This window comes from Zalophus californianus, chromosome 17 (genome assembly GCF_009762305.2).
Source record: "Zalophus californianus isolate mZalCal1 chromosome 17, mZalCal1.pri.v2, whole genome shotgun sequence".
NCBI lineage: Eukaryota > Metazoa > Chordata > Mammalia > Carnivora > Otariidae > Zalophus > Zalophus californianus.
Genome location: NC_045611.1, coordinates 25548312 through 25620400, shown reverse-complemented (window position 1 = coordinate 25620400; position 72089 = coordinate 25548312).

Below are 72089 nucleotides of genomic sequence, written 5' to 3'. Positions count from 1 at the left end.
ATTTTTTTTCTTTTATCAGCAAAATCTTCTCCATGTGGAGGAAACAAGGAGCATTTTATAAACCTGCTTAGGCTGTAAAATATAATCTACCTTTAATAGTGACAGAGGTATCTTTGGAACTTCCTCTAGAGTGAAGTCTACTTCAGAAATGTGTATTTAACAGGCAAACATAATATTGTTGAAGAACACAGAATTATAAATTCATGGACATTTGGGTATGGGGGATACTTTATAATCCACACTTCTAACTGTAATTTTTATGGCTATGTAGTGCAAATTACCCAAGATGGATAAAGCCAGCACTTTCATTATTAACTGTATTTGAGGGGTTTGAAACAACTGCTCCGTGAAATCTCTTTATAACTTGAGACTCACACAGGAAGTTGCAGGCCCAAATAATGCGCTTTCTGCTTTAGGGTATGAATTTATCACCTCTTGATGTAAATCTCCTAAATTTGATTGGTCTTAGAAGTATTCATTTTGCACAACATTCAAAAAGTCTCCTGCTTTAAAAATGAAAAATTGCAAGTGATTACTTTACAGCCCATTTAATTGCATTTGGAGATTTTCTGCCCCTTAAGGTCTCTGGATAACCCTATTAATGCTCTCCCCAAACACACTTTTGAACAGAGTTTTATTATGGTTAGCACCTGACCTTTCAGCATAATTGCATGTGGTCCAAATTAATTGTCTGTTCTAGTGTGCACTGAATAATAGGTATTCTAAAATGAGACTAATTATGCAGGTACCTGATAGAGAGGAGAATCTTAGAGTGAGCTCTTTTGGGTGCCTAGAATTTAGAATAGGAGGTATAAAATGACACTTAATTAACTAATAAACCAACTGACAAGACTGACTCCGCAGGAGACTTCTAGTCAACACAATTTGGAAAATTAGGAGACTCTTCCTTAACCGAACTGTAGTAAGAGGGAGCTTACATACCAAACCAGCACTACCTTAAATCAATATGCTAATGAGAAAGGCCTATAGTATAGATTTGTTTAGAAAAACATAAAAATAATGTTGGTTAACTATCTCCATTGTATATTTAATACATACTCCATTCATTTACATTTACGTTCATTCCTTTTTGGAATATTTGTATGGATGTCATTGTGGTATTGTATAACAAGCACCAAAGTGCAAATTTTAAACCCAAATTTGATGCCAGTTTGCTGTGTAATTAGCTGACTTAAAGACCTCTGTGACTCTGTAGCTAAATCAAGTTCCTCATAGTGTTTATTTTCTCCTCATCTGAAATGACTTGTTAGATGCTCTCTGCTTGTTTGTTAGAAGTTCCTGTTATGGAAAGAAGAGTAGAGCAGATGGCCTATAGCACAGGATGCCCATGAAAGCGAGGATATGGGCAGAAGGTGGAGCTGCTTCCTGTCACTCATCCCGCCTCCATTGGTGTCATCTTGACCAAGAAGGCCTGAATGTCCCCTCAGTTGGACTAAAGTTTAGAATGGTTTCTTCCTAATTCTAGGCTCTGACCTTTCTTTCTTTCAGAGCATTTACCTTAGAAAACTTGTAATTGTAAATTCTTTCCCTGCCTCTTTGAGATATATGTAATTTAAAAAAAAAAAGGCTCTTGCCGGTTTTACAACCCAGGAATGTCTTTCTCAAGGACCTAGGAGCATCCCTCTGAAAAGGAAAACATCAAGGGTTAGAGAGACCCTATCTCCCAGGTTCTATGGGAGGGTAGGAGCCTCCTATCAGTGGAGGCCTTGCTTCAAGTTCTTTTTCCTTCTTCCTTCCTTCCTTCCTTCCTTCCTTCCTTCTTTCCCTCCCTCCCTCCCTTCCTCTTTTCTTTCTTTCAGATTTATTTTATTTATTTATTTGAGAGAGAATGAGAGTGAGGAGGGAGGGGCAGAGGGAGAGGCAGAAGGAAAGAGAGAGAATCCCAAGCAGACTCCCCGCTGAGCCCAGGGCCCAACGTGGGGCTTGATCCCAGGACCCATGAGACCATGACCTGTGCCCAAATTAGAAGTCAGTTGCTTAACTGATTGAGCCACCCAGGGGCCCCGAGAATGTTTTCTTTTAGGTAAAGCCAAGTAGCAGACACTGAAGGCCTGGCTTCTCCCCCTCACCCAGAACTGCCTGTTCTTTGTTTCAGGGGAGTTGAGTGAAGAAAGAGCTCTGGCCTCTCTCCCTAACTGAAACAGCCTTCGAGTCTCCCAAGCCCATTTAACTTCATCTGGCACAACTGATGCTTTGACTGTCAGCATAATGCTCTGTGACCGACAACCATTTCCAGTCCCCTCAGCACTCTCATAGTTGACCAGCATGTTGAACATTAAGACCTGGTGTGCCAAAAGTGGTGTTGATTCAAATATTGGTTATGTTTTTGTTGCATGTACTTGTTAGGCCATATGTCCTAGCTATTTTGCTAACTGTAATCATGATGCTAATAGCCTAAATCTTTGTGTAAGGCAATTAACATGTGTGGAGCTCCATGGATTGCCCCACGAACTGATGTGGGATCCACACACTCTATGACATTTAATCCTGTCAATATCCTCATAAAGTGAGTAACATTATTTCTGTTGTGCAGATGGGAAAACTGGCAGGTTACTTATTTGCCCAAAATTGATCAGTTGAAAGTGTTAAAGACCAAGGCAGTTTCACTTCAAGCTTGGGAATAGGACCTATCGGCTTGCATTTGAACTGTGTGTCTCTCACTTTATATCACCTAATCACCTTACTTACTAATTAGCTCCCTTTTTGTATAGGGGCAAATGAAGGTTTACAGGTTTTTGTTGTTGTTGTTTTGTGGGGTTTTTTGGGACAGAGAGAGAGTGTGTGTCCGTGAGCAGGGGAGGGGCAGAGTGAGAGGGAGAGAGAGAATCCCAAGTAAGATCCATGCCCAGTGAGGAGCCCAACAGGGAACCGAAATCAAGAGTCGGGCATTGGGGCACCTGGGTGGCTCAGGCGGTTGAGTGTCTGACTCTTGGTTTTCCCTTGGGTAATGATCTCAGGGTTGTGGGGCTCAACCCACAACCCACAATTAGGTTCTGCGCTCAGCATGGAGTCTGCTTATCCTTCTGCCTCCCCCCCACTTGTACTCTCTCTCTCTTTCTCAAATAAATAAATAAATAAATAAATAAATAAATAAATAAAATCTTAAAAAAAAGACAGGCACTTAACTGACTGAACGACCCCGGTGCCCCGAAGGTTTAGGTTTAGAGGTTTTAATTTACTTTCCCAAAGAGGCACATTACTAATAATTATCTTGCATAGATTTTGTGAGTGTGAAATGAGATAATATGTGTAAACTACTTAGGAGAATTCCCAGATTTGATAAGAACCCAATAACTGGGGCACCTGGGTGGCTGAGTCGGTTAAGCATCTGCTTTCACCTCAGGTCACGATCCTGGGGTCATGGGATCGAGGTCCGCATCAGGTTCCCTGCTCAGCGGGGAGCCTGCTTCTCCCTCTTCCACTGCCCCTCCCCCTATTCGTGCTCAAGCTCTCTCTCAAATAAATAAAATCTTAAAAAAGAGAACCCAATAAATGTTAAATATTATGATTAGTGGGAGTAAAAGCATATACTTTTCTGCCTCTTCCTGTAAGAGTGAAGACAGCACTCATGGTGGCACCATGACTTAGAATCCATGGGAGTGTCCCTCTGATTTGTTGTTTGGAAGACAGTGGGTCTCAACCATCCTTTTTACAGGGATATCCTAGACGACAAGCAAATGCTTGCACTGAGTGGGTAGAAAAACTTTTGAGAGGGCCAAGGATGGCAAAAGAATGTTTTAAGAGAAACAAGAAGGCTTCTAGAAGTAAAGGAAATCAGTACCCTTTCTGGCTTGTTGAATTTGGATTTTCCAGTCTGGGTCTGAACCCAGTTATGTTGGGCTAAAACCTGGGGCAATGCCATCTGCAAAAAGATTTTAAATACAATAACAATATTACTTTTCACTTTTAGGGGGGAACCAGAAGTAAGTTCTTTTAATTTATATTTAATAAAAATGACTCCCATGTTAATTTAGTTCATTTCAATATATAAATAACTTTTAATAATTAAATTTTTGGATATATTTTGGGATTAACAGCCTAAAATTAGCTTAATCTCAACATTTACTTCATGACTGCATGGCAACTTAAAAGGCATTCAAAGAATCCAGACTATGTCAGTGTATGACAATATGAAATTTTCCCTCTGTAACACTTCCTTGTGGGTTAATTAATTCTTTTCACACAATAAAAAAATTATGTATGTGTTAATGGCATTTTTAAGAAGTGGACTCAATTCACTTAATTGTTCATAATTATCTCAGTTTTCTTTGTTTTTTGGAACTCTGTAGTTTCTTCTGGTTAGGGTAAAGAATTAAATATTAGCCAAGAAAAACTGGAGATTTTAAGTATCAGCTGAGCCTATCTGAGAATTTTGCCATGATAGTGTTATATATTTTTGTAGTTGATTAAGTTTGGTTAGTAATTGCCTGTTTTAAGATAATCAAGCAACAGCTAAGAGAACAAAGGAATGGGAATTGCTCCTTTCTTCCAGCCCAGAATACCTTTTGTAATTCACAAAGACAGAAAAGTCTACCATTAACTCTCATTGTATTGGAAAACAATAATGTCTTGAGAGATTGAACATGGAGATTGAACTTTTTGGCTTTTGGAGAGTTACTAAAATGTGCATTTTAAAACTTTAATTCTGGTGTTTAAATTGTGTGAGTATTTCTGCCTAGGAAATTTGATTGAGCCGAATTGCTATGAAAGGCATGCATTTACGCAAAGGTCAATTATGATATAGGCAATCTATTTTAGTGTAAGCTTTCTTGCACCTTTGGAAATGATTCTTTTTTTTTTTTTTAAGCTAAGTGAGGAAACCCTCAAGGAATATAGAAATTAAAGAAAAAAGTCAAGCAGTGCAGTCTTTATATTTTGTCTTCTAAGTCTCCCCAGTAGAGGCCATCATATGCATTTATTCAGCTAGGGCAGCGGACTGCTGAGTCCTAGAGTGCATTTAGCAATCTCAGATGTGTATGTCCTTCCAGAAAGAGAGATCAGGAAGAGTCTATAAGATGAAATACAGTGACGAGGGGGATGTTGATATAGCATTAGTAAGAAACAATAAAAGGATAGAAAATGGTATAATTCCAATTTTATTTTTAAAGATGTTTACATGCCTGTATATGCATTGCATGAAAAAAACACCAAGAAGAAATGCATCACATTTTTAATCATCTTTATCTCATCATAGGAAGACCAGTAATTTGTACTTTATATTTTTTGAGTTTTTACATATTTTACAATGATTACATATATCTTTATCATTAAAGAAGAAATAGGGGCACCTGGGTGGCTCAGTTGGTTAAGCATCAGACTCTTGATTTCAGCTTAGGTCATGATCCTTGGGGTCATGAGATGGAGCCCTGCGTGGGGCTATCCACTCGGCTGGGAGTCTGCCGAGGTTCTCCCTCTCTCTCCCTTTGACGTTCCTCCTGCTCAGGCTCCCTCACGTGCACTCTCTGTCTCTCTTTCTCTCTCTGAAATAAATAAATAAAATCTTAAAAAAAGAAACAATGGTACACATTTTATTTTTTTATTATTATTTTTTAATGGTACACATTTTGAAAGAAGGAGAAGTAATAGAAACCTAATCTCTTAAAAATAAGCCTCTAGCCATTTCAAGGACCATGATGAAACAGATTATCTGGGAAAGATATGAAGGTTTCTGTTCTTTTATTTTAATTATACTTCCTAGGTTCTCTCACGTGTTCAGCAAGTAAGATACAAGATGAACATTGACCTTACAGATGTCATTCACGTGGAATTTTATCTATCAGCATGCACACACACACAGAATCAATCCTCCTTCACAGATTTCATATTTGTCAGTTCCCCTATTTGCTGAAATATATTTGTAACCCCAAAATCAATACTTGAGGTGCTTCTGTGGCCATTTGTGGACATGCACATGCTTTAAGCAGCAAAATAATTTGAATTGCCCAATGTGCACATTCCCAGTGGCGGCTGAGCCAGCCCACACGCTCTGCTTTCTTGTTTCAGCTCTAATACTGTAAACAAGTCCTTTCAGTGATCTATTTAGTGTTACATTGTTTGCATTTTTGTGCCTTTTGTGATGATTTGACTGTTTAACATGCCCCCTCCCCCATAGTGTTGAAGTGCTATCTAGTATTGCCTAAGGGCAAGAAGGCTGGGCTGTGACTGACAGAGAAAATAACGTGTTACATAAGCTTCATTCAAGCATGACTTACAGAGCTGTTGCTTGTGTGTTCAGTGTTAATAAATCAACAATATAGGGGGTGCCCCGGTGGCTCAGTCGGTTAAGCATCTGCCTTCAGCTCAGGTCATGATCCTGGGGTCCTGGGATTGAGTCCCAGTCTTCGGGCTCCTTGCTCAGCGGGGAGTCTGCTTCTCCCTCTGCCTTTGCTGCCCACCCCCCAACTTGTGCTGTCTCTTTCTCTCTCAAATAAATAAAATCTTTTAAAAAATCAACAATATATATTAAATAAGGTGTCTTTAAACAGAAACACACATCAAACAAGGTAATGAGGGGCGCCTGGGTGGCTCAGTCATTGAGTGTCTGCCTTCGGCTCGTGTCATGAGATCGAGCCCCACATCGGGCTCCCTTCTTAGCGGGAGGTCTGCTTCTCCCTCTCCCACTCCCCCTGCTTGTGTTCCTTCTCTGGCTGTGTCTCTCTCTGTCAAATAAATAAATAAAATCTTTAAAAAAAAACTAAAAAAACCCCAAGGTTATGTATTAATCAGTTGATGAAAATGTGACAGGAGGCTCACAAGAACCTAACCTTCTGTTTACCCAAGCAGCAATGGTCCAGTATTTGCTAATTCAGTGTTTATGGAAACTTTATAAAACATAACTCCTACAAATAACTAGAATCAACTATCTATGACTTAGAGCATATAACTCTATACATATATATGTATATATATATGTCTGTATATGCAATTTCTGTTTTTTACGTTAAAACAACTCACATATATGATTTAGAAATACACACACACACACACAAATACACACATGCAAGCACACTTACACCATGACACGTGTTTCTGTATCTTCGTGACTTCTCTCATACTCATCCCTCTCCAGTTTTTCTGGTTCATGTACAATACAGTGATTTATATCTGGTTCCTCAGTCACTGAATATTGAAATGCGAACGCATAGAAGAGTCCTTCCTGTGGCTTTTTTGCATCTTCAGAAACTACAGAAGAATGTCCTCTCCCAGACTTTGAACTCATTTGAGAAACAAAAAAACAATGATGACAGTAACAACAATCCGCATTTGGAAGCTCCTGACATTTTTGGTGTTTGGACAAGTTGATGACCATCAAGGAATAGGTGACTCTGTAGTGGAGAGGCCACCAAGAGGCCTTGGGACTTAATTGGAAAGCATTATATTGCAGAAAAGGAAGTGATAACACCCTACATCCTAACGTAAGATGCTATCTTAGCTGATAACCAGGGAAGTAGTACAGATTATATTGTAGGCAGGACAGTATTTCTATTCCTGAATATGAATGTTTGGACTCCTCTTCTTCAGAGGCCTCATGCTCATTTTCAGCAAGGGTCTTTGTCTATGTGTATGTTTCATCCCATGGATAGATACCCAAAGGATGACTATGAGAAAGGGGAAGTCTATCTGCAAACCACACCTACACACAAATAAATGTCTGTGTGCAGTATTCCATCCTGAACCCGACGTGGTTCTTCTGAAAGATAAGGTTGAATGTTCTAGGCAGAACGGTTTGTGCAAAGTTGTGGATAAATGTGAGAGGGTGGGAAGTTCTCAGAATTGCAAATGCTCCACCTAATGCATTGATCTTTACGGTTCTGAGTCCCTGGTGAAGCTGTGAAGGAAAAGACTAGACAATTGTGCAGCCGGATGAAGAAGGTCCTGTCCTTCCTGATGTTTCTGCCACAAGGCTTGTGCTTCATCCAGAAAGCCTGGTGGAGCCCTTGCGGAGCCCTTGCAGAGCCCTTGGCAGGCAAACTTGGGGAGACCTCTGTTTCAGGAAGACCTCTCTGGCTGTCACATAGAGAAAGCGGAGACAGAGGGAATGTGTCAGAGCTTATCCTAGGATCAGCCAGAGCTAATAGTGGCTCTAATGATTCCAGCATGTGTTCGAACTCCCTTGTGTGTCCACACTACCTCTCTCACCCCAGGGGCCTCCTCTGTCCCTTCTCTTAGACCCCGCCCACCTTATGCCTGAGCTCCTTGCAAGCCAGACAAGCACCCGAAGGCTCAGCAGAAATGTCCAAAGCTGGTATTAGGAATTCAGGGCCAAATTACTGGCTCTTCAGATAAAGCATCAAATATGAGTGGACTATAAATACACTATTCCCTTTATTAATTTGGTCAATAAATATTTGTTAGGTGCCAACATGTACCAAATACTGGATTAGGCAACTAATGAATGAGCAGTGACCCAATTTAGAGAAATCCCACTCCTAATTGAGTTTTGTTTTAGTAGGGAAGATAAAAAAACAAAACAAGCAAACAAAATAATTACCTATTGTTGTTGGCCATCACAGAGAAAATAAACAGAATGGAGGTTCAATTGTGAATGAAAAAGGGAGGCTTTTTCTAAACAGGGATCAGGGATGCTCTCTCTGAGAAGGTCACGTTCAAGCAAGACTTGAAGGGTGAGGGAAAAGCGGACACGTGAAAAATTGGGAGAAAGATCTTGAAAGGGAGTGCAAAAAGCACAGGTGTGTGTGTGTGTGTGCCTTGTCAGGTTAGAATATACTTGCAGTTACATTTTCTTTATAATAATTTTTTTATAATAACATTTGCACCTTTTAGGATTTTTTTTCTCTATCATTATAGTCTGCACACACACAAAAAAATAGAGTTCATTAGCATATTCCTTTATCTTCTAATTTAAAAAACATAAAAGTAGCGTGACTTTTAAATTGTGTGAATGATTCAGGTGGAGAAGCAGTTTTCTGATTTACATGTCCATGTATGTGTATTATGTGTTGGTATCAACAGTGGGTTCTTTATCTCTGAATTTACAATGGCTCTGCATTGTGTGAGGACTCTTCTGGAAAGAGTATTGATGGCAGTAAATGGCACTATCGTGCACTCATTCACAGACCAACTCATTTAATCATCTCCAGATTAGTATTTTAATTATCCCCATTTTGTGACTTGAGCCCAGAGAGGTTATGTAATTTGTCAGTGTAACACAGCTGTCAACGGTCAGTGCTATGTTTAGATTCCAGGCAATTTCCCTTTAGGATTCAATCTTTCAGTCAAACAGCATGTAATTCCCTATGCTGGGAACCACATGCAAATACAGCAGTAATACTATTTTGTCATTAAACAAAAGAGAACTTTTCCAAAATTTCAGGATGACAATTATATATTAAATGGAATTTCCTCATTTGTATCTTTACCTTTTAAATAAGAAATTAAAAAAAAATATTGTACATGTCTTGCCTTTGTTAGTAAAGTGTCAATAAATATCAATAGCCAGCCATTGCACTGAACACTTTCCATGACTCATTCTTTTTTTTTTTAAGATTTTTATTTATTTATTTGAGAGAGAGAGAGAATGAGAGATAGAGAGCATGAGAGGGAAGAGGTTCAGAGGGAGAAGCAGACTCCCCGCTCAGCAGGGAGCCCGATGTGGGACTCGATCCAGGGACTCCAGGATCATGACCTGAGCCGAAGGCAGTCACTCAACCAACTGAGCCACCCAGGCACCCGACTCATTAAGTCTTAAGAAGACTTTTGGATAGAGTTGCTTGCTATTAACATTACCTGGGCTTGACTTTCGGCTTTGCCACCTCAAAACGGTATGAATTGGGGCATGGAGCTTAGCTTATCTGTGTCTCAGTATCCCTGTTTATAAAATGCAGTCTGATTCCAGAGCTTGTGACCTTAACCAATTGTATATTATCTCCCACTAATATGAGAAGGTATCAGATTAAATAGGAAAATGTATTTAATTGCTTTTTAGTTTAACATTTTATTATGTGTGGTGTTCTGCAAAGCATCCTCGTTTCCAACTGCTCTATTAGCAGAAAGATTTGAGAATCACTAATCTGGTGTCCTTGGTGGAAATGACTTCCTCAAATCCAGGTTTTGGATCACTGAGAAGCAGTGAACCTTTAACTGGAGTTATTCCTACTTTTAAAACCTTGTAATTACTATCCTGAATTTACTGTGAATAAGCTGGACCACACAAAATAACAGATTTTCATTTTCAGCATTTTAAATTGAATAGCAGATATATTCATTTGTTGTTAATACCAATCTCAAACCTAAAGCAAAATGATCAAAACGTAAAATGCCAAATTGAATTATATAATCCAGAATGCAATTTTATTTCATTATTTTTAGTTGAGCTATATCTGCGCAATTTAAATAACCAGACCATGGTATCTGACTGGGTGATTTGCCTCACCCAGTGGCTAACTCAATGAATTGCAAACATAGACTCTATTACAGCTCATGAAACCAAGTTGACCCTGAATATAAATAGACAATTTTTCTTTCAGAGCTACAGTAAAAAGCGAATACTCTTCAAATATGGGGAAACTGATTCAACAAATGGGTTTGCATGTCACTTTCATACTTATTTTTATTTACATATCTAAAATAATTAGATAAAGGTTTTTGTTGTTCTGCCCAGCATAAATGTTTTGCTAATTCATTTGGCCCATCTGGATACACTAATGAAAAGAATGACAACTAACATTTATTGAACTTCTATTATGTGCTGGGTACTAAGTGAAGTGATTCCAACTTTGCCAAATGCAACAAAACTTAACCTTTACAGCCATTTTCTGAGTTAGCGGTTACTTTTCTCTTTTATAGAGGAGGAAATTAAGCCCCAGAAGGCTACTTAACTTCTGCAAGTTGTCACATGCATTAAATCCAGGAGTCAAATTAGAGCCCAGCATTCTGCATTATTTTTAACCTCCTCCTCCCCTCAAAAAAAAACATTTCAAGGCAAACTATCACTAATTAGACCAATACACAAATTGAACTAAAGTATTCATTTTTGAATTTGATCTGTAGAGAACCTCTTCTATAAGGAACATCTTTTTTTTTTTTTTAATAAATGAGTCTTCTGAATAACAAACTGGCTGCTTCGTGCTGTTTTTCTACAATCTGCACTTAGCCTGTCAGTTTCATCGGCAGACTTTCTCTGGGTGTTCTTGACTATTGACTTCCTTTTAGTTACTGTTTCCAGACTGGTCATTTCTGAATCATCATTTCTTGCACAGATCTCTGTAATGAGTTTCATATGTGTACCTCTGGCTTCCCCCTTGATATGTAGCTACTGGGGTGCACAAATGACCTCAAACAAAACGTGTCAATTACTGAGCACGTCCATTGTCCCAGAAAGGAGCTCTTCCTCCAGCCATGCCTATCTCTGTGGATGGTCTGGTCATTTTCCATTTGTGTGGTCAGGAAACATGGACTTCATCCTTAACACCTTACCATGCACATCACTGAGTTCTGTCCATCCTCTTTCCTATATATTTTCAAATCCTTTTTGCCTAGCCAAACTGACATGATTCTTCTAGACCGCCATCAATTTCTTGCCTATATGTCTTTATCAGCTTTCAAACTCATCTTTGTGTCTTTTAAGAGTTGCCTTCCCCTCCAAGAAAATTCTTTGGAAAATCAGATATGATAATGCTCTGCTCTATCCTAACCTTTCAATGGCTCACTGTTGCTTTCAGAATAAGGTCCAAGCTATTGAACATGATATGCTTGTCCCTTCATAATCAAATGCTTTCTTCTCTTATCTTATCTCTTGCCTTTCTTGCCCTGACTCCCTGATCCATCCATATCATGCTTTAGCAAAGATATTCCTTGGTTTTCTGAGAGTTTTGCATGTGTGCGAAACACTCTTCCCTCCTTTTCTTTCTAGTGAATTCCAACTCATCCTTTAAGTTTTAGCTTAGATATCAGCTTCCCTTAAGCTCCACCTGTGATCACCCTATCTGGCTCAGGGATCAGTTCATGTGCTTTTGAATCCCCCTAAAATTCCCCCTCAAAGCACTTAAGACATTGTGTTATAATTCATATATTCTTGTTTCATCTCCCAGTAGATTGCAAGCTTCCTCAAAGGCAGGGGCTCACTGCTTGGTACATGGAAGATTCTCTCTCTCTCTGTGTGTGTCTCTGTTTCTCTTTCTCTCTTGGTTTGTCTCTCTCTGTGTATTTATTGTATCACAAATGCATATTAAATAATTCCTACTAATGTGCGCAACTAATTTACCTTCCTTGTTCAACTATTTTTCCCTGGGATAACACTCAACCTGCCTGAACACAAAACCATAGAATTCTAGAGTTGGGAAAGGCTTTCACATGAAATGTTCTTTATCTGATTCCGGGCCAGTTTTATCATTCATTTTCTGCATCAACTTAGAAACAGCATTTGCTCTCCTTGGGATTTAGGGGCCATCTGTTTAAATCCCTCTAGATTAGGTTCCCTCACTGTCTCTAATTCTAGGTCACTTTAGAAATGGCCTCAAATTATTCACATGCTTTTAGCATATGTCAAACCAAAAAAAAAAAAAAAAAAAAAAAAAGAAAGGAAAAAAGAAGAAGAAAGAAAAGAAAAAAAAAGCTTATGACTTTGTGTGAGCATAGTACTCACTCTACCGTCATTTTTGTCAATCTTCTTTCTGATGACTTTGGTAATCATTTTTGAAAAAGCCTGAAATAAAATCTCACTAAGTTTTATTTCAAGCGCTAAAGCCTGTTCTAATTTTGCTATATGTTTGAATGCAGCCACTGGGTTACACAAAGGATCTCAAACAAAACATGGCGTGACCGAGCATACCAACTGGCCTCAGAGAGTAGCAGACAGTAGATAAGGCGTGGCATGATTAATAAGTAGGGTTGACTGAATACCTGGCCGACAAGGTCGTGTTTCTTCAGAGAGCTGTGTTTTAAGGTATTACTATTTTTTAAAATTAGCTTTGTTAGGAAAAGCATCTGTTTGCCTTCGTGGAAGGGGGCTACAGTATTTCTATCCAATATGATTCTTTAATATATCAAGAGTAATCACAGAGATGCCTTTTCCAATTCACACTGGTAGGTGATGAATGGGAATTATTATTTGGTCAGCATTTTGTACTACATAGAGTCTGGGGATAATTGACCATTGAAATTTTCTCCTAAATCAAACAAGCCAATCCTTCAAATATAAAATTATTCATTTTATCGATATCAGCCTTCCATCCTTACTCCATTAAATCCTTAAATTCATGCTAGAGATGACATAGGAAGCAAATTAAAATGGGATTTTTACAAAATGAGAAAGATAAAATCATGCCTTCTGAAGAAGCAAGTTAATCTTAATAAATTATTTTTAATATTCTTTTTTCAATGAGGCGTCATATTGACCATAAAATGAAGTGTAAAAGGGCAGTGGTCGAGGAAACTGAGTTACAAAGAGACCACTACACCCTTGAACAGTTATACCTGCAATAATTTGCTTCATAAATTTTTATGGTGCATTTTACATTTTTTAAGAAAGTGAGTATTCCCAACAGTGTCATAATTAGAATCGTGACAGTGTGAGAGCAACTGTAGGAAATTATATTGGATCTCTGGAGTATTTAGCTAAATAGTTTTAAATAGGAATTTGTTGCTTTGTTGAAGATTGGAGTCCACACAGAAGACATTCTTTGAATGGAAGGCCTGCGCTCTCAGATGGTCCACACTCGCAAATATGTCTTCACAGAAGAGCACAAATGCCAGGTAAGAAGACCCAGGAAATGGAAATGATTTGCCTCAGAGATTTGTGGAGTATTTGCTGAAATAAAGGGTATCAGTCTTTAAATGTCAAATGTTAATATGCATCATATACTAACCCCTCGTTTTAGATTTTTTTTTTTTTTTGGCAGTGCTCTGTCTCTGTAGTTTGAGAATCCAAAGCTCTCAGTAAGAAATATTCTTCCAAGACACAGTCTGCATTTCACAAGCCCATTTTCCTCTTTTCTATGTACAATTGCTCTCTTTTGCCTGTACCATGGAGATGTTTTCCCGAAAGATAGAATGGAGCTGCCTTAGTTGTCAGGATTCAGGTGGTTTCCAGAAAGGACATACCCCTTCTTAATGTAGCAAGCTTCTACTGCTTAAACATGAACATGCCTCTTGGAAGACTTTTATCAACAACTGTGGACTGCTGAGGACCTTGCCTGGAACATTAGAGCTGCTCATGAAGTGATAGCCTTTGTTCTTCTAGTTGTTTGATATATATGTTCAATATATGTTGAATTATTATGGGGCTTGGGCAAAGGAACAGCAGGGGTGGGTGTTCTGTTCAGGCCCATGCATTGGGAGACCACGGTTTTCCTTAGCCAACAGGTACATTAGCAGAAATAACAGAAGAATAAACAAATAATCAGGAGTCAGTTGTATAGAATTCTCCTCTGTCTAGTCTATTATTAAAGGGAAAACCTCTTGAAACAATATCTTTGTCAATTACTGAAGCTTATTTATAGTATTTTCCTGCTTCCTGCTGTAATCCCATGGATTACATTTGGATCTGGAACTTTTCTGGCTTGATCATGGATATTACCCTCTGTGACCCCAGGTATGCAAAGCTGTGAAACAGTCCTATTGACTCTTGGGAGGTAAGAGATTGAAAGCCTACCCTCTTTTTCATAGTGAACTGTTGTTTCTCTGTTAACCAGAATAGCCTCAACCAAAATTATTGTCAAAGAAAGAGAGAAATTCGTCAGGAGAACATGAAATCATAGACTGGATCACTTGAAAGAGCTCAAGGACCCAGAGGTCTGGGAAAAGGGCAGTTTTGACCCAATATGAAACCAATGTGATAATTTCTTTGGTAATGAGCCACCCTGGCACAACTGGGCTTGGAGAGAAGTAAGTTGACAATGAAGATCTTTATTTGGAAGGCTCAGCTTGCATCAGCCTTTGACAAGCTTAGCTTTGGGGAAGAAGAATCCTCTTACCTTGCAGGCTTATTCAGAGACCTTTTGCTGGCAGTGGAAAAACATCATCTCTCAGGCCAAGAGGGACCAGGGACATCATACAGTCACGAGGAACAAAATGTAGTGAACCAACCATGCCCTTTGCTTGGCATGTGGAACTATGACCAATTTCCTTTGGACTAAGTTCCCAAATTTCTCAGAGGCTTCAAAAAGCAGAGAAAACTCAAAAGGTAGGATGTGGGTCTTCTGCTGATAAGGTTCATATGACTTAGAGCAATTACTTAGAAAAAAATATTAAAAGAATGGGTGTTTGGAACAAGTTGTAACTTGCTATATCCAAATAGTCACAGGTACTATGTTATATTCAAATATCTGCAGAATATCTTTTTTGGATGCCCCAGGGCACATCAGACTCAAGTCCAAATGGAGTTCAACATCTTTCCTGATAACTGACAATTTATCATTTCTTCTCTATTTCCTATTTCCATTTTTTTTCTATATTCTCTTCCCAGACACTGAGATAGAAAGGTTACAGTGAGTCTAAATGTTTCTTCCTATTTTATATCTCACATCAATCAATCATGAATTCTAGCTGTTGTTAACCTCAAAAATATCTCAAATCCATTATGTCTACTGCATCCCCATGGCTACTGCTATAATGCTATCCTCATGAGGTTTTGCTTAGACGGTTGCCATAATCTCCTAAGGGAGTTCCATATATCTAGCTGGCACACTCCATTCCATTTTACATTTGCTACCGGAGAATTAAATGCTCTTCTTAAGAAAATGGCCTCTCAGTGGCTTAAAGAACATTTCTTTCAGGATGACGTCTCAAATCCTTAGCAGAGAACACAAGTCCTTCAGTGAGTTGAACTTCACCTACTTCTACCACTAGACTAGGATTTTTGCAGGAAGACTAAATTTATTCATTTTTTAAAAGGCCCCAGGACCTAGAATGATGTTTCACATATAGTAAACTCCCAAATATTTATTAAAACCTAATTGAATTAATTTGTTTGTATGGAAAGTAAGACTTGGAAAGCTGATTCTTTATCGTATTCAAATCCATTGTGTAACAATCGTCTTTGGTGCCATTTCTGGCCTGTGATGTAGTTTCGCTTACCCTGGAAAACTTCTCCTCAAGCTTCCTCTTTCCCTGTTGGTGAAGATGATGCCTGCTGCTACTTTATTCTAGAAACTGGATAACCTTCTGCCTTGTTTTTGTGCTCAGTGACCCTTTTGACAGACCCTGTGGCTCTGACCCTTTACACAGTAGAAGTCTCCTGGTGTTTTTACTCAGCAGTGGACCGTGATATTTAGAAATCCCTTCGTTGAGCACCTTTGATTCTCCAGGGATGCCCATAATAAATATTTGCATTATTAAAAGAGTTATAAACACAGTATAAAAATGAGTGCACAAGGAAGTCACCACTTGGCTTTTGATTATGTCTACCCAAATGAAAAATGAATGAAGGTGCACTTAATAATAAATGTCCTTGTGTTCTTGTTTTAATTTTAGCTCATCAGAGAATGTTAAAATTAAAGTGGAGCCAACATTCGCTTTATTGTTTTATTAAAGGCAGAATGCGGCCCTCATGTAGCCGATTCATGCAACTTCATAAAATTCTAATATCTGCATTGCCACTTATAAGCTGTTAACTTTATGCATGTTACTTATTCCCTGTTAGCTTCAGTTTCCTCATTTATATATGGGGATAATAATAATGCGTGTATCATAGATCCATTGATGGTATTAAATGAAGTTGTTCATCTGATGTATAGTTACCACCAAATATGTATTAGGATGACAATTTTATTTCAGCCTCACTCTTTGTGAGGCTAGCAATCTAGACTTTTTTCCCCCTCATTTTAGAGATGAAGTAACTCATTGAAAATGATCTGTCAATGAGCACTTAGCTCTTCTAAATCCTTCTTTTTTTTTTTTTTCCAGTTGAGGAGAATGTGTCAAGGAAAATCTCTTTATATTCTCTGGCCTCCAGAGAAGGGGGGAAGTGAGCATTATATTCATGGCTAATGACTGATATAGGAACATAATTTCACAAATTCTGCCTTCCTGGCTTTCCTTTCATCCCTTGACCAGTATTACTATAATTTTATTTTTCATCAGAAACACTGTCTGGACATCTGTGTATCAGCAGGTTGGTGATTGGCTCTAGCTAATTCAATACTGTCTGTACTTCAGCCCATGACCATTCTTGGAAATGGTATCTTTTCTAAAAGATCATGCCATAGGGGGCGCCTGGGTAGCTCAGTCGTTGGGCGTCTGCCTTCGGCTCAGGCCATGATCCCAGGGTCCTGGGATCGAGCCCTGCATCGGGCTCCCTGCTCGGCGGGAAGCCTGCTTCTCCCTCTCCCACTCCCCCTGCTTGTGTTCCCTCTCTCGCTGTGTCTCTCTCTGTCAAATAAATAAAATCTTAAAAAAAGAAAGATCATGCAATAGTCAGCATCTTATCAGGATCCAGGACTCTGTCTTTCCTTCTGTCAAGATCTTATAGGGGTATAGACATTTTCTCATGGAACCAATCCAGGTGAGTGAAAAATCATCATCAATTTGGATAAATACTTAAAATGATTAATGCTGTCTAATGGGGTTCTCTGGGGATGAGGTATGATGAACAGGGGTGCAGGTACTTCCTGCTTAAAATTTATGGTTGCCCAGAAAAGAATTTCTCTCCCAACCAGGAGCTATGCTGAGAGTAACCCTTAAGATCATCTAACTGCACCTATATCCTGTGGAATTCTTGAGACATCTCGTATCTTTCATGTTTAGCAGTGCCTGGACCCCCACTGATGCTTGGGGATGGGTGAATGGGTGAATGCTGTGGATTCTATTGCTGTTTTGAAGTCAGTTTTCTTTTACTCTACCTTTCCACACAATATTTACATGGGAACCTGGGAAAGATGAGACAGTGCCAGAAGGATGCCATTTTTCCCTTCTCATGAATCCCCATTTCGTTTAAGAGTTACACTTGCTCACAGAGACTAATTCTGCCTGCACATTCTAAACACAACTAAATGAATAGGAAAATGGAATCCCCATGGCCACTCCAATCTCCAGGCACTGGGAAGCCAGGAAGGTGTAAAAATAGCACCATTCTAGTACATTCTGTTACCAGAGAACAATATGGCCCAGATGGTTGAAGCTATGCTTGTTGTCACATGAAGTTTCAGTGATAGGATTTAGACTGTATCTCATACCAGGAGTGAGGGGTTGAAATGCTCTGGATAGAATGGGTATATACTGTCCCATAGGGAAAAACAAAAAATATTGCCATAATGGCAATTAATATTTCTAAAAGCAAAAAATGTCCCATGCTGGGAGGGATTTCTTTATTTAATGCGAACTAGTGAAAGGCTCCATTTGTGGAAGGAAGGCATGCTCCCTGTTGAAAAAGTTCTGGATATTGTCTCCCAAACATCAGGAGACACGAGTACAGTGAGTTTTATGTAGTGTGTTCATTATGTTATTGTTCTTTTTCAAGATAAATAGTCTCTAAGCTAGTTTCCTCAGAGTTCTCTGCCAGAGAATGGTGCTAATAGTAAGGTCCAAGGCAGGGCAAGTCCCTCATGACAGCAGTGCCTTCTTCTACCCCAAAGCAAAGGAGGCACATCAGTCAGAAGAGGAGAACTATTTCCAGTTGCTCTTGAAACAACATTATTTTAAGGGGAATACATTAAAAACTTTTCTCTGTGTATGAAATCTCTTACCTTCTTATTACAAGCTAGTCATCCATTTCTTCGATGAGTGTTGAAATATTACAGACATTCTCTCAAAAGGGCCATAGGCTACAGTCTTGAAGCAAATACATCCCAGCATTAGGGTTGGGTGGTCAGGGTCTGAAAGGGAATAATTAATTCAGTGCTTTTGATTCTAACACAGAAGAACTGGTGCCTCCAGAGACAGGAAGAACTGAAAGAAGGAAGGAGGCAGGAGTGTGGGAGGAAAAGGCAGAGGAAGAGGAGACAGAGAGAGAGAAGGTAGGGACAAAGGAAGGGAAGAGAAGGAAAGAGAAAGAGAAAAAGAGAAAAAAGGGAGGAAAGAAAGAGCTTGCAAACTAAGGGCATTTTTGTGGCGAACACCAGGAAAAACAATGCTAGCGTGCCTTTAATTAGTGTGGAAAAAAATGGACAAAGTGAACATGTTTCCCCTTTTGAAAAAAGAAGGCGCTACGTTGAAATGGTAACTGTTTACAAGACAAACGAAGTTACATGTGAACAACACTATCAGCCTTCCAGCACCCAGTCTTGCTCCATATTGTGTATCCACTTAAGAAAAACTGGCTCCAATTAGGGATCTCCTGTCGAGCATCTTATTTATCTGCTTCCAGAACAGCTGTGAGCCATTCAGGATGCCACCAGTTTTCCTCATTACACTCTCCTTAGAATTACAGATGTGCCTGGCTCATCCCCAGGGAGCCACATTCTAGTAAACACATCCTTTCTAGGTTTCAGGGGCTTCTCTGAAATAAGCTTGTGAACACAGGCGGACATGGTCAGTTGAAGTTGGCTTAAGAGACTTAAGGCTGCAAATACCCCCTGTAATGTCATGGGAAAGGAGAGCTGGATAATGACAAGGATTTAGGGTGTGTGGGGAAAGGGAGGGAGCTGGTTAATATAACACACTTTTATTTTTAAGCAGTTTCACCAAAAAATGTTGTATTGGGAATTTGTGACTGAGAAGCCGCTGCTGGAGGGGCACACTTCATTGTTGTAAGTGTATTTAATGAGGGATTAAGGAAACAGGCTGAGGCAAGTGGGTGGGAATGAGTGAATCAACGTATTTCAAGGAATGGACATATTTTTGCTTTGATAGTACAAACAACTGTATTTTAAGATCTTGTAAAGTGAGTTCTTGCTGTTCCTGGAGAATGGCTTCGTAGGAAATGCATAATGTATTTAGCAAGTGGTCCCAGACTCTTTTTTCTGCTCCTCTCCCCAACTACTACTTGCTCTCAAGAGTAAATCATTGTAAAATATTAAGAGCACAATCATGGTCATATTTATTATTGATAGAGAAAAGAAGGTTCTTATGTTGGCAGACATGAGGGACCCTGGGGAAAAGAAGACTTCAGTTAGTTATAGGATTTATTGAGCAACAAAAGTATAGGGAGGCTGCAGGGTGGGTTTCTAATTTGTTTACATGTCATTGTTGCCACACTGCTGGGTAGTTCTACTGGACTGGTCTGAGTCATGTGACCTGCTATAGCCAATGGGTTGTCTCTGATGCAAACAGAGCTTTGATAAATCCTTGCACCTTGGAGTCTTCCTTTCTTTGCTGCTCTCGGAAATCCTACAACTACTTTGTGAATATTCTCTGGTTAAGCTGCAGATAATTGGTGACCCATTAGGGATTCTAGCAGAGATTAGCAGAACCAGACTAGACCAGAATGATCACCCAGCACATCCATAGGAACCTGAGCTAAGTAAATAATTGTCTTAAACAAAAAGGTCTTGGAGGTGTTAGTCTAAACAGCAAAATCTAGCTAATGCAGAAAGCCAGATCATAAAATAGATTAGGATGTATATTGGAATCATCCATATATCTACATTCAAAATCTATCATTTTGCCCTACTGTGCAAGATGTTGGAAAATAAGACCATTTTCTTTCCTTTACTTTGTTTTGGAAAACAAAGTTACCAGCAATTACACTACAGGGCTATAAATATTATACAAAGAGGAGACTAGAGTACAGAGATGGGACATCCAACTCAACTCAGACCTGGGAGTTGAGTTAGGGAGTACACTGGAAAGCTTAGACTGGCTGGTGTCACATGGGTGAAGGTGGGTAGAGATAAGATGTGCAGAAGTGGGGATTAGATGGGGTTCTGGACTAATGTCACACATGAAAGCCTGGAGGAGACAGCAAGGATTGTCCCCTGGAGGAAGTAAAAGAAGTTCAGAGCCGAGTGTAGAACTAGCTCTCTATTGTGACACCTTTTATGACCTTCCACTGAGCCTCACTCTGGGAACATTATGCCTCATTTACCAAGGCCTGGAAAACTTGCTTCAGTTTTCCTCTTGGTCTATGAATACAATGCCAGTGAGATTATTCGTGACATGTAGCCAAGTGAATGCAGTTCCCTGGGTTGGGAAATTTGTAACACCACTTCACATAAGGAGTAAAGCCTGAGGTATTATATACTCATGTTTGAGTGTCCTTGCCCAGCCAATGGCTATTACAGAGGGAAATGTACTGCAGAAGGGTAGAGACGTCAGAAGTACTCTCCCCTGATATGTGTCTATCATGAATATGCACTGAAATACTGGCAACCAGATTGTCCTGAATACTTCATAGTCTTGTTTTAAGGATAAAGAAGTACTGTTAAGGGCACCGATTTGAAGTCTTAGAATGCAAGGTGATATTCTAACCATAATTGAATTGGGTAATAACACCAACTTGATTGGCCAAACATATTATATTAATAGATTTCTAGAACAGAAATGAAGTAATCACAGAAGTGTCTCCCGATGGTGTCTAGTTGTAGAGCCTCAGCCTCCCACCACCGCTGCGCCACCCTTTGTTAGCTCGTATAATTTGTGGGTCTTTCAATTTCCGGGTCCCTCTCACACATTTTCCCACATTCTCATTTATTTGCAAAAGGTACCACTAAGAAAGAGTTTATTCATTTTGGACATGTGACATTAACACTTCTTTCTTTTTTTTTTTTAAAGATTTATTTATTTGAGAGAGACAGAATGAGAGATAGAGAGCATGAGAGGGAAGAGGGTCAGAGGGAGAAGCAGACTCCCTGCTGAGCAGGGAGCCCGATGTGGGACTCGATCCCCGGACTCCAGGATCATGACCTGAGCCAAAGGCAGTCGCTTAACCAACTGAGCCACCCAGGCGCCCCAACATTAACATTTCTTTAAACAGCACACGTGGATTGGTGCTCCCTAAAATCTGTTCTCTTATCCAGCTTCTGAATTCTGTATTGGAGTTCTATGTATTTTCGCAGCTTTAGTGGTATCGAGAAATACTTACACCATAGAGTGAAAATAGTAACATTGTTCATAATACTTCCTGATATTTCTTCTGTGCTTTGAAGTTTTCCAGGAAATGTCCCGTGTGCTTGCTTGTGGACAACTCCTAGCACCCCTGTGTGATGGGTAGCATACCATGCCATATACATAATTTTTGTACGAGGAGAAGAAAGTTGAGAAGATAACCTAATATGGTTAGATAGTCTCCATGAATCAGACTCAGAATTCAAATCGAGCTATGTGATCTTGGACAAGTAACCTTAATTCTCGGGGACACGGGAGCTGTATTTTATAGGTAATTAAACAAACAAGGAGAGCCTGGTTGTTCAGGCGCTTGGGATCCTCAACCCTGAATCCTCATGCCCCACTGCCCTATGGGACTACCTTTGGTGTCCAAAAGGCCTCACCACATCACGTGGTCTCTCTCCAGTACAGCACCAAACTGGTAGAAAACTGGAGCCACAAAGGCTGGTTTCGACCTGTTAAGGTCTAACTCCTTCTCATTATCATCAAGGAGACTGAATTAAATAAACTGACATAACCCCTCCCTTCCGACCTTACCTCCTGCCTTTATCTGCTACCAAACAAGAACAGGAGAAGTTGTCATTAGTAACAGTTCTTTATTTTAGATTCAACCCTTAAGGACTTTTGAATTTCATTCCTACATGGGTATTTTAAGATAGTGATTTCTCAACAGGGGGTGATTTTGCTCCTCTCACCCAGTGGATATTTGGTGTTTGATGATGTTTCTGGAGGTCACAACTGTGTATTTGTGTGGGCAGTATTCTATTGACCCGTAACGAGTAGAGGACAGAGATGCTGCTAAACATCCTACAGTGTATAGGTTGTCACTGACAACAACTTATTACACAGTCTGCAATGTCCATAGTGATGAGGTTTAGAAACCATTCTTTAGGGATATATTTTTAAAGTAGCATTTATTATACTATTTAACGAAAAGATATACATATTCATTTTGGAATACTCGATGAGAAACAAAATAAGAACACAAAGCAGGAAATGAAAATCATTTGTAATCCAACACCCAAAGATAACCTCTGTTAGTATTTCCACATTTTACTAACCCCTATCATGTTTAATTATACTTTTTAAAAAAGGGGATCAGTGCATGCATATTTCGTAATGTATTTTGTAGCTTGCTGCTTTACTATATCTTAAATGCCATTCAGTATCACTAAACAGTTTCTGCAAAAATCATTTGGAGTATGGTGTTCTGATTTATGAATTTATACAGATGGTTTAGTCCATCTACCATGGTTGGACTTTTGGTTTTTTTCAAGTAAGTGCTATTGTAATGAAGGCTCATGAGGTGACATTTTCCACTCTGCCAAACCAGTTTGCTTAGGATAATATCCAGTGGTTAAAGTGTATGTAGTTTTTCCCCCCTTCATTCATGATTTGGATTTTCACACTGTATACTAAGAGAGTATTTATCAAAAGGTTTCCTTCCACCAGCAGTATGAAAGAGTGCCTATTTCCCACCCCTGTGCCAACCTAGAAGAGGTAGTATGTCTCCAAGTGAAAATCATTATTCTTGAAATTTAATTCTTGCCTGTTAAAGAGCAATGCATAACCAGAGAATATGCTTAGAAGCCCTTCCTGCACTGGCAGAGATTATGTGATATTTCAAAGGTAGCGTCCCTAGAGGACCTCCCTTGAAGAAATTATTGATTTATATCATCAAAAACCAAGTATTCAAGAAGCAGTCTGAAACCCTGGCTAAAAGCAAAGTATGCAGGTTTCCCAAGAGTCCCATCTGTAAAAGGATCATTGATTTTTGACCTTTTGGGATGTTTAATCTCTCTCACTCTCTCTCCTTCTTAAAAATTCTCGTACTGTTTTATTATGTGCATGGATAACGTGAGGAGGAAGACAGTGAAGCACGATAAGGACACAGTGTCCCTGGTTTTTGAGTGTATATACCGAGGGCCTCTCAGTCATAGTAGGTTTCATAGTATAAAATTTTTAAACAAACTAACAAGAATCATTATGTCCAGGCAGATATCCTTCTCCAGAGTGATCAGTGTAGGTGCTTTGTCTGTTGCTCCCGATTTTATGAAAATATTTCAAATAAGCAAGGAAGAGCTCCAGTGAGGGCATTAATCAATCCAACACCCACCTTCACATAAAGATCTTCATCTCCAAAATATTGGACAATAGTCCCCATGTTGGAATCAGATTCATTTATAAGATAGTAATGATCCAGGTGTAGATTTTCAAGAGTTTCTTTAAAATCTCTCCTAAATTTGCTGTGGCAATTTTGGGTATGCGAGCTAATGATCTACTTTGCACGTGGTGAATTTCCTATTTTAGGCATCCCAGACAGCATAAGTAAGATCTCACATTGTTATTAAGTAAAGGCTATAAAAATGTCTCTTTCTAAACACGTAAGCCTCAGAAAGCTAATAGAGAAAAATAGAGAACCAGTCTCCTCTATTTGTTTGAAAATACTTTTTTTCTTACACTGATAATGTATTCATCACCTTTTTAAAATTTATTTTTTTTATTATTATGTTATGTTAATCACCATACGTTCCATCATTAGTTTTTGATGTAGTGTTCCATGATTCATTGTTTGTGCATAACACCCAGTGCTCCACGCAGAACGTGCCCTCTTTAATACCCATCACCAGGCTAACCCATCCCCCACCCCCCTCCCCTCTAGAACCCTCAGTTTGTTTTTCAGTCCATCGTCTCTCATGGTTTGTCTCCCCCTCTGATATCCCCCCCTTCATTCTTCCCCTCCTGCTATCTTCTTCTTCTTCTTCTTCTTTTTTCTTTTTTATTATCACCTTTTGGTTTATAATGACCAACCTCAGGATCTCAGTGGCTCATAGCATAAACGTATAGTTTATTGTTCAAGACTCTACATATCTCCTGATGCTCTGCTGAGCTTGGCTCTAGGCTGTGTGTGGGGTTCACATGTATCCTATCTTTTTGTTCATTCACCTCGAATCTGCAGCCACCTGAGACATGTTCTCTGCAGGACAGATGGCCGAAGTGCGAGAGGCCAAGCCAAGCACAGAGCTCATGGAATGCCTCTGCTCATGTTCTGTTTCCTAACGGCCTTTTACCCAAAGCAGTCAAGTGACCAAGCCTCACATGAATGGAAAATATCTTTTGCCTGTTCTGTGGAGGGTACTTCAGAGGTACAGCAAGTTTTAATTACTTGCCCAAGGTCACACAGAGGTAAATGCCAGACCTGAGATTAACACCCAGTCCTACACTATGCTGTCTTAATTTAGCTTAAAGTGGTTTCTGTTTTTTAAAAAAATAACGATCCATTCATGTGTCTGTTCTTGTGTCATTAAATAGTGAAATCCTCAAGGCAGAAACTTTATTTTATTCTTAGAGTCCACCTCAAGCATAGCATTTATAGAAGAAATCTATGAACCAGGTGCTAATAAAATAATTGTTTAATAAATAAATTTAATAAATTAATTGTAGTAACATATGGAAAACCCAGTCAAATGGCTGAGCAGGGACATTTTAGATATCTCCCCCAAAAATGTAATATAAATGTTCTTTAAAAAGGAGGGATTTAAAATGTCTGTACTTAAGATCCTATAGTTGTAGTCGTTGTAATGAATCCATTTTAATCTGTTGTCAAGATGTAATGAAAACACACAAAAGTGATTTTATAACCATGGTCAATTAATTTAATTCACTTTATCCTGTCTCACCTCTGTGGTGTTTGTATGTAATCACTCTATAAGAGAAGCTGCTGCTAAAAAGGAGGAGCAACTGAGTCAAACAAACACTTGAGCTACTCCAGGAACCCTTGCTGTGGCCTTTCCCTTGGGACATGAGTGAGCTACAGTCTTGTGACTTACAATTCCTCATGATTTTCATGTTCTTAGTCACAAGCGTGATGCATTTGTTACTGGGACCACCTGTCTGACGTATAACTCCAAATGCGAGAGGAAAATGGAAAATGGTTCTGTTTTTCTCTGTTTCTTTAACAATATTTGGAACAGAAAGAGATGTTACGTTGTTATAATTTAAGACTTAAATATGCTCATGAGCACCACACAAACCCATCAAAACACACACACACACACACACACACACACACACACACACACACACACACACACACACCTGTGCTTATCTAATAGTGTTAACACAAATAGAAGTTTTCTGAGAAGAAATACCAAAAGAGGAAATGGAAAATAGATCTTTCACTGCCTCCAAAGAATATTAGTCCTCAGGCATGTCAAAATTTGGGAGATGGGGGGGGTGGTGGTACAGGTAATAGTCTGTGCTATGTCAGACTGAAATCACCAAGTATCATCAAAACCATTCGCAATTCTCTGATACTGTGAATATCAGAGATGGTTGCATGGGTCCAAAGACAGTATGTATTTCTGTACCTAAAATCATGGCTTCTGGTCAGACTTGGGTTTGAATCTAAGCTCCACCGGACTTGTATACTTTCAAGCGTAACAGATTCTCTGAGCTTTAGTTTCTTCATCCTTAAAATTATCACAAAGGCTACTGTAAGGATTGACAGAGATCCCTAAAGTACCTAGTTTGATGTTTGGCAGCAAGCCATGTGCCAGATAAATTGTGTTTCCAATGGCCACATGGAATTAAAAGGAAATTTAAAAATCAAATTGTATTTGGAGTTTTAGCGTTAATGCTAGGGTTGAAGTAGGGCACAGAACCATCTCTGTCTTGGGCATATCTACTACTAGTAAACAAGCATGTTCGTGATCCGAGACTCCTCATTTAACGTACTCTTGTAAATAGATCATGAAAACCAGCATGAATATTCCAGTCCATGTTGTGTAGCAGAAGATCCTAGGGTTCAGAGTCAGAAAGTCATCATTTACTAAGCATGTATTTCAGACAAATTACTTAACTTTTCTAAGCCTTGATTTCCTAATTGATATGTTATAGTACATTTATTGAAAAATACTGTGTTCCAGGTACTTCATTCAACCCCTGTCAATATATTCATTAACCCATTTATTTTTTAAGCGTCTACAAAATGCTAGGCACTGTGGGAAGCCCTGGGTATAGAGGAGTGAATGAATGATATTGGCACAATCCCAACTTTCATACAGCTAGAGAATACATGATTTTCCCCTTTTTGGTACTTTCTCCATTTTAAATTGCATATTGATAGTAAATATGCAAAACAGATGCTGGGAGAGACAAAAATAAAGTGAGAGAGGTACTTAAACAGGGTTGAAAGAGGAATCCCCTCAGGGGAAGCTTTGTTTAAGTTGAAACTTGATGAATGAGATGCAGCTAAGCCAAGAACATTCTGGACACAGAGGACAGCTTGTTTGAAGGCTATTAAGAAAGCTCTAATACTCCTTAAAGTGTGAGTGATAATTAAACCTGAAAAGTCATTCTAATACTTATGATTCCATGTAAAGCCATTGGATTCCTAAACGCATTGGTAGAGTGTAAGCTCTATTTCTTTTTTTTTTTTATTCAAGTAGAATTAAAATACAGTGTTATATTTCAGGTGTACAGTACTGTGATTCAGCCATTCTATACGTTACTCAGTGCTCATCACAGTAAGTGTGTTCTTGATCCCCACCACCAACTCCTCTCCCCTCTCATAACCACCAGTTTGTTCTCTATAGTTGAAGAGTCTGGGGTTTTTTCCCCTCTTTTTTCTTTCCTTGTTTGGTCTCTTAAATTCCACATATGAGTGAAATCATATGGTATTTGTCTTTTCCTGACTTATTTCACTTAGCATTATATCCTCTAGATCCGTCCATGCTGTTGCAAATGGTAAGAATTCATTTCTTTTTATGGCTGAGTAATATTCCATTGTATATATACATACACCACGTCTTTAACCATTCATCTCTCAATGGACACTTGGGCTGTTTCCACATCTTGGCTATTGTAAGTAATGCTGCAATAAACATAGGCCTGCATATATTTTTCCGAATTAGTGTTTTCATTTTCTTTGGGTAAATACCCAGGAGTGGAATTACCGGATCATATGGTAGTTCTATGTTTAATTTTTTAAGGAGCCTCCATACTGCTTTCCACAGTGGCTGCATCAGCTTGCATTCCCACCAACAGTGCACAAGGATTCCTTTTTCTTTCCATCCTTACCACACTTGTTTTTTCTTGTGTTTTTTATTTTAGCCATCTTGACAGGTGTGAGGTGACATTTCATTGTGGTTTAATTTGCATTTCCCTATTGCTTAGTGATGTTGGGCATCTTTTCATCTGTCTGCTGGCCATCTGTATGTCTTCTTTGGAAAAGTGTCTCTCATGTCTTCATTTTTAATTGGGTTATTTGGGGATTTTCCGTGTTGAGTTGTAGAAGTTCTTATAAATTTTGGATATTAATCCCTTATTGGATATATAATTTGCAAATATCTTCTTCCATTCAGTAGGTTTCCTTTTGTTGATAGTTTCCTTTCACTGTGCAAAAGCTCTTTATTTTGGTGTAGTTCCCATAGTTTAATTTTGCTGTTGTTTCCCTTGCCAAAGGAGATATATCTAGAAAATAAGTTCTATTTAAAAAAAAAAATTATTTATTTATTTATTTATTTATTTAAAGGGAGAGAGAGAGAGTTCTTGGGAGGGGAGGGGCAGAGGGAGAGGGAGAGAGAACCTCAAGCAGATTCCCTACTAAGTGTGGAGCCCAACTTGGGGCTTGATCTCACAATCCTGAGGTCATGACCCTGAGATCATCACCTGAGCTGAAACCAAAAGTCAGATGCTTAACTGAGCCACCCAGGCATCCCAGTAAGTTCTATTTCTTTTTTTTTTTTTAAAGATTTTATTTCTTTATTTGAGAGAGAGACACAGCGAGAGAGGGAACACAAGCAGGGAGAGTGGGAGAGGGAGAAGCAGGCTTCCTGCTGAGCAGGGAGCCCGATGTGGGACTCGATCCCAGCACCCTGGGATCATGACCTGAGCTGAAGGCAGACACTTAATGACTGAGCCACCCAGGTGCCCCAGAAAGTTCTATTTCTTAATAGCCTTGAATATTTCATTAACCTTTCTGAGGTTTTCATTCGTTTTCTTTTAGCTTCTTTTTTTCATTGTTCAATCAGACCATGTTGAAAGAAATCAATGTGATAATTTGTAAGTAAAATAAATGATGAAAACTAAGTCGTTGAAAAGCATTCATTTCCTTTAGTGCACATAATCACCCAGAAATGTTAGATATTTGTGTAGCTTTAAACTGTGCTTATGTTTACCGTAATAGAAAAAAAAATGCTCTAGTAGTCTACTTGTGGAGAATAACTAGATGCACATCAATCTTATTTATTCTCTTGAGCATACAGGATGGCTATATTTCTAAGCTTCCCTTGCAGTTATATTGGGGTCTATGACTAGGTTCTGACCAATGAAATGGAGGGGAAGAAGGACTGCATTCCTCTTATAGACTTGGCCATAAACTCATCCGTATGATCCTCCATGCGATTTCTTTCCATTCCATAGCAACTGTGGAGGCCATGTGTAATGCATGGTACACAGGAAGAGCCACCAGGAGAGCTACTCCCTGTCATGTGGGCAACAAATTAACTTGAACCACTGAGATTTGGGGATTGTTTACTGTAATAGCGAACATCCCTTATCTTGACTAATACATGAATCCTGTACATGTCAGCGGCCATTATGGCGAACAGTACTTTGGCTAAAAATTCGATTTTTGAAGAAGTTATCAACTCTTTAAAAAAATCCTCTTTTAGGGGTGCCTGGGTGGCTCAGTCGTTAAGCTACTGCCTTCGGCTCAGGTCATGATCCCAGCGTCCCTGGATCGAGCCCCGCATCGGGTTCCCTGCTCGGTGGGAAGCCTCCTTCTCCCTCTCCCACTCCCCCTGCTTGTGTCCCCTCTCTCGCTGTGTCTCTCTCTGTCAAATAAATAAATAAATAAAATCTTTTAAAAAAAATCCTCTTTTAAAAAAGTACATTACAATATCTTTTTTCCCTAATTAAATATCAGTTTTTGAGATCATCTTAAAATGAATCAAATGGGATGGGGTTTGAGAGGCAAAGTACTCATAATCCATTAAATTGGGATTTAGACACAAAATGGTGATTAAAACTCAAAGATATTTTATTCTTTATCCTTTATAAATAAAGGGAAATGGCTAGTGCCCCCTAAAATCTGAACAAAAGGAGCCTCTGTTGAAGTTTAGTAAAACAGGGTCCACTACATTAGATGTATTTTGCAGAAAAGAATTTAAACATACACTCACACGCATGCACACACACGCGCGCACACACACACAGACACATACAGACAAACCTTCTAAAGTCCATGACATTTCCATTGTCTTTAGAGCCAGCCTTTTTCTGGGAACATATAAGTATTAAGAGCCCTGTTCAAGGTAAATATTTGTCTTCCATGCAAGCTGAGCACATTTATTGAAAACCATTGGTGCAGGTTAATGTGGTGGATGGCCACCCATATAGGGAGTGTGGACACAGCAGGGGACATGAGATCAGAACCCAACTTTGCCTGCTGCTATCTACATCACTTAGGTAAGCCATCAGTTGTCCCACGTGTGAAGAGGAAATAATGCTTTCATTCAGGATAGTTTTGAGCCCGAAGTAACCAGTCTGACGTCCCTCTGCCTTTTCAATTCTCACACACTGATTGCTGTGCTTTGAGAAGGAATTACTCAATTTTGCAGATTTACTTTCTTTATCCTCAGATGTACCTAAGGGCTATTCAACTATCCTTCATATATCTCTGGTCAACTACCTCCCATATGTCCCAAAGCATCCATTTGAAGCTTTGATTTCTCCCTTCTGACCGGCTATTCTAGAATAGTACTCTCAGCCAATGTTCTGGCTTCTTCTATCTTAGAAATGGAGGCTGCACCCCAGGAACCCATGCCCACCCCCTGCCATGTTGTGGACATTTCTTGTTTCTGCAGCCTCACTTTCCTGCTCAAGATCAAAAGCCCTTTCTCTCTGGACAGAGGCTAATCTGCATTCCTATACTCTTGAGCTCATCCCTTGTACCTCATATGTGAACCTGCCCTTTTAATTTTCTCTCTCATTTGCATCGGCTCCACGGCAATCCATTTCTCCTCTTGTGAGGGAGAAAATAAGACCAGAGAGGATATTTCCTATCTACTCCCCCCACCCCCTGCCCCGGTCTCTCTCCTTTCTGTCGTTAGCAAGCTCCTCCTACAAACAGTATTCTCAACATCATTGCCTATTTTTCGTTTAAATCTACTGCAATATGCTTTTCCCCACAGCCACTCCACTGGAACTGCTCTGGAGAAGGATCTTCTGTTTGCCAACCTCAGGGACTCCAGTTCTCTTTCAACTGATTTTCCTGTACCATTGGATACTGTTGAAAACCCTTCTTGAAACTATTACTTCCTTTGGCATTTCTGATATTAAGTTCATTTATTTTTCCTCCTACCTCTCTGATTTTTTTCCTCACGTAAACGAGTTTATAAGATAATCTTCTGCCAGTATTTATTTGTTTGTTTATTTACTTATTTATAGAGAGCAAGTGAGCAGTGAGGGAGGGGCAGAGGGAGAGAGAGAGAGAGAGAATCCCAAGCAGGCTCCACCCTCAGTCAGTGACCCTGAGATCATGACCCGAGCTGAAATTAAGAGTCAGATGTTCAACCGTCTGAGCCACCCAGGCCCTCCATCTTCTGCCACCATTTTAAATGTTGGTATCTGCTAATATTCTGTTATTGATGATCTCTTAATTCCCCATTCTCCTTTTTAGATTTCAACAATTTCCTTTACTTTCACTACAAACTGCATGCAAATATTTCCTAATTCTTTGTCTCCAGTTTAATTTCCTAAATTCCAGGCCCGATCATCTAGTCACCATCTATACCTGGATGGCCAACAGCTGTCCCTACTTTCCCATGTTCAAACTTCAGTCTTCACTTCTCTTCTTCTTAAAGCAACTTCTCTTTCAGGCTAGGCACATATCATGGCTTTGCCCCTTTTTAGTTTTGTGCTTTAATCAAAGTTACCTAAGATTTCTAAATTTCAGTTTCTTTCGTTATGAGAATAATGTCAGGTAATAGAATTATTGTGAGAATGACAGACCAATGACAAGAAACGCTACTATTTATTGCATATTGGTTATATTCTATGTGGCAAGTACAGTCCTGATATTTTAAATGAATTGTTATTTATAGAAGCAAAGTAAAGTATGTAGTAAATGGTTATGGCTGTTACAACCAGAAGCCTGGGATTTTAAGCTCACTTTCTTATTATTTTCATTCTCACTGAAGCTTAGAGCAGTGTTTATGCCAGACCCTGCTTTTCTAGGGGAGAGGAAAGCTATCTTTCTAAGCTTACATTCTTGGAATATCAGAAAATTTCATTCTACCTCTCTCCCAAGCAAATCCTTAAACCTATGGGAAAATCTTGCATGCCAAATTTGCAATCCATAGTTGAGACACTTGGGATTCTCAGTTTTCATGATTAACATCTAAATAACTGTCTATAATTTAAAGATGTATAGTAACTGCTATTCCATTCTTCAACCATTGCCAGTTACCCGATGGAATCAAGAGAAACATGTGATTCTGTTTTTGGAATTATGGTGTTAAACACTTTCAACTCATCCTGTAGATAGAACAGGAGACTTCCGTGAACATAGGAAAGACTTATTTATAGATAAAAGTCAATACCATTGGTATTTGCCTTTCAATATGAATTCTCCTACCAGTGATTTGCAAGTTAATCTCATATGACTTATGAAATAAGTTGGATTTCTTACTATCTTGCAGGACTTCTTCTTGCAGTGGGGTCAGTGGGCTTATAATTCAGTGGTTCTTAACTTTATTTTTATGTTCATTTGTTTAATATGTGCCAAATTGCTGACAGAACATTCCTAGAAACATTCATAAATACGGCCATGCAAACACATATGAAATACCAAATATTATTTGAAGAAGTAACAGGTCATCTGAAGCCCATTTATCAACGCTCTGTGGTTCTACAGATCCCAGGTTAAAATTCCTCTGTATTAGAGGATCTTTGAGGGTCAAAGGCTCCAAGCCTCTCAAAATACAGGTATTGGCCAGAATCATTAGCTACCTACCCAATTGTGTAATAAATAAAGTCATTTATTCCAATTTATTTCTCAGTATAACTTGCTTTCTCAAGCATTCTTAAGGTCTAACAATTATTTAGAACAGTTTCTTCTGGAAATTAAAGGATCTTCCAAGAATCAGGGGATGAATATGTCTGTTGAGGGAGATTGTATCTTTATGCTTTTTAGAGAAGGTCTTTGGACCTGAAGAAATACTACCAGAAAGAAGCAACACAATAACAGAAGAACAGACATATCTAGTATTATAATAATCTATATGCTCTAGAAAAATAAAAAAAATGTTTTCTTTTATTTATTTCATAATCTGATGGTTTCCAGAGCATGTTTTTGTCTTGCCTAAATAGATAATAGCATGCATGACATGTTTTACATATTTGGCTTTCCAGTCAAAAATTATCTGATGCATTCACTAAACTATATGTCATTTATGGAGAAACATACTGGTGGTTAGTGGCATAAAACAAATCTAATGAGGAATTAAAAGAAAGAATTTGGAAATGATACATATGATACATATTCTTTTTTAATGAATATTGTTCTTATTTTCTGCTTTGCAATTTCTAATTTAATCTTTAATGATAGCGGGTCAGGCTTCAGAAAATAGATGTTTTGGGGATGTGGTCTCATCTAGAAGATCATAATGTGAAAAGACTTTCCAGGCAGACTTGGCAAAGTCTTAGGGGTGTAAAACACCATCACATTTTATAGCACATTGTCTTAATCCAAGCAAAATCACTTCATTAAAAAAATTGGGATTGCGGGGCACCTGGATGGCTCAGTCGGTTAAGCGTTTGCCTTTGGCTGAGGTCATGATCCCAGGGTCCTGGGATTGAGTCCTGCATCGGGCTCTCTGCTCAGGGGGGAGTCTGCTTCTCCCTCTACCCCTCCCCCCTGCTCATTCTCTCTCTCTCTCTCTCTCAAATAAATAAATTTATGAAGAAATAAAATCTTTAAAAAAAAACCTTGGGATTGCAATATCATTTTAAAAATCAGGATTGCAACATTGTGGGTATATTTTTTGGTATGTCTTATGTATTGAGTTCACTCTTGGTTTTGGCCATGGATTTATCATATCCAAAAGATAAGAAAGCCCAAATCAATCAACCGTCTCTTTATCTTTACTTTCAGTATGTAACCGCTAACAAGCCCATCCTACTTTATATAATGGTGCTGCTATCTGATATTTAAAAAAATATGTTCATGCATGATGTTTGATTCCATTTATTTCAATAAACTTCCTGAATTACTCTTTATAGTAGATACTATGTTTCATTCAAGAGAGGAATTTAAAGCTCAGAAAGGTGATACAAAAAGCCCAAGACCAAACAGCTACTGGCAGAACCAGGATTTGAATCCAGCCATTATGGCTAGAGAGCAAATGTTCTTATTTACTGTACCATTGTTTGTGATGTACTGACAGCTTTGAACAGTTTTCTCCCTATTTGGACTTGAATCATCTTTTTTTCCTTTTTCTTGTTATATCTTTATTCTCCTAGTCCTCTATCCTCACGCCCATACCATTAGGGACCCAATTCTGGGGGATTAGAGACAGATGTTCTAAAATATGGTGGGATAAGTGTTTGCCCATTTGTTTTTCTTCTGGGATTAATAACCTCTATTTTCCTTTTCTATAGGACTCTTTCTGGAATTTTGATGCTTATGCAAAGAGGAAATTCTCCTTTTTTGTTTCTGAATACTTTTGCCTCTGTTTTTCTCTATTTAGTTTTTTTTTTTTTTTGAGTGATCTATTAAATAGAAATGCTCTTCCCTATTGCAGTTTGGCATCAACTGAATTATAAGATGAAGGAATAAGATAAGATAGGGACAAAAATATCATCTTTACTATGAATACAAGCTGATATTAAAGAATATAGCTAATATCTCTAGGAAGAATGTCTTTCAAATAGTGAAACTTAAAATTAAGCAAATTTATCACCCCGTCCCACAACACACTGGTCTGGGACAAACCCCAACCCCATAAGGGCAGAGTACAATATACGATTTCTGTGGGCAGCTTGAGCCCAGAAGGAAGAGAGGAAGGAGCTAAGGGGATAAATTATGCACACATAGTTTATCTTTCCAAACTCCTAAGTCATGTGTGTCCTTATCCACAAGAGAAGGACCCAGTCAGGGGTAAGAGGAGAGAAGCCAGAGGAGCTTACAACGCCTGGAACAAAACTTCTGAAATGGGAAAGACTCCCCTCCCCCGCCAATACCCACATATTGTTAAGATGGGATAAAGATTAAATTGTGAGATGAGTCAATTGAAAGATGTGAATATCATCAGTAAAAAGGCAATATAATTTTAGAGTGAAGGCAAGCACTATATAAAGGAGTTATTTTCTAAAATGGAAAATGAAGGACTTTTTCTTAGAGTCCCTTCCCTGGACTCTAAGAAGAACAAGAGATAAAGTGGTCAATAAATTGACTGGTTTTTACTATCCAGTCATTTTATAAGTGTTTTCTGAAACTGTATAATCCAGCTAAAGTATCTCAGGTCAGGAAAACATTGAAAATAATTCCTTGGATGCTTTGGTTAAATATTTGAGAGATGACAGTATGATAATTTGTCCTGAGCTGCTCAACAGAGCACACATTTTAAGAGGAAAGCGCATTATAAAAAAATGTGTTTGTTTCTTTTGTCAATTGTTTACCATCCCCAAAAAAGAGCTGTTGAGAATTGAAGCATAAGAGAACAGATCTCTTCTTTTGTTGTAGGAGAAAGTTAAAAAAGAAAGTTAAAAGGAGAATAATAGTTGAAAGCTGAGATTTGGCAGACAGTATAATATGATCTGATTTTCAAATCAATCTTGAAACTGAGAATTTAAACACCTCCATCTGACATCAAATAGAAATGACCCATCGGTCATGCAGTCAGTGTTTCTGAGTTCAGGATGCCTTGCAATAAAAGATTTTCTGCTTTATTTTACTCTTTTTCGTCCCTCTGCCATATCCCCAAATTCTCTCACCTGCTTTTGGTCCAAACCAATCGCTTGATGAGACAGGGTTGTGTAGTGAAAAGAGTGTTGGGATCAAATGTTGTTGAGTGTTCATATCAACATATTTTAGTCCTATAATTATGAAAAAGTTTCTAGCTTTGGATTCATGTGTAAATTAATAATACCTCCTTGTAGCTTTGCTGTGAGGGATTTTTTTTATCTATAATATGGTTACTCTGTGAGGGTAGGCACATGCTTCTTGTTATTCAGTGTGTCTTGAACAAACAGCACCATGCATTCTATGTAATAAAAGCTCAATTAGTTTTTAATTGAATTATATTGAATTGGACTATGAGGATTAAATATGAAAAAGGTATATAGAAGCTGGGTCATATAATTGTTTCCTGTGTTATAAGAAAATAGCATGAGATGTTTAGAGGAACAGAGAAGTGCATAATATCTTTATTTTTGCATTCATAAATCGGAGCAGACAGGGAACCACCAAAAGTTACCCTTTTCCTAAATTTAAGGAGTTTCAGGCAGATCCAACACAGCTTAGGGAATGTAGGAATTTGCCTCACTCACCAAAAACTTTCATTTTTTTGTCCCAACAGATGTGATAATAGTAACTGCTTTCATTTATGAAGTTCTCTTTAATAAAATAAATATTTATATATTTTACACAAAAACCTTCTTGTGTAGAGAGCTCATTTTCTTGTTCTCCTTCACTAAGCCACAGAAGTATATGATGGTAGATAAAAGCTCAGATTTTGGGGTTCTCAGAGTGAAGTTTAGTTTTTTTAAAACATTTTATTTATTTGAGAGAGAGAGAGTGATGGAGAGAGAGAGCATGAGCAGGGCAAGGAACAGAGGGAGAGGGAGAGGGAGAAGCAGATTCCCCACTGAGCAGGGAGTTGATGCAGGGCTCAATCCCAGGACTCCAGAATCATGACCCAAGTGGTAGGCAGACACTTAACCGACTGAGCCGCCCAGGTGCCCCCTGAGTGAAGTTTAAATCCATGTAGTCTCACCTCCTATATCGTGACCTTGGGGAAATTACTTAATCTCTCTGAGCCTCAGTATCCCTACCTTATAGATCAAGAAACAGTCATGCCTACCCCATATGGGTGCTGCGAAGGGGAGATACGCCAACACATGGAAAGCCCTGTTGCAGGAGTGAATTGAAAGGGTTAGTCAGTTTTGCCTTTTATTTTCACGAGTGAACACCTATTCTGTCCCAGGCATTTTCCTAGGAGATAATGTCACTTGTTACCATAATTAGAAATTGAAGGTGAGAAAAAAAAAATCACTGTTGTGGGTCACAAGGCTAGCGTGTCAACAAGGACTTATATTCCAGATCTTTCAGTTACCACTTCCCCTAGCACAGTTTTCAAGGTGAATACAGTGCAAGAGCTTTGCCCAATAGTACAGAGGTTTGATACCGTGATTTTGGGTTATGCTCATAGCGATCATGGAAGATATAACTGTCTTTCCTTTCCTGCCTCTCCATGTTTAAACTTCGGAGAGTTTGCAATTGTGAGTCTTGTTGCAGGACTAACGACACCGCTCTGGTGGAAGCAGGTCCGGTGGGAGAACCTTATGAGGCCTGCCTTCCGAACGGGGTTCACGTGAATGGGATGGGGCTGGAGAGGACCAGAGAGCAATTGTGACTGCCCAGAGTACAGCTTCATTCAGCGCAAGTCTGTAAGGTAAAAATTAACATCTCCATTTTAGAGATGAGTAAACTAAGCCACAGTGTGTAGGACTAACTTGCCGAAGACCACAAAGCTAGTAAGTACTAGGGGTTTTATCAGTGCCGAACGGAGTCAACTGGTATAATTGTTCTCAAGTAGTGTATTGTATTTGTAACATACTTTTGTATAACTGTATTTTATGCAGATAAATAGAATTACAAGTTTAGCTAAGCTGAGATGTACATGGGTCAGGACAGTGCTACCTGGTAAATTATCAAAATTCCTCAAGGGTCTCTAGCAAGTCTTCAAACTTTTTTGGGTATTAGGCCTCTCAGCAGTGAAATGTCATGGTGAATAGACACTTTTTTTTTTAAATAATCAATTTTGTCTATTTAATTCTTTTTTTTTTTTTGAGATTTTATTTATTTGACAGAGAGAGACACAGTTAGACAGGGAACACAAGCAGGGGGAGTGGGAGAGGGAGAAGCAGGCCTCCAGTGGAGCAGGGAGCCCGACAAGCAGGGAGCCCGATGTGGGGCTCGATCCCAGAACCCTGGGATCGTGACCTGAGCCAAAGGTAGACGCTTAACGACTGAGCCACCCAGGCGCCCGGGTGAATAGACATTTTAAGACTGGATAAGTTCTGCCTGACATTCTAGTGCAATGTTTCTATGATTAGTCAACCAGTAGAATGCCTTGATTTAAGAGTAATTAATTACCAATCATCAATCTGCAACTATTATACCAATAGTGAATCTATAGTTTTCAGGCCTTATTTACTTTAACTAATATATTTCTGGTACCTGGTAATATCCATTATACTGTGTCTTTTATTTTTATTTTTTTTTAAGGTTTTATTTATTTATTTGAGAGAGTGAGATAGGGAGACAGAGCATGAGCAGGGTGGAGAGGCAGAGGGAGAGGGAGAAGCAGACTCCCCGCTGAGCAGGGAGCCCGACATGGGGCTCGATCCCAGGACCTTGAGATCATGACCTGAGCCAAAGGCAGACACTTAACTGAGCCACCCATGTACCCCTATACAGCTTCGTTTAGGTAGATTTTTTGAGGCTAGTAATTATAGTGTTTTTACTGCATTAGTTTAGAAATGATCTTTTACTTATTATCCAAGATATCAACTATACATGTCACATGGTCTGATCTTGTTTCCAATAACCTCACTATATACTTGAATGCTAATAACCAAAAAAGAAGACACTCACATATCTGTAACTAACTAGAAAGGCTGAGTTTTATCCCCCTGGTGGGCAGGCTGGAAACCAAGCTTGATAGAACCTTCTTGCCTTTACATACTTTGTTTTCCCAATTGTATAAATGGAGAGAGAATGTCAGATCTGTGTCAGAGGGTTTCCCTCTTAAATGCCTCTGAATATCTATTATAAGGGCTCCTTATCTTTTAGTTCAATCCTTTCTCTAGATCACACAGAAAAAAATGTAAAGAGGAGAATAGTAAATCGACAGGAAAAGTGCTCAGGAACCATGAGGCCAAGTCTACCTTAGAAACCCTTTGGTCTTTTAGGCAGGACATAGTTTTGAAGTTCAAGGGCAGCGTCTGTGTGTTATAAAGGTGAATAGTATTTTCAGAGTTAAAAGTAACACTTCCACTTTTTTTTTTTTTTTAATGGCTCTGCAAAGCTCCCAAGGCCCAGGGAAGAAAATAAAGAGGTACTTTGCTCTTGCTCATTTCTCACTTTTGTTTTATTTGTTGATGAGGAGGTGTTGCTGCAGCTGAGGTTAGGGCTGTAAACTCTTCCCTGTGCTTCATTAGAGGACAAGCCCCATTTTCAGGCAGCAGTTTTGCTGAAAGAAGGACAAGCAGAGATTTTAAGATGTAGCCTGAATCGACCAGCTCAGAACTGAGGACATCTGTGTCCCTCACCCCCTTAGAGCAGGGAAAGTGGGAACGTGGCCAGGGCAAAGGTGGGAGTCGGCAGGGGGTACACATTTGCCCTTTTGACAAATTGTACCACTCTGAAAGTCATCATGAGATACTTGTGAGAGAGGACATTGTGATTTCTTGCCCCAAGAGTACAATCGAAATGAAAAGTCTAGAAACAGAAGTTGAATTGAACTTCAGACACAGTATTTAAAAAGAAAAATCTAAGGACACAGCAAAGATGACTATTTGATATTCTCTCTCTTTCTCTGGCAAAATTACCCCTAAGGTAATGATTATTTGATTCCTTGGCCAGAGGGGAAATAGAAGGTTAATATAGAGGAAAAACTATTACAGACAAAAGTGTCAAGTTGAGTGGGAGGAGAGGTTTGGCGGTTGGAGATGAGAAATAAAATCTAGCTCAAATGTGGCTGTACAATTAAATTAAAGCAAAACATATATTAGTACAAAAGGATATATGTTAATCGATTAATACAAAACAGATATTACAAAAGGACATTTGTAATGTATTCTTGAGTGTGTAAAAAGTAAATGGATTCTTTTTATTTTTTTGCTCATACACACACACACACACATTTTCAGACATGCACATACCAAATTCCTCCAGTAACTACAGCTGGGGAGTGAGGATAGTTGGTGAGTGAAAGGGCACGTCCCTTTTTTTGTTTATGTCATTTTGTGTTGTTTAAATTTTTTCAATGGTTAAAGGCCAAATTTCCAGTAGAGCAAAGGTTTTAAAATACAACAAGTGAGGGGACACCGGGAACATATTTAAAAATAAACAGTTCTCTCTAGTTCAACAATGAAAAATAACACCTTCATCATTATCTCTCAAGTGTGAATTCACAGGGCCAGGGATTCTCCCTAAAAGCTCTGAATTTCCAGCATCTACCAGTTAGCCCGGCATGTATAAAGTCTCAGGAATTTTTTTTTAATATTTTATTTTTTTAAGTAATTTCTACACCCACCATGGGGCTCGAACTCACAACTGTGAGATCAAGAGTTGCATGCTCCACTGACTGAGCCAGCCAGGGACCCCAAAGTCTTAGAAATTTTTTGTTGAATGCCTGGTAATGAGGAACGAACAAGTGAAAGAAACTAGGTGAATAGTTAGGTGGAGGCTTATAGCTGGGATCCTTCAGCTTGTTTCTCTTTCAGGGTTATACTGTGTTCTTTGCAGAGCAGGTAAGAGCTGTCCTGGGGTAGGAGCAGGGTCATCATTCTGCTCATGGATAACTTTGAATGCTCGACAGCTGGGGGGTAAAGAGAGAAACTGGCAGGTTTTTATGAGTAGTCAGGTTTGGGCTCTGGTGAGCAAACTAGGTTATATTAGCTTATGTCAATTTTATTAATGGATTGGATAAATCACAGATATTACCAAAGCAGATTCCATATGCAGAGTTGAGAAGGTGGGGGTACAGAATACATACCTTTAATACTATGAAAATTTTTATTGCTTAACAGAAATATTTGAGCAGGAAGTGATGATATGAGAGTAATTCTTCAAGGAAAAAGTGGAACTAATTTGTATTAAGTGCAGACTAGACAACAGCCTAATTTTGGGTATATTACATGAGCTGGGCATTAGTTTAGTTTTGTTTTCTAAATACAAGGAATCTGAGGGCAAAGTAATTAAACACACCGCAGGACAATACTTCAAAGTGAAATATTTTTATCGGCACCTCTAGCAATGATGAGGGCAAGAAAAGTAGCCTCTTGTGTGGAGGGGAGGAGAGCATAGAATGACGAATATGAAACTCTTGAAGTATGTTTTTCAGCTGTAAACCCCTCATAAATTTTTAATTTTAGTAATATGGCTGGTATACCTATTAGCATTTGCTTTATGTTAATCAATATAGAAATTTAATTTCTCTATCCATTCATGTTTGTTTAGATGTCCTAGACATGATGCCAACCATGATTTAACTCGTGCTTTGAGAAGTGGAGGAGGGAATACTTTGGCCAGTTAATTAGGTTATTTGTTTAATGAGTTACTTTTGTAAAGAGCTCCTGTTTTGGGGTTAATGGTATCTGAACTGAATGTTGAGGGAGGATCACCAGATAAATGAAGAAGGAGCAAGGGGACTCAAGAAAGAGAATTTATTGCCTCAAAGTGGCAAGGAGTAGAATGTGTGACCTAATTGAGAGGAGAAGGTTTGCATAAGGAGATGAATGGCAAGTTAAGAGGATCCAGACTTTAAAGAGTTTCCTATGACAGGGTAGTATGAAGCCGCAGTTAACAGTATGGCTTCTGGCGTCAGAGAGACCTGCACCCACATCCGTGTTCTGTTATTTTCCAAATAATGGAGATGACTTTGGACAATTCTTCTACCTTTGGTTTCCTCATCTGTACAACGGGAGTGATATTACCTACTTTAAATATTAAATGATATAATGAGGGGAAAGTACTTACCTCAATGCCCTGCACATAGTAAAGCATCATTAGATAATTTAGGAAATCAAGACATACATGTCATTATTATTATAATTATTTTATATTTCAGTAGCTTTTTAATTACCTAACTACGCATTGAGCACGTATAGACGTACATTACATTCCTTAAATACTAAAGCCTTCTCCCCTTTATAAAAGACCCTCTCCAAGATGATGGGGTCTTCATGGCAGTCTGTAACCTGAACACTGGGAGGGAGCTCCAGAAATTTGCCTTTAGTACTGGAAGCAGATCATACCATTCTAATTACATATGCAGAAAGGCACACATATTAAATGCCTCCACGGTGCTCATTGCTTTAGATTGCTTTCACGATCCTCCCTAGAGGAATAGTCTTCACCTGTCTATTTATTGTATTTCCTTTCCTACAAGTTAGTGAGAGCCTGTGGCTATAATCTTTAGGTAGTTAAAAGAAATAAACAATTCAAATGAGGTCTTTGGTTTATGTTTCTTTTCCTTGCTCTCTGATAATGAGGGATGAATCATGCCTTAGATTTATTCTTGAATGAGAAATGTCCATAAAACTAGCAAGACACGGAGAGCCAATTAGTGGGGCAATAGACGGCAAGTTTTTGCCAATCATACTTCACCAGTCTCCCACCGTTCCCCACCTACCCACCCCCATTCAGACCTAGTCCAGGATATGTCATTTCTGGCAAATGATGTCTGTCATTTCTTGAGTGTCAGTTGCTCAAGATGCAAGGTACTGGCGAATAGTGGGCTGCCTGGTCTGTGCTCCCCCACTTTCAGTCTGTGCTCCCCTCTTCCCTCCCCAGGGTCACTTCCGGTAAATCTGATCATGTAGTCTCCCTGCTTCAGACCCTTCAGGGGTCGACTCTTGCTTTCTAGGTAAAGTTCAGATATCTTAGCATAGTTCAGAACTCTTTCAAATTTAGCGTTGGTCTTCTGCCGGCTCCACGCCGCGCTGGCATCTTGTATTCTTCACTGAAAGGTGTCAGAGACAGCCTGAGCTCTCCTGTCCCAGTGCTTTGCATAACATTGGGGGCCCTCTTTTGTTTCCTCTAGTGCTCACTTGTATTTCAAAACTAACTCAAGGGTTGTCACTGTTTTCTAAAAACCTTCCTTGACACTCCTAACATGGCCTTACTTGGCTACATCTGGATTCTTTTTTTTCCCATTCCCATATATACCTGAATAAACCTTTTTACCAGTAATTGTGACAAATTTGTTGGAATATAGTGACATTCATAATTTGAGACAAGGAGAGGGAAGAGAAGATTGAAGGAGGATTAATACCCAGAATTAGAGACAACAGCCTTGATAAGAAAGAAAGAAAGGAAAAATTCATGGTAGCATCCTAATGTTCATGAGTATTTTGAAGATCCAGTGAGAATGACCGAAGCACTTTCTCTTAATGCACTTGCCCAGCTGTGCCTCATACAAATATTATGGAACAGGTAAAAACAAGCAGAGGGCCTCTGCTATTGCATACATGTATCCCATAATACTACAATTAGTACCTGGTCATGTTAATCGAGTAGCCTCATTCTAGATAATGCCTTTGAGCCTGGGATGAGGAATAAAATATACTCCACTTAGGCAGATGAGAAAGTTGAGGCATTCTCATGCAAATTGTGCCGTATCTCAAAGTTAGTAAGTGGCAGAGTTGGGAATACTTGATTCTAACGTCGGTGGTGGTTACGGGGATAGCACTGAGGGCACCTTGGTGAATCAACAAAGATGAGGTTGTCTGAGATGAAAGCGTCCATTGTGGTTTGCCAGCTCTGGATTGTGTAGCATGACCTGCTCAACCGTGAAGGCCAAACCTAAGGCGTGACCAGGCTGACCCGATGTGTCCTTAAATGTCCTGATCATTATGTAATTCTAATGACCACAAGGAGACTGTAGGTCATTGGAGGGAATGGAGAAGGGATCTCTGTACTAACATATTTCAGTTGTCTTTTCAACTGTGGTTTCCCTATCCAGTTGTGAGCATCGTCATGCAGAGATCCTTTCCCTTTAATTCTTGATTTCCTAGTGTCACATTTAGTAGCTTGGAAGACAATCACTGTTTCTTTAACGGCTTTGAATGAAGGTGGTTTATCATCAGTCTTTTAGAGCCCGATGACATAAGAAAAATTTAGAACTCTGTTGACAGTAGATGTCCAGATTTGTAGATTTGGAAGGAGACATTAGTAGTAGATGGGCAAGCCAGCACCTTCATATGCCCTCTCTCATACCTTGTTCCATCTGTACAGGGTGGTTTTCTGAGAACTGACTGGCTTTTAGATTCATGGCATTCAAGATTGATGAGGGATCTTGGTGTTCACATTATCTCCTTTCTCACCCAATAAAGAAATACTGTTTACAGATATTTGCTCATTTTGGGGGCTGGACACCAAGCAACGTGACTGATGAAGTGTCTCCTGCTCATGCCCAGGATGATGGCAGTGAGACAGCATGGGAAGCCTGATGTTTGGGAATCCAGCTGAAGGCCAGAAGAATGGACCTTTCCTGAAAATGTTTCCTGGGCTTTTTGGCCACTATGTTTTAAGCCAAAATATTGAAAGGTGGCCTATGGCCAATATTTATAGCCCATTTTGCCAAGGAAACTTCACAGAGCTTATTACCAAGAGGATATTCATGATTACTACCATCGTGATAAAAAAAATAAAAGAGAGAGAGAGAGAATTCATTTGAGAAATAAACCTCTGGGCTCAGTAAACAAAAACACAAGCATATCCAGAAGCCTGGATTACCTTTGCCAAATTCTCTCCCATCATCAGGCAATTGCCCAAAGAAACTGACTTCCAGCCAACGTGGGTTTCATAGAGAAGTACTCAGACCTCATCCGTTTTAACTTCCTTCTTCCTCTCATGACTGCCTTTAAAAAAAATCCTTATAGAAAGAGTTCTGTAGATTTAGTATTCCTAAATCCATAGTATCGTCAACAGAGTTCCTAGATTGGAAGATGGGGACATATGATCTTATTTCTAATGAAATACTGTGATTAAGTAAAGCTGCCAATATGTTTTACGTTGCCAAGACCCAGAGCTACTCAGAGATGGGGGGATAATTTTCCTGGGTGTAACCATGACTCTTGGGGTCAGCTAAAAGCACTCCAAAGCTTATCTAGTTCTTTTCCCTAAACCACTTTTCCTTCATTGCAAAAACATGTCGTATTCAGCATGGGGACAGTTGAATATTTTCAGTTGCATATACAGCATTCAGATTCACAAGAGGGGCTGCCAAAGTTGAGGTTCATCAAACAAGTGGTATTGCTGGATCTGGCTGATAAGAGCTAATTGTTAATTTTTCAGGAATTTCAAGAGGTGGTTGCTGGCTAGGGTAGGGGTATTTACAACACAGAGATTGTCAACTGTGACAAATCAGGGCTTTAAACTTTTTATTATGTAAGAGCATACCACTGAATTCATTCACATATGAATATATTCCTTCAAGGATTTGTTAAATGGCACCTCCTTTTTGAAGCTCTCTATGATCCACCAGGCTGGTATAAGCCCCTCTTCCAATAACACTTTATTTTGAAACCCTTAAGAGAGAAGTCATTTTCAACAACAAAGCATGGACATTTATCCACATCTCCATGTTTTATTTTCTTTCTGTAATCTTAGTTTATTGAGTATTCGATTGCTGTTTTTTTTTAAACTTTAATGTGTCTAGTATGGTGCCTTGCACGATTAGCACTTAAAATATTTTGCAGATTGAGTCTATAAAATATTAGCCCACCAGTAATCCGAGATTCTAGTTATGCTCAATTACACCACTGCTACCATTAAAACCTTGGTTGAGATTCTACTTGCGGGAACCACAGATAGATATCGACATGACAATCAGAGAAAGACGTGTATCATATGACCTCACTGATATGAGGAATTCTTAACCTCAGGAAACAAACTGAGGGTTGCTGGAGTGGTGGGGGGTGGGAGGGAGGGGGTGGCTGGGTGATAGACATTGGGTAGGGTATGTGCTATGGTGAGCACTGTGAATTGTGCAAGACTGTTGAATCACAGATCTGTACCTCTGAAACAAATAATGCAACATATGTTAGGAAAAAAAAAAGAAGAAGATAGCAGGAGGGGAAGAATGAAGGGGATTAAGTCGGAGGGGGAGAGGAACCATGAGAGACTATGGACTCTGAAAAACAAACTGAGGGTTCTAGAGGGAAGGGGGGTGGGGGGATGAGTTAGCCTGGTGATGGGTATTAAAGAGGGTACATTCTGCGTGGAGCACTGGGTGTTATGCACAAACAATGAATCATGGAACACTACATCAAAAGCTAATGATGTAATGTATGGTGATTAACATAATAATAAAAAATTTAAAAAAAGATATTGACATGATGTGCCGTCCAAGGACGGTGGGCATGCTTGTGGAGCAGAGAGGGATAGCCCCGTATTTACCTTCAGCTGAGATAATACTGATCTTTTTAAGGCTGGTCGCTTGCTCCATTTCTTTGGTTATAAAATTGCTGTCACTCAGGAAGCGGGTAGGAAGAGATATACCATCTCCTGCTTTTAAACTGATGAATTACTTCAGAGGGTACATGATGTAAAAGCATTACCCTTTTTTTTTTTGGTGGGGGCAAGATACGACAGCTATGCCCATGCTCAAAGAAAGGCAGGGGCTTCAAACAAGAGTAATTGATGAAATGTAAACGATTCAGTTTTCCTTCAGTTATTCATTCAACAAACATGTATTGGATGAAAAATATATTCCAGATTTTGTTCTAAAGTCCGGAGGATGTAAAGATAATTACGAACTTGTGCATCTCTGTGGAAATTGCAATCTATTCGAAGTGGAAGCTAGAGGAAATGTATTTAGGAAGAGATTTCCTCGAAATTATAGGAAACGTAAGAGCCAAATAGAATGGCAGATTGAAGGACCAACAGGAAACAGCTTTAGAAAGTGAAATGTGTTATGTCTAAGAGAGACATACACAAAGTACTTTTTTTCTTTGTATAATTGGATATGAGTCCCGAGGGAGAGAGAGAGAGGGAAAGAGAGAGAGAGAGGGAGGAAGAGAGGTAAGAATGTGGGTTTAGATCCCTCCTTCCTCCTGCCCAGATTTAGACTTCCAAAGACACATACAGATGGATAGATAGATAGATGCTATTTATCCCCAGTGGAGCCATTAGTACTGAAGAGCTTAGCTGCATGGCTAGTAATTCGGTCTCCCTGTTTCCCCGAGGTCTTCGCCCTGTCTCACTGCTACAACTTCAGTCTGCCCACTTGTATAATGGAGGTAGCTATAGCAATTCTGTCCTGCTAGGGGCACGGAATAAATCACTGACAGCCGTTTTGCACTTGCCCGGGGACTTTCAAGAGAGGATCTCAAAGTGATTCTGGGCTGCTGTGTGCCACAAAGAGGGCCAACATTTCTCTTTGGCTTTAAAGGATGTCCCATTGTGAGAATGAACTTTGGGTTTTATCTCTCCCTTTGAAATAGAATCCGTCAAAGTGAGACATCTGAAGGCAAAGACACAATGATCTCCAATCCAAAGCCAAGTTCAAAAACACAGAGATGAGTTGTGTTATTATGAAATTGTATTTGCTGGCTGAGATGGAGGACAAAGAAAGATTAACTTGCAAACATAAAACAGGCCTTGAAATTCCTATTAGTCTCGGACCCCGGGGCACATACTTTTTCAGCAGGACACTTAATTTTTTAGAAGTAGGGGAGCAATGACACATGTACACATGAGGTTCTCCCTCCTTCCCCCCCTTTTTTTCCTCTCAGTCTGAAATGTACAGTTATTGAAGCAAAATTTGTTAACGATTAGATAGATGATGGATGATGAAAACTGGTTTTGGAAGGTTGTTATTGAGAAGTGTGTCCTTCGGGGGACCCGAGTTTATGCTTTCGAGGGCTACATCTGGTGTCAGGCATTGTAAATAGAGCAATGGCTTTCTGCATGCCAACTTTCTTAAGGGTGATTCCCAGTAAGGTACACCTGCCTAATTGTAAGGGTGCTTGAAACCTTGAATTATAATTAAAGTATATATGTGTCAATCCTATGAAAGGAGAAATGCTTTCTAGACCAGCTGAATTTCAGTATAGAGAAAAGCATTTCAAATATATCCATTTTTTTTTTATTACTTGTCATGTATTACTCTACTTTGTGCTCTAGTAATACTGGAATAGTTTATTTATCCATGCTACATTCCACATGCACCACACAGGGCACGTACATTTTTAATTCCTGGATCATACCCCCTTCTGTTGTCTTAATTTGGGTTCCCTAGGACCAGACCCTGACACAGGGATTTGAATGAAAGGAGTTGAGTTGGGAAGGACAAGGGACATGGGAAGGGGATGGTGATGTCGCGAAGGGAAATTGATATAGTGGATGGTGATACAGTGAGGGGAAGGCAGCCAACAAAAGGTACTCTTCACTCTGGCTAAAAGGTACCCTTCACTGTTACCGTTTGCACTGGCCAACCCCGTCTTCCTCAACGGTAGCCAAGTTCATATCTTGAAGGATTATTTTGAAGATAAAAGGATGCAAAGCCAATTGCTGGGTGACCTGGCACATAATGACCATCTATTATTATTATTATCATTGCAGTTAAATAATGAGAGGATAAATGACATTTTCGTGGAGCTTCTAGAGGTAGGCAATTGTCTTAAAGGCAGGATTATTGTGTCCTGTCAGGGAAATGGAAAGAAAATTCATGTTTTATATCTTTTCCCTGAATCCGTAGCCCGGAGATCTGAGGATCTTCAGTTACTAATTGCTTTCGTTTGAACACATTAAACATTTTACTAGAGAAGTTTGAGATTTTACATCTCTTTCTCATCTCATGTTGAGAGTGAAAAGGCATGCTTCCAGAGATGAGTCGAGTCTACCTAAGCCTGAATGAGAGGAGCAGAGGAAGTTCCCTTCTGGCATCATTTCAGAGATTAGTAATTTTTGAGACTCTGGTGATGCAAGGAAGAGCCTAGAAAGCCGTTTCTTTCCCTTTTGTCCAGTCTAAATGCAAATTTGAACTTTCTTGGTAGTGTGTGCATGTTAATGCCTATGTTCTGTCACCCTGGAGAGTGCTTTCGATTCCCTAAATGAGGTTGGGTGGGTGATTTAAGGAAGGGGTCACTGCATTACATAGGCCCCATTTCAGAGGCACTGGAAGTGGCAATCCGAGGAGCTTCATTCTATCCCAGGGATGGCAGCCTGGCTGAGGGCAGGGGAAAGGAGTGTCAAAGGCCAGCGGCTGGTCAAAAGTAGCCTCCAGCAGGTCTCCCTAAAGATGGGAAAATGTAGGGAAAGAAGAAAGGGTAAGAGTACACGGTGGCCTAATTAGCATTTGCTTCTTGTAGTCCTGGAAATGTCAGTCACCAGTTGGTAGCAAAATAAAGATGTAATGTTAGTGATAATGAATTAAATTGTGGCCATTTGCATTGGAATGCCATGATAACGATCTGAAATTACCATTGTATATATTCCCCTTGACAGTTCAAAATTGGACTCCAAGCTAATAGTATTTTGGATGAACTTTAAACCAATGAAATTGCTTTGAGTACACTCCTTTTGGCAAGCCATGTGGATTTGGGAAAGTTAATTTACCTCTGTTTTGTTCAAGCTGTTTGGTAATTGATGAACATACCATAAAAGTTTTAATGAATAACCACAGGGACCATTTAACTTTTTTACTAGGTAAAAGTGAAATGTACTTGATTATCCTCCCTAATCTAGCTCTCTAAATGAAAGCAACCCAGAATAAATACTGTCGTGTGTGTGTATGTATGTGTGTGCGATCTCTGTTGCACAAAACATCACAAGCAAATATTTTCAGAAAGTCTGAATGGAGGAGTTGCATTTTCTCCCATTAGCTTCGATTTATAGTTCTGCTGCAAGCATCAGACATTGCTTAGGGAGGACTTATGTCTGCATGCGTGAGGACCGGAGGCTCTGTTGCTGTGTGGTTATGTAGCAATCCACAGAATCAGCACATATCTTCACAGCATCTGTTGTGTGAATAACTCTCCAGCAACACTCCATTATAGAGAAGTAGTTAAAATAAGAGCCATGCTTTTTTCTTTTTTGCCTGGCCTCCCAGAGTCTAATTACACTATAGCATTCTTTCATAAGTAGAATCTTATTATGAGATAAGTGCCCACATGTATCTTAGTTTACCGTTAAATTCTATTCCTTGGCATGCCTTTGCAGAGGGTTTTTGACAGTGCAGCCGCACGCAAACAAAGAAGGTTGCATTGAACTAGTGGCAGAGTCCAAATATGTGCTCTGTCCGATTCACACCTTATCACCAGATGCTGGGTAGATTTCTAGCCTGATCACTTAACTGGCTATGCCTTTGGGAGAACATTAATCCAGATCCCCATGCCTCAGTTTCCTCACCTGGAATTATGAGCTGATCTTGAGAGTCTGAGGATTGAGTGAAAAATGTCCTGTGAAATACATGATGGGGTACCTAGAACGGTGGTTCTCCGCTGGAAGACCTCGTTCAACACAGATTCTGGACCCCACTCCTGAGGAGATGCTGAGCTGGTTGGTCTGGGTGGGGCTCCAGAATTTGCATTTCTAATAGGACCTCAGGTGGTGCTAGTCCAAGGGACCACACCTGGACAATCACTAGTCTAGAAGATAAAAGATACTTGAGAATTTTGGTTTTTTTCTTCCATGGCTGGAATAAATTGCTACATCAGTATAAGCCCCCAAAGGGCTCCAGTCAAGTTATTCACTCATAATATCTACCTGCCCAGAAATGAACATAATCATTATTGAGGACTGAATTAAACTGAGCTTCGAGAAGCTCCAGAAACAACGTAATATGACATTGTTGTGTAGTCAGTCAAGGGAGAGAAACTGAAGCCTGTGCTAAGATCTCAGCTCTGCTTCTTACTGTTTATATGTCCTTGGGCAAGTTCTAAACTCCTTAAGGCTCTGTTTTCTCATTTATGAAATGGGTAATGTCTCCATATTGTGGGCATAATACATACATATTGTGTTTATAATATTTATATTTCTTAATCCTACAAAGTGCTTGTGTGGTATCAGGCTCAGGAAGCATCCAAATATTTCCAGCTGTAATTATTTCAGTATTTACTTCTCCTCTCTACTACATCTTCTCTCCCACTATCAGAGAGAGATAAGGTCCTCACCATGGTCCTGTTTCTGAAAATTGTCTTGTCACCTTAGAAGCACTGCCACGTTTGGATATTGCCTCAAAACACAACTATCCCTGTGAATGTTGACATATTAGGCATGACTCTAATGCGCATTAAGAAATAGTTATACCAGGTAATCCAGCCCCATAACATATGGAAGTAGAGGTCCTGAAGAAATAGGTTTTATGGGTGTAACTGGATGCACTGGGTCAAATGAAGTGATCAATTTCCAGTGGGGACGTCTTTGGAGGGTAGAGGGGAACAACATCAATGATGGAGGCTGAACCATAGGTATGAAAAAGGACAGGGAAGACCAATGCTTCTCCCTCTCCACTGTTGTAGTTTGGCCTGACTCGATGCATAAATGGTGAGCGTTCTGAAGTCAAGATGGACCTGCAGTGGGGATGGGATAGAGCCGTTCCCAACTTTGGGTAGAAAATGTACATATGGAGAAACTGCAATTATTAAAGTAGTATGAGCTGAGGAAAATAAAGAATAGGTATAAGACAGTGAAAACCATCCTTATTTTTATCTTCCACGGATAACCACATTAATGTTTATGCCTCTCCAATTTTTCTATGTAGACACGTAAACACACACACGAATTTGTTAAGTCAAAATTATTATTTTATCTGTGCTGTTTTTAGCGTGCTCTTTCTTTATCAATAATACAACAGGGACAGCTCTCTATATTAAAAAATAACCTGCAACATTATTGTAGTGTCTGCACAGAATTCTGTTTTACAGATATATTATAAATGGTATATCAGATCTATGAACTACAGTGTGATGAATACCTTGCATGTACATTTTGTAACTTTTCCATAAATTCTTTATGATAACTTATGAATATTTGTAATATTTGTAATATTTTTGCTAGCTAGTGATCATTCATTTATTCGTCAATTATGAATGAGTTCCTGATGTGTGCCAGGCCTTTGATAACAGCAATGAGTAAGTGCAGATTAACTTTGTTCAAGATAGTGAAAAGGCTGACATTGGGGGTGCAATGTGTGTTTCACTCTTTTTTTTTTAAAAGATTTTATTTATTTATTTGTCAGAGAGAGAGCATAAGCAGGGGGAGTGGGAGAGGGAGAAGCAGGCTCCCTGCTGAGCAAGGAGCCTGATGTGGGACTCAATCCCTGGACCCCAGGACCATGACCCAAGCTGAAGGCAGTTGCTTAACCGACTGAGCCACCTGGGCGCCCTGTGTGTTTCACTCTTGAGCAGGAAAGTTATTTTGTCCAGATCTGGGACGTCACCTTGGCTGCATGTTAGAATCACCCAGGAAACTTAAAAAATAGGAATGCCCAGCCTCCTCCGCAGCGATTTTGCAGTGTGTGCTTGGTTCTGAGCAGCAGGTAGCTTGAAGCATCTCCCAGCTGCTTCTAGTGAGCAACGAGGTTTGAAAACTTGCCGAGGAGATGGGCAAAATGGGTGAAAGGGAGAGGGAGACACAGGCTGCTGGTTATGGAGTGAGTCAGTCATAGGAATAAGAGTCAGAGCATAAGGAACACAGGCAGTGATACTGACTAGGGATGTAACGATGGATGTAACGGGACAGATGGTAGCTACACCTGTGGTGAGCGCAGCATAATGTATAAACTTCTCAAATCGCGAAGTTGTACACCTGAAACTAATGTAACATTGTGTGTCAACTATACTAAAAAAACAAAAAAACAAAAAAACCCTAAACTGCTGTCACCCTTCTGTCATCTGCTATTTTAACAAGACCCTTTCCTCAAACTCTCTTCACTAAGCTTTGGTCAGTCTTTGTGTCTTGGCCTCAACCCACCTGGGGAATATGAGGATTTTTTTGTAAGTCTGGGAGGAGAATAAAAAGCCTTATTTTGATTTTTTTTTTTTTTTTGGCCTAGTTAGAGAGACTCCCTTTTGCATTTGGGATGAAACTGAAGATCATCGGCGTTTTCTTTCCTGCTGAAAGCTCTGAGGTATGTGGGTGGGGTCGGACCTTTCTCCAGTGTCTCTGGCTGTGATTAGACACACACACACACGCACCCCTTGAACTTATATGTGGTTGAGTTGTATCAGTCTATCACTGGGAGGCTGAGTGTCTTGTGCTCAGGTGGCCACACAATCCTGAGGAATTGAGTCTTTTTTAATTCTGTTTTGTCTTACAATGTGGCTTAAATACTTGCTTTATTAAAACAAAAATATGCTTCAAAAGTACATTGTAGAAGAGCAAATGGCTTAGATGGGCAAGAGGATTTCTATGAATCCTGATAGCAATGAACACTCAAACCTCCCACTCGAGCCCTTCTGTGACCAGGCAGCAGGATACTTTCTGTGCCATTTATTGCGATGCGCTCAGAATCCTCGATGCGTGGATCAGCCTCATGCCCCACATGTGCTCTAGAGTAATTCACTTTTTTCTCTGGATAGAGACATTAGGTTTTGAAAAATAGTAAAATGTGCTTATTTGGAGCAATGTTTGAGAAAAAACATGTTTTTTTTTTTTATGGCCTATTAAGCCTCACTAAAAGCTTTTGAAGAGGGTTCTGGCTAATAGGGGTTTGCCTGAGTTTACCCCATTATAAACACATGTGATGGACATGAAAGACATGGAGGAACCTTAAATTACATATTACTAAGTGAAAGTAACTGGTCTGAAAAGGCTACCTAGTGTGTGATTTTAATCATATGACCTTCTGGAAAAGGTCAAACTGTGATGACAATAGAAAGATGGGTGGTTGCCAGGGGTGGGGTGGTGTGGGGGGTGGGGGAGATGAATAGGCAGAGCACAGAGGACTTTTAGGGTTGTGAAAGCACTCTGTGTGATATTATAACATATAGGATTGTACATTTGTCCAGAGTCTTACATACAACACCAAGAGTGAACCCTAAGGTAAACTATGGACTTTGGGTGATTATGATGTATCAATGTGGGTTCATCCTAGGTAATGAATATGTCCTTCTGGTGAGTGATGCGGATAGTTTGGGGAGGCTGAACTTGCATGAAGGTAAGAATTATGTTAGGAAATCTCTGGACTTCCCTCTCAGTTTCATTGTAAACCTAAAACTGCTCTCCAAAAGGTCTTTACAAAATAAAAAGATAGTAATAAAATAGAAAGATGTGAAAATTCTGACCATCAAAGTAATAAGGCAGCTCATTTAGGGATGTGATAGAGGGGCTGCGTAGGGGGTTGCACTTTGGTAGAGAGATAAGCAGAATTTGTTGTTGGATTTTTTGCTCTCCAGAATGTACCTAGAACATCCTTCAGTCATTCCTTGCCACATATGTCTTGATGTTTTCCCCTCTGCCCCACTCTCTAAGCCTTCATTCACTCACATTGGATGAAAGACACTCATCTTAGAATTCAGAGATCTGGGCTTGCTCTGAAAACACTTCTTGCTTCTGGATGCATATATTTACCATAACATAATGACCTCTGCTAAGGATATTGTTCAGGAAATATCACAAGAGTGAGCATGATGTACTGCATGAAGGTCAATAGGCTGAAATGGGATGACTTATTCTGCCACCATATCACTTATAGAGTCTGAAACAGAATTTGCTGGTAGCATCCTACAGCTCCTACATGGTCTCCAGATTATTTTTTCTTACAAGCAGGAGAGGGATCAGACATGCAACCGCAGAGCCCAGGATTAAAGATGATCACCTCTGGTAGACAGCTATCTGCATTATGGTTGTGGTTTTTAGGCAATTTCGGGCTTGTGGATTAGGGAGAATCCCAGCAATGCTCTGGACTTCAGAGAAAACTCCTCATTTTGAATGAAAGGGAAAGAATAGGTACCATGGGGACAAAAGGTGGTATGTCCTTAAATTTGACTCCACCCTTTGGTGGTTTGAAGAAACACCAAAGATACTGAAAATTTTAGAAACTACATGACTCTGCATTTTATTCTTTAGCAAATATTGGAAATATGAAAGGGGGAAGCAAGTGGACTGATTTGGATAATAACCTCAGAGGGAGAGTCTAGACCGTGGAAGTATGTGGCATAGAGTAGATCCTATAAAAGAAAAATTGCACCAGAAGCTTGTTAGAAATGACAAGGAAGACTTTATTGAAGACTATGGCAATAGGGGAGGGAGATTGAAGTCATCTTTGCTAAACAAAAGGCAAACGGGTCTTCCAAAGTTGGGGTGAGTTCATGGGAAGGTCCTTGAGGGCTTTAGGGACAAGCGTGATCAATGTGACTAGACCAGCTGTGTTTGCTGATTGTCCCTTTTTGAATTTCGGCTTCTGTCCTTTTACAGAGACTGGGAGACAGGGATCCCATGATTCTTGATGATTACATTTCAAAGGGATGGCTCCTAGGTCCTTGAGAAAGACATTCTTGGGCTGTAATACTGGCAAGAGGCTGGGAAAAGATTTATATCTCAAAGGGAGAGAGAAAGAATTCACAATTGCAAGTTTTTTCAAGTAAATGCTCTAAGAAAACGGAAGTCATGGGCCTATAGTCAGGAGGAAACTTGTCTAAACTTTAGTCAAGCTGAGGGGAACATTAAGGCCTTCTCGGTCAATACTCCAGAAGGAAGTGTTACTCCTTTTCCTTCCTTTCTCATGGAGTCTATTCTGTATGGAAAACAAAAAGTTTAAGGCTCCTCTGCCATGTTTCCTGGTTCTAGTAATTCACTCATTAATGATGTACGTTTGACTTGTTATCTGAGTTACCTTGACCTTGATTTCCTTATCTGTACGATGGAGATCATAAGGTAAAATCTACCTCACAAAGTTATTGTAGTACAGAAATGCAAGAGGGAGTGAAACATAATTTAAGTATTTAACATTGAGAAATAAAAAGAAACTGTAATATTCACGTGAGAGAAGACCGCAAAGCAACAAAAACCAATGTGCTAATTTGTCATGTATTCACACGATTGCACCTGTAAAAACAAAAATACTCAGTAAAAATTTAAGAGCTAAGTAGGACTACACAGTATGATACTCTCAATGAAGAGTGAAAAAATAACCTACCCCACACTATTTCTTGTTGGTTACACACACATACATATTAATAAAAATGTATGAACCTGGATGGAAAGGATCACACCATCTTCCTCATGATGTTGCCTGGGAGCAAAGGAGGGGAATGTGTTTGGGTAGTGAATAAGAGCGCCCACCTGTCTATATGTCATCTCTTTGCAAAAGTTTTTTTTTTTTTTTTATCAAATATGACAGAATGCTAACTTTGCATTTTTAGGATGGCTAAGTGTCATTTTCTCTTTGGAATTTAAGTACTTGGGAGTCATACAATGAAAAATGAGGGAGGGAGGGATGGAGAGGAGGGAGAGCTCGCTCGCTTGCTTGAGTTTGAGTGAAATACTGCCTCCTTCTCCCTCTGTGTGTCTCTCTTAGAAGTGAGGAGGAGAGAATTTGAACGCAGACTGAACAGATAGGCCCACACCACATTGTGCCCAAAGCACATAGCACACAGCGAGGCATTCCAATAGGCTGCTGGGGAGGCACTCACTGTTTTAGCTGCTTCTGCTCTCATATGATTGAAGCAGCAAAGGTTTTAAGACTTCAAACCCCAGCTCTGATCTGAAAATGAAGTTAGGTGTTTGAGAAACAGATGCTAGAAACAGCTCGGCTCCCTCTGGAGCTTCTGGTCGGCTTCAAAGCAGCTGCTGGAAGGGAGGGAGGCAAGCAAACTATCTTGGGCATGTGTGTGTGTGTGTTAATAAAAACAAAATGGCTCTCCCTAAATGAAACATGGCTGGCTTCCCTCAGATGAGGAATTCAATTCCAAATCCACATTTCTGTCTCTGTTGAGGTTTTGAGCAAAGAACTTAGAGCATCCTCTTTCCTTACCCCTGGGGCCTTTAGATTCAGACAACGCAGGATGACTCCTATCCCATTCTCAGCTGAGCAGTTTCCAATCCATGGGGATTGGGGCAAAGTGAGTGACCTCCCTGAGCCTCAGTTTCCCCTTCAGTCGGTTAGCTTAGACCCTTGTTGTGATGATGTATATAAAGTACTTGAAAAATGGTAGAACTCAATATAAGTGAATGCCTTCTACTAACCTTGTTTGTGTACACATTCATGTTCCTACACTCATTTTTTGTTTTGTTTGTTTGTTTGTTGTGAGGAAAAGCCAGGATCCACTTAAGATTACTTTATTGCCAGGCTGGAAGCTCATCCTAATTTGCTTAGAACTTTTTTGGTTTTAGCACTGAAAATTCTGTGTCCCAGGAAAACCCTCAGTTCTGGACGGACTAAGATGGTTGGATACCCTACAGTGTATTCATGCATATGACAGACCAAGTTCTTTGTCCTCAGGAAGCTTATCATCTAATATTAATTCTTACTCTTCTTATTATCCTTGATATATAAATTGTTATTATTTATTTTATTAGTTATTACTCTACAGCTTCCCATATTAGACCATAAATTCATATAGAGCTGGGGATACATTAATTTTTTCCTTATATCCATCACCCTACACTTGTATTTACTAGGAATATGATTAGGAATTCAACAAATATTTACCATACACATTAATTAATACATGAAATCAGTGGAGTTCTTTTATTTCTAGTGTTTCTGATCTTAATCAGAACACTGAGCTATTTTATTTATTTTTATTTATTATTTTAGAGAAAGAGAGAGAGAGCACACAAGTGGGGAGAAGAGCAGAGGGAGAGGGACAAGCAGACTCCACGCTGAGCGAGGAACCTGAGGCAGGGCTAAGTCTCACAGCCCTGAAATCATGACCTGAGCCGAAATCAAGAGTCGGATATCTAACAACCAGCCAAGCCACCCAGGTGTCCCAAAACATTGAGCTATTTTAGTCTTTAAATTTCTGTGTAAATTATACACATACAAACACACATATATATGTTGAAGTTGACGATCACAATCATTGGTGCATAAACTTTAAAATGTTTATAATTTATCAATAGTGCCTTCTTTCTCCTTTTACCTTCAAGTATCCTGGATCTGATGGATACATATATAGTCACCTCACTTATGAGTCTATGCATTGCAGTACCTACCACAGCCTACAGATAGTATTTTTGTTAACTACTTTTCTAGGGATTTTTTTTTCTTTTCATAATTTATAGCTTTCCTTATTCACCCATCTAGCGAAGTAGGCTTTCTTTCTCACTTTGGAAAATCATGCATCATCTCGAGACTTAAAAGCCCAAGAGAATGTTTAACTTAAGTTCCATTCTAAGTGGGATAGGAAAACCAGCTCACTTCCATTCTCTCCATGCAATGCTTCGATTTCCATAATGGAGATATTCTAGCCTGGAGATTGAGCAGCAATGTGATTATTTTGAAAAATCTTCATACCCTTATAGATGGGAATATCTTCCCTGTGCAAATAACCCCAGGAGGCCAATCCAGAAGTCCTGATGGATAATTTTATTAGGCGCCCTCACTGGAAGCAACATACTTAGTCCACACCCGAGTGTACTGCCAACTTCAATGAAATCCCTTAAATTTCTCAAGTTACCTGCTTTTAAAAGATGAGTTAGGGGAAAATAAAAGAAAGAAAAAAGAAAACAAAAGGATGAGTTAGGGAAGTCTTTTTAGCCAGGAGTTTTATGCTTGGAAACTGTGTGTGTGTGTGTGTGTGTGTGTTTCTTAGCACAGGAAAAATGAGTGTCTGGGACAAGAGGTTGTAGAGAATAGGTTATTGGTGGCATGTAATGAGATGGTTAAGATGAGGTTCTGGGATCATACTGCTTGGATTTGAAGTCCTGTTACACCATTTACTAGCTGTGTGAAGTTGGGCAAGTTATTTTTGTTCTCTCAGCATTAATTTCAGTAAATGGGGGTGATGATGGTATAAGAGGGCATTGTGAACGTTAAGTACAATTAGCTGTGTCACACCCTCTTGTTGCCTTTGCAGCATCTCCTTGGCACCCCTCTGATTTTAGCCAAAGCTTTGTTGGATGATCAGTCCATACTGATCACACCCCACCTCAGGCCTTGCTTATCTCCCCCCCCCTTTGTTTTTAGCCCCAAGGCCTCTCCAAACCTTGGTACTCCCCTTAGCTTATGTGCAGGGGCAGCCCAGAGGTTCAGAGGAGGCAACCTTTAACCAATGGGAGTTGGAAGCCAGTGATAAATGCCCCAGCCTCCTGTTGTTCAGAAGAACAATTATAGAATTCATTTTACATGCTTCTTAGAAGTTTTGACAAGGTCAAGACCTTGTTGCCAAAATCAGTGACCTAGGTAAAAGATATATATTAGCTTTTGCTCCTTCTTTATCTCCTTCCTCTCATTCCCTCGCTCCTGTTTCCAAGAGTCATCTCATCCCCCCAAAAATCTCTCTCACCAGCCTTAGTCTCAAGCTCTAAGAAAATCAGACTCAGCTATATAAAGCACTGAGCACAGTTTTTGGCACATAATAAGCTCAATAATAAGCTCATAATAAACCCAATGAAAGTTAGCGACTACAACGACTACTACTAGTAATAAAAACAATTTTTTCTTTTGTGCTGCAGGGTGAGCTAGAGATCCGTATAATTTACAGCATAGGAAATTTTCTGATTCTTCTTTGAAATAGACTTGAGATAAAGCATATATTTTTTCATCCAAAGAGCTCATACACCTACTAGAGTCTTCATTTCACCAAGATAGATATCTATTGTTTTCTACTTCCCACCTCATAGAAATGTTCTAGGAATCCTAAGTGAGTGCTTTTACTTAGTTCTTTCATCCCCCAGGCAAAGGAAAGGAAACCACACAAATACAGGGGAGCAGTTTGTATTGAACACATGTTAATCTTTTTTCATATTTCACCACTGCTTCCATAGCATGGAAGAGACTTGTTTCATGACTGCTACTGGCAAATGTTATTATTTGTTGAACATCCACTTGTCCTTGTGTTTAGAGATGTAGGCCATCATTGACTTTTTGTTTGTCTAATCACTAGGTAGAGCTTCTTGTGGGTTTTCTGCTGCTGAGACCAACTTCTTAGCTCATCCTAAATATATACATTTCATCCTCAGGGACAAGAGATTTCAAGAGGAGTTTAGGCATGCTTCCCAACCACTTCTCCAGATAAAGAAGATTCTGGAAATAAATGAGGCTAAAAGAGATGCATTATTATTGTGGAAAGACGATTTCTAACACCCTTTCCTCTTCAAATTTTCAGTCTCCTGAACTTTTTCCTAGCTGAAGATAAGTCCTGATGGGTACTTGATGAGATTAAAAATGAACCATCTCAAATTTGTTTTCCAAACCATTCCTTTAAAAAAAAATTCCTTTTCTTCCAAATAGTAAGGAAAATGTATCTGTCTCCTCTGTCAGCTTTTGTTATTAAAAGGCTGTTTGTATAAATCCCAATTGGTCAAGACCACTCATACTAGGCTAGGTGTCTCTCTGGTATTATAATACCTTATATTTATCCATTCACAGTTGAGTAAATTACCACCATTGTCTTTCCTCCTGAACCTAAGCTCCTTGAATAAAAATCTTTTCTTAGTAACTAGTTCCTGACACATCAAGAAGCTTCATGAATCTTTGGCCTCATTTCCATATTGTATTTACTTCAGTTCCACAAATCCCATTGTACAGCTTCTCATTGTGACAAAAGTGCAAGAATTAAATGGAAGATCCCATAATCTGGTCACTTATGCCTAGTGTAGGGATCATTTAATTTGGGAAAGCCATATCTTCTGTTTCATGTAAATGATGGAAATGTATATGAAAAAGAAAATTACCAAATTATAAGGAGCTAGTAATAACTATTGTTGGTATAATGCTTTCAACATCACAAATAATTTTCAAAATAATGATAGATGATATTTAGTAACAGCTCCTTTCCAGGCATAGTGCTAAGCACTTTGCATACATTCTTCTGTTTGTAATTCACAATTAATCTATGAACTAAGTGCTATGTCAAGGTTAAATATTGACTCTCCAGAGTTAACATAGCCTGTAAAAGATGGATCTGGGATTCCAACCCAGGTTTGCCTGACTCCACGATCTATTTATTAACTATGACAGAATCTAACTTACTATCCATTATCTCATTTCATTCTTACCCCCCAGAGGCTATTCATTTCCCTCTTTTAGGGTTGGGGAACTGGGACTCAGGAAAGGGCCCCATCCTGGAAGGGGTAGAATTAGTGGTTATTTTGTCTTATTTTTCTCCCCTGTCCCATTACCTCCCCACCCTCTTCAATTTATATACTGCCTAAAAACTTGAGGGCTCACATGCTACACATTTGAACTGCACATGCTTTTTCTATGTAAATAAAATTCTGCTGGGATTGTCTTAGAACAGGTTCCCTAGAAAGCAGAGCCTGGGGCACAAGCTGTGTGCTAATATTTTATTGGGGAGAACAATTTTCAGGAAGCAGAAGTGAGATGAGAAAGAAATTAAGTGGGAAAGGAAGGAGGGCAAAGACAAGGGGATCCTTTGCCCAGTGGGTCACAGCTCTGTGAAAGTCAGGCTGATGGCTCAGACTGCGGTGTGTCTTCCAAATGTCTGTATGGACTTTAATTTTTTTTAAATAGTCACTTTGGGGGAAAGAAGGGGAAAGAATATTCCATGGATTCTCATTTTCCCTTGTCCAGTGTTCTCTCCATCGTATGTCAGCTGCCCTGCACCTCTGGGTTATTCTCAGCCCTTCTGGGGGTTACCAGGAAGGCAGAATCCCACGACAATGGAATTATCCAGGCAGCAAGCCTGGATATGGGAGGTCATCCATGGGCAATCTCTGCTTGGTCACATGCACTGTAGAGGTCTATGGTCTCCAGGGGACCAGCCAGGGCACTTATGTAGGCACTGCACTAGTCCTCATCAGTAACAGGGAAGCCTATAGGATATATGTTAGGATGCTCAAGGCATGAATGCTTATGCAAGATGTTATCACAATTCCAAAAAGCTCTGCAATGTATGACAGGAAAAGATGCAAACAGACTGAAGAAAGGAATTCTAGAAGAACTGTTTTTTTTCTTGCATGATTTATCTTATATGCCTAGGAATAAGTGATAGCTTTCCTGAATATCTAAAAGCAGGGGTTGAGGCTTCCCGCCCCCCTCCCCCCCGCCCAAAGTCCTGGCTGGGTTTGATCAGATAAGTGCCTGTGTACATTTAAAAATCCAGTTGTTTTGAACTTTTATGTAATAACAGTTCACCTTGAACAGGTGCTCAGCATTGTTGTCAAATAGTATCATACCTGTGTTACCAGATGTCCAACGTGAGCCAGGCTTCTCCCCTGCTGGTAGACCTCACTATATCTCACTGCATAGGCCCATGAACTCATGAAGCCAGAGTCCCTGCCAGAAGGATGGTGGCTGAATTTAACAGCTGTCTCTTCAAGAAAATTAATCCCCCCCCCCCATAGCCTATTAGAATGTGATTGTTGTCAGGCAATTTTCCTAGAAGGTCATCAAGAGCATCAAGCAGAAGATCATGGCTGAGAGAATCCAGGGAGATGTTTAAACCCCATAGTCTAAAGTGCAAGTTCCAGCTTAGTATCGTCCCCATGCTAGGCAAGAGCTAAGCCTGAGCAAGGCTGGAGGGCCTTTGCGCACAAGGTGGGAGGAGCTGCCAACACTTACTTATGTGATGGTGCCGCATACTTCACGGGAGTGAATTCTTGGTGAGGAATAGACAACGGGATGGAAATTTGGCCCCATGACAAAGCATCATTCAGCAGAAGGAGGAGAGATTTGTGTTGGCCCTATCCTCCTGGACTCCAGATGAGTGCTACCCGAGCAGGCTGTGAACGCTAGAACAGCTGTCTGACTCTACTTCTCACTGGGTGCTGTCAACACTGGCACTGGTCACAGGGCCGGGCAGTGGTGCAAGTCGCATCCCAACGGCGGCACTCATTGTGTGACGAGCAGACAACGGCAGCATCCACTGTGTGATGAGCAAGGACAGGCGTTCTGGCAGCGACAGCAGGAGCATGGTCAGCATGGTTATCTACCGTGTTCCCAACATCAGACATTAGCATGACTGACACAGGCATTAGTTGTCCTTGGCCTCCAGGATTGGCAGGCTTCGCCCAGGCATCCGCAGCCTTAGTAGTGCCAGCAGCTACAGGGAAGCCTGTGGCAGGCACAGACAGCTTCTCCTCGCTAAGGGAAAGTAGGGTTCTAAGGGAGGCAGCCTTGGCACAGGCCTGTGGGTCTGCTTTACTGTGTTCCCGAAGGATAGGTGAACTGGATACGAGGGGAGGGGCATATGGACTGTCCCTAACATACACTTTAATGGTGATGCTACAGTGCAGGGGCCATTTTAGGACTACTCAGTTTCCTATGGACACCTGCTCTGCACCCTCTAGAAGGCAGGAGGTGGACTACGTCAGGGGTCTGCAAACTCCATAAAGGGCCAGAGAGTATTTCAGACCACCTCTGTTACAGCCACTCAACTCTGCCATTATAGCACAAAAAGCGGTCATAGAAAATATATAAAGGATGAGTGTCCTTGTGTTCTAATAAAACTTTATTTACAAAACAGGTTGTTGGCCAGTTTTAGCTCATGGGCTGTAGTTGCTGACCACTAGACTAGTTAAAGCATCAGTCCCATTAGACCAAGTAGAATCTTTTCTAAAATCTCTTATTCATAACAGACTAGAAACCATACCACCCCTTCTGCTTCTAGTACCATGCCATTTCTTTCTCTGCCATTAACATTTTATTTTGACTTTATAACTCTTTAACTGCATGAAATATTTACATAAAACAGTAAAGTATAGTGATGTATTCATTATTTTTTATTACCTGGAGGATGAGGGAAAATGAAATGTACTCACCAGCTGCCATAGTCAACTGGTAAAATTATATGTTCTCCATTCATCAATCAGTATATAAAATAGTATAAGAAATATATATTCCATTATTTTATAAGCATAATGCATGAAAATCATAATTGCTTATAACCTTAAATCCCAACTCACTTTGCAAGAGACATGAGGCAAGCAGATAACTGAAAAATCATGTCCTCGGCATAATATAATCTTCAGGATTATATTCAATATGCACATTAAGTAGAGTGAAAACATGCCATGAAATTTTGCATCAAGGGAATGCTCTTGCACAAGTCAACTTGAATGTTTAAATATTTCCTCCTTCCAATGTAGTGGGTAGGATGGATATTCATCTGTAGAGGAATGTGGGATGCTTCAAGTATCATTAGAACAGGGTTCACAGATATATGGTTGTAATGTGCGTTTTTATAGAGATACATACTTATTCATATACACTTATATATCATGTATGCTCACTACGTATATGCACACATAGAGATATACACATACATATACATATTTTTCAAGCTCTGTTGATTTAATCTTATTTTGTTTAGGCTCTGGTAGTATTAAAGGCAAGAAAGAGAAGAGTATTTAGACATGAGCATCCACCTTATATTTGCCGGACTGCTCTGTCAGTCCAAGGGGTCCTGCAGCTAAGTGCGGCACATTCAAGACTCTGCGGCATCAAATGAGTCAAGATTCCAACACCCACTTCTCCTTTCCTGCTACCACACCCCAGCTCTCCTTATCCCTACCTCCCGTCACCAACATTTCCCCTGATGGAAATCCCTTTTTGGTTTACTAATTTTTTCATTATATTGAGCCTTTCCTCATTATTTTTTTTATTTCAAGCTCTCGTTGCTCTCACTGATATGAGGAATATGAGAAACAAGACAGAGGATCATAGGGGAAGGGAGAGAAAAATGAAACAAGACGAAACCAGAGAGGGAGACGAACCATAAGAGATCCTTAATCTCAGGATGGGAGGGATGGGGTGGCTGGGTGATGGACATTGGGTAGGGTATGTGCTATGGTGAGCGCTGTGAATTGTGTAAGACTGATGAATCATAGACCTGTACCCCTGAAACAAATAATATATAATATGTTAATTAAAAAAAAAGAATTCATTTGCCATTGTAGAATACCTATACATATCTACAAAGTCATGAGAGCAGAATAGTAGAAAATGTGTTTCAGTGTTGAAAAACTATAAATCTTTAACCACTGATTGTATTAGGGGGCGCCTGAGCGGCTCAGTCAGTTAAGCATCAGACTCTTGCTTTTGGCTCAGGCCATGATCTCAAGGTTATGGGATGGAGTCCCACATCAGACTCCACACTCAGCAGAGAGTCTGCTTGTCTCCTCTCTCTCTGCCCCTCCCCCATTCACATTCTCTTTCTAAAATAAATAAGTAAATCTTTTTTTAAAAAAGAGATTGCAATATTGCATTCCTAATGACAAATAAGACATGAAATAAAAAAAAATAATCCCTATACTCTGAAGAGTTTTGATCAAGAAAGGATGCTGTACTTTGTCAAATGCTTTTTCTGCATCTATTGAGAGGATCATATGGTTCTTGTTCTTTCTTTTATTAATGTGCTGTATCACACTGATTGATTTGCAGATGTTGAACCAACCTTGCAGCCCAGGGATAAATCCCACTTAGTCGTGGTGAATAATCCTCTTAATGTACTGTTGGATCCATTGGCTAGTATTTTGGTGAGAATTTTTGCATCCATGTTCATCAAGGTTATTGGTCTGTAATTCTCCTTTTTGATGGGGTCTTTGTCTGGTTTTGGGATCAAGGTAATGGTGGCCTCACAAAATGAGTTTGGAAGTTTTCCTTCCACAGTTTCAGGAGAATAGGTATTAATTCTTCTTTAAATGTTTGGTAGAATTCCTCTGGGAAGCCATCTGACCCTGGACTCTTGTTTGTTGGGAGATTTTTGATGACTGCTTCAATTTCCTTACTGGTTATGGGTCTGTTCAGGTTTTCTATTTCTTCCTGGTTCAGTTTTGGTAGTTTATACATCTCTAGGAATGCATCCATTTCTTTCAGATTGTCTAATTTGCTGGCATATAGTTGCTCATACTATGTTCTTATAATTGTTTGTATTTCTTTGGTGTTGGTCGTGATCTCTCCTTCATGATTCATGTGATCTTCATTCATAATTTTATTTATTTGAGTCCTTTCTCTTTTCTTTTTGATAAGTTTGGCCAGGGGTTTATCAATCTTATTAATTCTTTCAAAGAACCAGCTCCTAGTTCCATTGATCTGTTCTACTGTTCTTTTGGTTTCTATGTCATTGATTTCTGCTCTGATCTTTATTATTTCTCTTATCCAGCTGGGTGTAGGCTTTATTTGCTGTTTTTTCTCTAACTCCTTTAGGTGTAGGGTTAGGTTGTGTATTTGAGACCTTTCTTGTTTCTTGAGAAAGGCTTTTATTGCTATATACTTTCCTCTTATATATATGCCTTTGCTGCATCCCAAAGATTTTAAACAGTTGTGTTTTCATTTTCATTTTTTTCCATGAATTTTTTTAGTTCTTCTTTAATTTCCTGGTTGACCCATTCATTCTTTAGTAGGATGCTCTTTAGCCTCCATGTATTTGAGTTCTTTCCGACTTTCCTCTTATGATTGAGTTCTAGTTTCAAAGCATTGTGGTCTGAAAATATGCAGGGAATAATCCCAATCTTTTGGTACTGGTTGAGACCTGATTTGTGACCTAGGCTGTGATCTATTCTGGAGAATATTCCATGGGCACTAGAGAAGAATGTATATTCCATCGCTTTGGGATGGAATGTTCTGAATATGTCTGTGAAGTCCATTTGGTCCAGTGTGTCATTTAAAGTCCTTATTTCCTTGTTGATCTTTTGCTTAGATGATCTGTCCATTTCAGTCAGGGGGTTAAAGTCCCCCACTATTATTGTATTGTTGTCGATGTGTTTCTTTGCTTTTGTTATTATATATAATTATTATATAATTGGATGCTCCCATGTTAGGGGCATAGATATTTACAATTGTTAGATCTTCTTGTTGGATAGACCCTTTAAGTAGGATATAGTGTCCTTCCTCATCTCTTATTATAGTCTTTGGTTTAAAATCTAATTTGTCTGATAGAAGGATTGCCACCCCAGCTTTCTTTTGATGTCCATTAGCATGGTAAATGGTTTTCCACCCCCTACTTTAAATCTGGAGGTGTCTTTGAGTCTAAAATGAGTCTCTTGCAGACAGCATATTGGTGGGTCTTGTTTTTTTATCTGATAAAAGAGAGAGTCTGATAGGCTCTGTCTTTGGAGACAGGACCCCTTTCAATATTTCTTGTAGGGCTGGTTTAGTGTTCACAAATTCTTTTAGTTTTTGTTTGTCCTGGAAGCTTTTTATCTCTCCTTCAGTTTTCAATGACAGACTAGCTGGATATAGTATTCTTGGCTGTATATTTTTCTCTCTTAGTGTCCTGAATATATCATGCCAGTCCTTTCTGGCCTGCCAGGTCTCTGTGGATAGGTCTGCTGCCAGGCTAATATTTCTACCATTGTAGGTTATGGACACCTCTTGTCCTGAGCTGCTTTCAGGATTGCCTCTTTGTCTCTGAGACTTGTGAATTTTACTATTAGATGTCAGGGTGTTTACGTATTTTTATTGATTTTGAGAGGGGTTCTCTGTGCTTCCTGGTTTTTGATGCCTGTTTCCTTCCCCAAATTAGGGAAGTTCTCTGCTATAATTTGCTCCAATATACCTTCTGCCCCTCTCTCTCTTTTTTCTTCTTCTGGGATCCCAATTATTCTAATATTGTTTTGTCTTATGGTATCAATATCTCTCGAATTCTCCCCTTGTGATCCAGTAGTTGTTATCTGTTTTTCTCAGCTTCTTTATTCTCCGTCATTTGGTCTTCTATATCACTAATTCTCTCTTCTGTCTCATTTATCCTAGCAGTTAGAGCCTTCATTTTTTTTATGTTATGTTAATCAACATACATTACATCATTAGCTTTTGATGTAGTGTTCCATGATTCATTGTTTGTGCATAACACCCAGTGCTCCATGCAGTATGTGCCCTCTTTAATACCCATCACCAGGCTAACCCATTTCCCCACCTCCCCTCCCCTCTAGAACCCTCAGTTTATTTCTCAGAGTCCATCATCTCTCATGGTTCATCTCCCCCTCTGATTTGCCCCCCTTCATTTTTCCCTTCCTACTATCTTCTTTTTTTTAACATATAATGTATTATTTGTTTCAGAGGTACAGGTCTGTGATTCAAGAGTCTTGCACAATTCACAGTGTAGAGCCTCCATTTTTTATTACACCTCATTAATAGCCTTTTTGATTTTGACTTTGTGAGATTTTAGTTCTTTTATTTCTCCAGAAAGGGATTCTCTAGTATCTTCTATGCTCTTTTCAAACCCAGCTAGTATCTTTATAATCGTCATTCTGAACTCTAGTTCTGACATCTTACTAATATCCATATTGATTAGGTCCTTGGCAGTCTGTACTGTCTCTTGTTCTTTTTTTTTTTTAGGTGTTTTTCCCTCTTGTCATTTTGTCCAGTGAAGAATAGATAAATGAGAGAACAAAATACTAACAGGGTAACAATGACCCCAGAAAAATATACACTAAACAAACCAGAAGAGAACCAAAACTGGGGGGAAAATAAAGGAAAAAAAAAGCATATGATCAGGCTGGTGAATAGAACAGAGCTACACACTAGATTTTGGGTGTATTTTGGCCTGTTAGAAGAAACTGCCTCCCAAAATTTTAAAGAAAGAAAAATCATATATGTACAAAAATAAGGGTAAATACGATGAAGGGATGGAATACGAGTGTAAAGATGAAAATTAAAAAAAGATTTTAAAAAAGGAATTCATAAGAAATTGGTGAAAAAGGAAAGAAGAAAAATTAAAAAAAAAATAAAGGAGAGAATGTGATCAGGCGAGAGACTAGAACAAAGCCATACACTAGATTTAGGGTATATTTTGGTCTGCTAGAAGAAATTGTATCCCAAAATTTTAAAGAAAGAAAAATTTATGTATATATAAAAAATGGGGTTAAATATAATGAAGGGATAGAATATGACTATAAAAATGAAAATTAAAAAAGATTTTTAAAACAGAGTTTGTAAGATAAGATGTTGGTTGAAAAAGGAAAGAAGAAAAATTTAAAAAAAGAAATAGAAAAGGGAAAAAAAAGAAAATTTAAAAAATTGACTTTGAAAGACTAAAGAATCATGGGGAAAAAGCCATGAAATCTATGTGCTGTATTCCTCTAGGGCTGGAGTTTTGCAGTTCTCATTGATTGGTGACTTGGTCTCAGCTGGATGTTCTTGCTGATCTGGGGGAGGGGCCTGTTGCAGTGATTCTCAAATATCTTTGCCCAAGGTGGAATTGCACCGCCCTTGGTAGGGGCCAGGCTAAGTAATCTGCTCAGGTTTGCTCTCGGGAGCTTTTGTTGGTGGCCTCCCAATCTCTGGTCCTGGAGGAGCCGAGAACTTGCAGCCCCACTCCTCAGTGCACCCTCAGAGAAAAGCAGTCAGTCAGTCCTGTGTCCCTGGTCTCCAGCTGCACTCAGTGCTCACCCAGCCTGTGACCGAGCGTTTCTATCTCTGGCACACAACCCCGTTTGGAGTCTCCAAACCCAGCAGATCCCTGTGGTGCACTCCTATGCTGCTCCCCCAGGGTAGGAAGGGGAGTCTCCCTGGATCTGGTGCTTGTTGGGTACCTGCTTAGAGAGTAGTGGCCCGACTGTGCTGCGGATCACAGTTTATGGCAACCCCGAGCTGAGAGCCCATTCCTCGGCTCCGTCTCTGCAGCTGGCTTCCACACTCCGATACCTGGGAGCTCTGCCACCCTCAGGCGCTCCCGGTCTTCCTGTGACCCCGAGGGTCCTGAGACCACACTGTCCCAGCTAGGGTTCCACCCCATGCTTAGCGACTGGAGCGATGTCCCTCAGCGGAACAGACTTTTAAAAATTCCAATTTTGTGCTACAAGGCTCTATCACTTGCCAGTAGCCGGCTGATGGAGCCTCCCTCCCCCCATGGTCTATCTTCCCAAATATCAGCTTGGATTCACTTCGCACATCCTACCTTCAAGAAAGTGGTTGCTTTTCTGTTTATAGAATTGCTGCTATTCTTTTCGTCAATTTCCTGTTGAGTTTGTAGGTGTTCAGAATGGTTTGATAACTAGCTGAATTCCTGGGACCAGACAAAATTTAGATCTCCTACTCCTCCACCATCTTGCTTCTCCTTTTCAGCAAATGAACTCTTAATAAATATTACCATGTGCAGCTACCTTATTTAGGAGCTTCAAAGTCTGCTGAATATTGTGAAACCAAAAAAAAAAAAATCATATAAATCATCTGAGGCTGATAGAAGACTAGTTGTCATGCTTAATTCTTGATCTCAAATGATTTTATTCTTTGAAATGATCTCATTATTCTCATGGATTGACTTTGTAGTATTATACGTTTGAACTTGTAAAACAAATGTACAATAATATATTTTATTAGTTTTAACTTTTCCCATATGTGTTTACTATAAGCACATATGGGAAAACTGTTTTATAGTAAAACACGCAATGTTGACTATGAAATATTATATTTTAAAAAGTTTACTGTTACTTAAAAACAAAATGAAAATCAGTGAAACAATAAAGTAAATATGATGTGGAATGAGGGTTTTGACAAGTGAATATGCCATATGCTGAGATATGTAACCAAATTAGGTTAAACAATGAAAACTTAAGGACTAAATGTGTCTAGGACTCTGTTTCTGAAGCAGTTAGAGAAAGAGCCAGAATACTGCCCGGAAACTCATTCCCAGGTCCCTGGTATATAAAAATGCAGAGACAAGACCCGTTCTGTCAGAGCTAGAGATTGAGCGGTCCATGTCAATTTATCCTTCTGAATTGCCCTTCTAATGTGTGTCAGACTCTTTTCTAGGCACTGGGTTCAATAAAATAGTAATGTTCTTGCTCTCAAGGAGCTTACATTCCAGTGCGAGAAAACAAACAAGAAGCACAATATATACATCATTATTATAATGAAAATATTAAGAACATAATAATATCACACAATGGAAGAAACAGAGTAGCTTCATCTCATCAAGTGTACTAGGCTGGGAAGAGGTTATTTTGTGTTGGTTTCATTGAGAAGTTTCACATTTCATCATAGACTGGAAGTCAAGGAGGGAAAGCTGTAGGAACTTCTGGGGAAAGACTATTATAGGCAAGAGGAGTAGCATTTCACTGGTGCTAAGGAAGCAGAAGGAACATGGAGGAGGCCACTGTGCTATGTGGAAATATCATGAGTGAAATAATGGGCTGTGCTTACTCACCTCTCCCCAGTGTCATAGACCTTGCAATAACTTCCAGACCCTTGGTTTTCAAAACACTGTTATGGTCTTATCTACCATTCAACAGATCAAGACACTGCCTCCTAGAAGCTAAGCTATGGGCTTGAGGTCACAGAAATGTTATTTTGTAAGTATATTTAGCCTTTATAACACTGCCTTTCTCTTCAAATCTAAAAATCCTTATTTTGCCCATAAGAAAACTCCCTCACGATAGCATAACTAGTAAATGTTAGAGATGGGATTAAAATCCAGTTCTCTCTGTTTTTAGGACTGATGTTCCTCTCCCTTTTATATCTCAGGGCACCTGTATACAGAGAGAGGGAATCTTGTGAAATTGCCTAATAACACTAATAACACCAAACAAATGCAACTACAAATGGGCAATGTGAGGTTTGCTAAACTTCCTAAAGAGGAGAATAGTATTATGAAGGCACAGTTTGTTATACTGATGAATCTGAGTCCTTTAATGGTTTATAACCAGGAGAAAGGATTCACATAGAATTTGTGGAATGCCTTCAACTAAAGAGAAGAAGATACAAACTCTTGTCTGAAGTTTCAAGTGCTCGTTGGATTCGCTAAGTCAGTGGTTCTCAACTGGAGGTGATTTTGTCCTCCAGGGAACATTGGCAAAGTCTGGCGACATTTTCAAATGTCATGACTTGGTGTTGGTGGTGTTGTAGGCATCTGGTGGGTAGAAGTCAGAGATGTTGCTAAACATTCCACCATGGATAGGACAGCCACGCCTCCTGCCCAGCCCCCCCAAAGGAATTATCTAGCCCCAAATACCAGAAATGTCAAGGTTGAGAAGACCTATCTGAGTAGACAGAGGAGATAAGATGTAATTTGTGAACTGGAGTGTCTGAATTCAGACAGGCTACTCTTAGTATTATACTTTTAATCAGGGCAATCTACAAAAACAGAGAGAATACTGG